The sequence below is a fragment of the Lepidochelys kempii genome, chromosome 8 (genome assembly GCF_965140265.1).
Source record: "Lepidochelys kempii isolate rLepKem1 chromosome 8, rLepKem1.hap2, whole genome shotgun sequence".
Classification (NCBI taxonomy): domain Eukaryota; kingdom Metazoa; phylum Chordata; order Testudines; family Cheloniidae; genus Lepidochelys; species Lepidochelys kempii.
This window is the reverse complement of record NC_133263.1, coordinates 2,028,447-2,089,394: the sequence shown is the minus strand read 5'-3', so window position 1 is coordinate 2,089,394 and position 60,948 is coordinate 2,028,447. Positions and strand designations below refer to the sequence as shown.

At 47.3% G+C, this 60,948-nt stretch overlaps 3 protein-coding genes across 4 annotated transcripts in view; all 3 read right to left on the bottom strand.

Annotated features, from left to right (window-relative positions):
* Positions 1 to 211: 211 nt before the first annotated feature.
* On the bottom strand, positions 212 to 34,130 carry LOC140916426 (ovomucoid-like). Its single transcript, XM_073358075.1, has 10 exons — positions 33,899 to 34,130; positions 33,155 to 33,177; positions 30,300 to 30,424; positions 29,943 to 29,988; positions 28,578 to 28,705; positions 28,387 to 28,432; positions 26,565 to 26,569; positions 4,228 to 4,388; positions 2,379 to 2,401; positions 212 to 328 (listed from the first exon to the last, which is right to left on the bottom strand). Exons 1-10 carry the CDS (start codon positions 33,954 to 33,956, stop codon positions 212 to 214), a joined length of 732 nt encoding a protein of 243 aa, XP_073214176.1. The 5' UTR covers positions 33,957 to 34,130.
* Positions 16,647 to 22,514, bottom strand: LOC140915502 (serine protease inhibitor Kazal-type 6-like). Of its 2 annotated transcripts, none has more exons than XM_073355180.1 (5): positions 22,226 to 22,514; positions 20,357 to 20,535; positions 18,782 to 18,807; positions 17,685 to 17,800; positions 16,647 to 16,853 (listed from the first exon to the last, which is right to left on the bottom strand). In XM_073355180.1, the coding sequence occupies exons 1-5, from the start codon at positions 22,360 to 22,362 to the stop codon at positions 16,808 to 16,810; spliced, it is 504 nt and encodes a 167-aa protein (XP_073211281.1). In that variant the 5' UTR covers positions 22,363 to 22,514; the 3' UTR covers positions 16,647 to 16,807. The 2 variants fall into 2 exon arrangements, with proteins under 2 accessions (XP_073211281.1, XP_073211282.1); XM_073355181.1 differs by having other exon boundaries at positions 20,357 to 20,434.
* Positions 34,131 to 46,477: 12,347 nt separating the features above from the next.
* Positions 46,478 to 60,948, bottom strand: part of LOC140915501 (ovoinhibitor-like) — a 14,601-nt gene continuing 130 nt past the window's right edge. Inside the window, exons 2-14 of the mRNA XM_073355179.1 lie at positions 60,392 to 60,411; positions 59,192 to 59,328; positions 56,133 to 56,193; positions 54,638 to 54,774; positions 53,811 to 53,871; positions 52,383 to 52,504; positions 51,821 to 51,881; positions 50,374 to 50,510; positions 49,804 to 49,864; positions 48,407 to 48,543; positions 47,847 to 47,907; positions 47,008 to 47,123; positions 46,478 to 46,559 (exon numbers count right to left, since the gene is read on the bottom strand). Of these exons, the coding sequence (XP_073211280.1) occupies positions 46,514 to 46,559; positions 47,008 to 47,123; positions 47,847 to 47,907; positions 48,407 to 48,543; positions 49,804 to 49,864; positions 50,374 to 50,510; positions 51,821 to 51,881; positions 52,383 to 52,504; positions 53,811 to 53,871; positions 54,638 to 54,774; positions 56,133 to 56,193; positions 59,192 to 59,328; positions 60,392 to 60,411 (1,157 nt within the window). The 3' untranslated portion in view covers positions 46,478 to 46,513. The remainder of the gene's footprint in view (positions 46,560 to 47,007; positions 47,124 to 47,846; positions 47,908 to 48,406; positions 48,544 to 49,803; positions 49,865 to 50,373; positions 50,511 to 51,820; positions 51,882 to 52,382; positions 52,505 to 53,810; positions 53,872 to 54,637; positions 54,775 to 56,132; positions 56,194 to 59,191; positions 59,329 to 60,391; positions 60,412 to 60,948) is intronic.

The window sequence follows — 60,948 nt, the reverse complement described above, 5'->3', positions numbered from 1 at the left end:
CAGTGCTGCAACCTGATGGCCAAAGAGAGCAAAGCATCTGTCAAGGCCCCAGGAGGTCAAATTCACCAGAGCTTATTTGCTGACAGGAAAAATTACACTGAGGAAGTCGACCCAGCCTCTACGAAGTAAAGATATGGGCGCAGGCAGGGCCTTGAATTACCTCACAATTGTATTTTAGTTTTTGTTAGTGGGCCCTTTATTCTGATACTTACTAGACTGCTCCACAAAAGACACATTTGTTTCCATATGTCTTGCCATCAGTGCCACAGACCGGGTTGTACTCTAAGGTGCAGATTTCCGGAGGCTTCTTGTACTCACTGCAGAAACCCTACAAGGAACATTAGAATTGCTATTACAGTAATTGTCTGCATTTCAGTAGTGCCCCGATGCCCCCACTCGCCCATGGGGCTGGGCATTCTCTGAATAGAGAGGAAGGGACAGTCCCTGGCCCCCAGAGGTCACAGTACCTAATCCTGTCCCTAGTCTCTACTGACGTTCTGATTAACTGACTTCCCAATTCCCCTCTCGCTGCCAGGAGGAGCCGGGCCCGTCTCCCTGGTGTAAGAGACGTTTCTGAACCCACATCACATGGTGTGTGAGCAAAGGGGCATCTCCGCAGGCATCAGATGCTAATCTGACATTACCCAGGGTACAATCTGGACTGATGAACAGCTGTGTCCCCTCAATCCTCCAACCTGGGGTGCCTTTTACTCTGCTTTGCTATGAAAGCAACCACTCCTGTTCCTACTCACACACAGCTTCCAGCATGTAAATTACTCCGAGCTGTACTGTATGAGTCCTTTAGCAAGCCACTCTTGAATTACACTGCAGGGGAAAAGCAGCAAATTTCCAGTCCCAGACTTTCCCCCAGTAGTGTGAATTCTGTACTGCCCAGCACCCTCCTGGACCATATAAGCTCCTATAAAGTCTGTCATTTTATTAATAGAAAATGAAATGCACAAATCCTATTGTCGCAAATGGAGTTTTCCAAACACTTCAATCCAAACACACTGGTTTAGATAAAACAAGATGCTTAACTACAGAAAGATAGATTTTAAGTGATTACAAGTCAGGAGGCATCAAAGTCAGGATTGGCTACAAGAAAATAAAAGCAAAACACCACTAATGCCTGACTTATCCAGCTAAGTGAATTCAAAGCAAAAGGTCTCTCTCACCAAATGCTTCAGCAGTCTTACTGGCTGTCATTTCCGCCAGGACCCCTCCCTCAGTCCACTGTTACTTTCCTTGTCTTTCAGGTGTTGTTGATGTCATGGGCAGAGAGAAAGGGAGGAGTAACTTGGGGAGTTTGTTCCCCATTCTTATATTTTTCCCTCTTCTTTGAGCATCATCTCCAGCTGGGGTTCATGCGACAGAAAGTTTGTAGGGATGGGAACCTCCAGCTGTTCCTTTGCCAACAAGTAAATTTCTCGCTCACAGCTTTTTTGCTGCCAAAGAATGGCCCCTTAACCACGTGATGGTCCGTTTGATTATGTGGAGACCTGGCTGAGGTGTTAGTTTGTCTTTTGTCTCTGGTTTATGACTGTTTCCCCAGATTGGGGACATGTCTTATACAGTAGAATCTTATAACTTTACATACCATGGTGTCTCACAGACTTAACAGGACAATAATGTTCAGCACATTATGAGTTTTCAAATGATCCCTTACACTGCATACTTTGTACAAAATTTATCACAGTCTTCTTAAAGGGGTGAACATAGGGGTACAGGCTGGTCTAAGAGACGCTTCTGAACCTACATCATATAGAATGTGAGTGAAAGAGCATCTCCACAGGCAGCAGATGCTCATAAATAAAAAACCTCATGCTCTTGTCATACCGTCACCTCCTCTGTTCTGTCTCAGTTGCTCCCTATGTCTCCCCCAGGCCCATCACAGACTGCCCTGTACAATAGTCTATGGAATCCATCACTCTGACCCCATGGCTTACGTCTACTCGGCAGTGAGACACTCCTGGCTAGCTCAGGTCAGCTGACTTGGGCTCGGGCTGTACAATTGCTGTGTAGACATTTGGGCTTGGGCTGGAGCCCGAGCTTTGGTAGCCCACGAGGGGGGAGGATCCCAGAGCCCGAACATCTACACTGCAATTTTTAGGCCTGCAGCCCAAGCCCCCTGAGCCCATGTCAGCTCAGCCGGTCCAGCCATGGCCAGGCCCTGGATCTTTTGTTCCAGTGTAGATGTACCCAGGGATTCTCAGCCCCAGATATTCACTCCCCCCTGGCTCGGGCACGAGGTAGACTCTGCTTCTGCTTTGAGTCATGAGTTCTAGCATGTTTCTAACCCAGAGATCATGGTCCCTGTGATGTTACAAGCCAGAGACTGGGGAAAGTGATTATTAATGAACAGGGAGAGTTCGACTTACCTTACCAGCCTGGCCAGCAGCATCTGGAACAAAGCATACAGACAGAATGAGACTGTTTCAGATTCTCTCGCCCATCCTGGTGCTGGGGTTATTGATGTCCCGAGTTCTGACCAAGTCTCTCTCTTTACTTTGGTACAGAGCCTTTTCAAATGTTCTGGTATGGGGCTGTGCCACTAGGGATGTCAGCTCTTGTATACCTGTATTAACTGAATTGACGTCGCAAAGGAGGAACGGAGGAAGGAAGAGGCAAACATTCTTGGGACGTTCCAGAGTGATCCTACTCTAGACAGGTGTCTCCTCTACAGGATCTCACCCTCACCTTTGCGGGAGGCTGGGGAGTTTCCTACTTTTCCAGGAACTTCATGTCGTAGTACATTACAAGCATCCAGAAAGAGAGTTTTACATTTTACTCTAACATCCGTTTGGATGGTGTGACCATAACACTGCACGCTCTGTCACGGACCCTGTCTGGTCCGTTCATTGACACTGTCTGAAAAATACCAGAACACTAACGGTTGTGCCTCATCAGCTATTTTGCAGGATCCAGGATCTCACGGGCATCCATAAAAACCTCAGCAGCTTTTGACTCTCTCTCGCTCCGTATCCGATGAAGTGAGCTGTAGCTCATGAAAGCTTATGCTCAAATAAGTTGGTTAGTCTCTAAGGTGCCACAAGTCCCCCTTTTCTTTTTGCGAATACAGACTAACGCGGCTGCTACTCTGAAACCTCCATTATTTGAGTGTTTCTTCAGAGTTAAGCCATAGCACAGAATTACATCAACAATTACTCAATTCTAATGAGACGTTTAATTCTGAACAGGTCTGACTCTGTTTGTTAATGAAACTCTATCCAATTGACTAAGAACTCAGCCCCCCAAGTGACGATTATCTGTATTAAGGAGCTATGGATAACGGGATCATCCAGCATTACAAGATGGGAATTAACCCCAAAAAACCAAATGTTTGGAGAGGATCTAAATCCTCCGCTTTCTACTTTGGCAATGCCATAGATCTTGTCATGCTAATAAAGTATCGTTGAACTGGATTAATTCAGGGTATAAAGCAACTCCTACGTAATACAAGGTAAGAAGAAATTTTTCCTGTGGGAAGCTTCCCTCAGAACTGCTGAGGGCCTTGTACATCGCTCTAAATACACTGGCACAGGCTAGTGTTGGAAACAGAGATTGGGTAGAAGGGTGCCTGGTCTGATCCAGGGTGGGAATTTTTGACTCCTGATGGTAGGGTAAGTAGATAAAAATTGTGAAAAACTGGGGGGAAGGGGAGGAGAAATAGGCGCCTATATAATAAAAAGCCCCGAATATTGGGAGTATCCCTATAAAGTTGGTACATCTGGTCACCCTACCTAATGGCCTCTTTGTGGAGTTTCATAATAAACAATGACAGGAATTAAAATTATGTAGGCAACTAGATCAAGAATTTTACTGCCAACCAACCCTCTTGTCCCCAACAAAATAATCAGAAAACAACTAGAACCGTGGATGAGAAGAAATTCCAAAAGAAAGGGGATTCCATGGATGTTTGTTTTCTAGGGGCTGTGAATCTTTTGAGCTGCCTTGGTTTCTGGCAGAGTCAGTGAGATCCCAGCCCAGAGAGAAGCCCGAGAACAGCCCTTCCGAGCTCTGGGATCCGTGCAGGGAGGTCAGCGCTCCTGGAATCAGCCTGCTGCTCAATGTCCAGGCTGTGCAGCGGCATCTCAGAAATAAACCAGCTGCTCCTGGAATCAGCCACTGTGGGGGTGTGCGAACCCCTATAGAGATGAGAGTGAGGCTGGCCCCATCCTTTCGGGGATAGGGCAGGGTTCAGCACAGGCTACAGCCAAAGTGACTCACCTGAGTAGAAGCAGCAAAGTGCCAGAGCGAAGAGCAGAACGGCCCCTGTTATCTTCATGGCGGACGTGGCTGTCTGGTCTGCAGTGGGCTCTTGGTGCTCTGCTCCCTCAGTAAACCCCACACACAGAGCCCCACTATATATAGGGTGTCGGAGAACCCACCTTCATTGTGACTCACCCGAAATACTCACTCACAACTCCGGCAACCGGAAGCAAAGCTCTCAGTGGGAATGCCAAGCTGTGAACAATGTTTCCTCCACAACAAATTTCCAGGATAAGTTGGAGGAAAAGTCACACCCTTGATTTGGTGAATAATGGAGTAGTTATGTGAGCTGAGTGCTCACCATGGCGCACATGGGCAGCCGAACCTGGACATTCCTGATTGTCAGGACTGTGAGTGTGGAACATATTCGTCACGCTGCACGTTAAAGGCACCGAGCCAGCAAAGCACCTGTGTTACCAGCCTCTTCCGGCCAGACTCTGCAGTCGGTCCCCGCAGCAGGGGGAAAGCTGACCATAAGCGACGGTCCTGCTGTCCTGATCTTGCACGTATTCTGCCCGGAGCCGGTGCCTCGTTTAGTTTGAGGAGCTAAAGGGCAGGTCTAACTCATTCCAATGGCCTGTGACCCCAAGAAGCTGTTTCCAGTGTAGTGAGATTCCAGGATCTTGGTTCTGTCCCCTTCCCCCAGTTGTGCGCCCTGCGGCAGCTGCAGTGATGGGGTGACCCAGGAGATTTTGTGGCACCTGGAGATCCCCGTGCACAGGAGAGATGCTGCTTTGCCCAGCTAATCCATCTTGAAGACAGCTTTGTGATGGTGCCGCACCATTGAACTGCCAGAACTCAGGTGATGCTCCGACTCTTCATCTCCTTGTGAAGCCTGGGAGCTGTGCCCAGTTCTCTGCTCAGCCAGACATGATGAAATCCCATCAGCATCTTCTCTCGAGCCAGCCAGCTTTCGGGAGATGCTGTTGCTTTTGGGTCTGCACCTCCTGAGCAACCCAGCAACTCAGCCTTGTGCTCCAGTCTGCTGGGCCACTTTGTGGGACAGGTTTAGCCCAGTGTTGACTTAGGGCCCAACCCTGCATGATGCTGGGCACCCTCGAGAAGCTCTGAGAGCTATTTAGGATAAAACCAATCATACTAATGTAACCCTTCTGCCAGGCCAAGTTGATAGCAGCAAGGGCCGGGTTCAGTGCACAGGGGTTCCCTCTCATCAAAGCAAATGCAAAACTGGCTCGAGCCCCCACCCAGTGACCTGGGAAAATCTTACACACCCCCTGGGCGCCTCAAAGAGGCAATACTTCCCCTCTCGCAAGCACGGAGTCTCGGTGTAGCAGAGAATCTTTAATAACATGAGGTAAACGACATCAGCATTAAATTGGGGAAACACCACAGCTAGTGTTCATTAACCAAACCATGAGCAAAGACCCACCCCAGCAAATTGGGCCACATCCTTTCCCTCGGGTTCTTGAGTCCCAGAACCCAAACGTCTCTTGAGTCCAGCAATCCACAAATCACCCAAAGTCCAAAAAGTCCAGCCCCAGAGTTCAAAAGTTCATCTGCAAAGTGTTACTCTCCAGTCTGGCTAAAAATGTGCCTGTGTGTGGGGGGGGGGGGGGGAAGAGGCAAGGGGCACCTTACGTGTCCTGAAGCTGACTGCCCCACAGGGCTCCGCTCCGTCATCTCACAAACGGCTCCGCGCTGCACAGCTCTGTCATCTCACAAACGGCTCAGCCAGCCTATCCACGAACAGCACCACTGCTCTCTAGATCTTCCGGCTCCCCACTACTTGACACAGTGCTCAGTGATTCCAGCTCTCAGTGATTTCCGCTCATAGTAGTGGGAGCCTTAGTGCTGGTGCACCCTAAGGCCAAAGTGAATACAACACAGTACCTGTAGCAAGACTCTTAATAGACCCAAAATTAGCTCTGACATTCCACAGTGGAGAGAGACAGAGGTGCAATTGGTGTTGCAAGCCCTCACAAAGGGGCCCACACCACCAGCTACTAATATCTATCTCAAGCCTCTCTCAATTCAGAGTTTTGGAACCCATGGCCCTTGCCTAGCGAGTGCTACTTAGTTGATGGTGAGTCCCTCCATCGTAACAAAAGGCCCAGTACAGTTCCAAGCACAGTTCCCATAATCAGGGTAATAACAATTTATTCTTCCCGCCCCAATAACAGAGACACTGGGGATCCCACAACAGCCAAAGTGACCATTGGGCAGCTATGGCCTCATTCTAGGCGGGGTGGGTGTGCCTATGCAAATGAGATCGGACCCTGAAGTTATTTTCCACAACTTGCCACACCTCACCACCAGATGTCAGGGTGGAGCTCATCCTGACTCCGCTTACACTAATATGAATGACTGTATCTCCTTGAACTGATCTTGCTCACCTTCCCCATGGCAGCATGAATGCTCCATTAAAGGTTGGGACTTACCAGCCGGGGCTATCTAAGTCCCCCAGTGCAAGTGGAAGGACATGACCAAAGATTTTTTTTAGCAGTTTCCAGTACAATGGTCTATCTTTCCGTGTTGATGCCCCTTGAGTTCTCAGTCTCCAGCAACCCAGTGAATAGCAATTCTTTGGAGAGGAATGTGACTTTTGCCTGTAACCTCTTCTCCATATGTTATAGTTTGACTGCACAAGTACTCTTTCTATCCCCTTCCTTTTTCCTCAGAGTTGGGAGGAGAGATATTTTGGGTGTCAAAGTTTGTGTTCATACCATCCTAGAGGTGGGATGGGAACTGTAGAGAGATCTTAACTTCATGCCCTTCCTGGAATTGAAGCAGGGCTTCCTAGGAGATGCTGAGGTACCGGCAATGTGTCTGTGCACATGGGGCATAACATCTTGGAGAATGGGGAGGGAATTCCTGCTTGTCTCTCACTAGAAGCTCAAGACCCAATGGACTCCAATACCATGGTGATGGGCAGGATGCAAATGCCTAGGCTTGTTAGACAGATGGACAGACAGAGACAATTCTTCCAGGAAAAAATCAAGATGGTGTCCAGAAGAGAAGGCGAAAGAAGAAGAGTTCATCATGGTGAGTAACTTGTGGCTCTTAGAAACCGCATCTAACCTGCAGCTTTGCATCGGAGACTGCAGATGATGGTCTCTTGGTGATATGGGAATAGTTGGGAGAGCTCCTTTACAAATGGTGTCTCCATCAGTACAGCAAGTTGTAAGATGTTCTTGTGAGCTGCTCTTGTTTATTGCCAGCCAAGAGAAGCAAGGGAGGGCAGCTGTGGTTAAGTACAAGTGTAGCTGATGCTTCCCCTACTCAAGTTTCATGCCTTCACAGAGGCCAAATTGGTATTTGGCATAAAGCCATTGTAGACACTATCATGTCAAAATGTGCATGGCATCAAGATGGACCTGTGTGCCATCTCAGCTTCTGGCCACATAATGGAGCGGTACATGCTTGATGGTAATGGGCAGTTCCTCAAAATGTGCTGGCCCTCTGGATTTCAGCGTCTGTTTTGATGTGTATGGAAAACCCATTAAAATATGCCCGGCCTTGACTCCCTCGGGGTACATTTTGACAGACATAGGAAGCCGATCCAGATATGTCCTGCCCTGGTTTTCACTCCCAGCGCCAATGGGGCAGAGTCGGATTCATTTACCGAGCCAGAGACCTTCAGCTTCCGTCGTTCCTGCTGAGGACATTTGGAAATTAGCAGAGAACACGGAAGAGATTTGTGCTGTTTCCTTGTTCAGTATAAATGAATCCATAAAACCAGAGCTGGGTGCCCGCTAAGGCTGGTCAAGACATCAACGTGCCTCACACACACTTTTAAAATAAGGAAATGGAAGGTTAGGGCAAGCACCACCACACCCCCCCTACCCCTCTACCCAGCGACACGGGCCTCATTGCGAGCACCAGCACCATGCACCCCCGAGAATGCAGCACACCCAACCATCCCTTCTTCACAGCCCTGCCCTGCTCAAAGATCCTCTGGGACACAACACAAACATCCCCAGGCTAGCAACACCCATTCCCCATTCTCCTCGCTATGCCTTGGGTTCAGATGAACCCACGAGAACATTTCAGGAGGGGCGTATGACAAAACACTGTTGTATTCCTCTTCTTAATGGCTCTAAAAGGCATTCACATGCTGCACCAGAGAATGCAAGGAGCCAGCATTAACCACTTTCTCTGCTGGCTGACAAGGGCACAGAAAGATTCAAGTTCTGTTGAATAAGGTTCTTCTGTCTAAAACCCTACCTGCTCTTACCCTGCGTCAGACAGCCAGTGTCCAGATAAAGTCTGGGTTCCATGGTGTGGACAGATTGTCTGGGATCTGGATGAGAGGGGCTTCCTGGGGGTTCCACCTCCATCTATCACAGCTCCCATCTCTCAGTTCATGGCACTACCCCTGCAGTGCACACTTTTGTCATGACATCTCCTCTCCTGGCCTGTGCTGCTCTGGTGAAGTTTTTATAAACTTTGGGGAAAGTTCCCCTACCATGGGAGAGCATCTCAGCAAAGGGTTAAGAGCATTCTTGGCTCCACCAGCAGTGATAATTATATTTCAAAGAAAACAGGCAAACCCCAACTCTTAAAAGGCACCAGATTCAATTAAATACCCTGCCAGAGTTTCCCATCAAAGGCAAGGAGAGATGTGTGACACCGGCTAATCAAACCAAACTCCATGGGTGTGGTGTTTTGCTGCTCCTCATGCTTCCATCCCTCTGGCAACCCCACCCACACCTCTGTGTCTGATGATAGCGTCCTGGAGTCTCCACTGACTCATGCTCCTTCTAACAGTGGCTTCATTTCTACTGTGCCTCAGAGTATAGGCTAGGCAAAGGAGCAGGAACACACTGAGGTGGAGCAGGGAGGGGTTAAGGCTCCTGGTCTCCTTCTCCTCTTTTTCCCACCTTCAGAAGTGGGGAAGCCACATCCTGCTGTCTCTGGCAGAGACAATGGCTGAGTGTTATGCCATGTATCTTTGCTGATCCCCAGAACTCAAATCTGAAGTGCAACACGGTGGGAAGTTCCTTCACCTGTTCTCCAGAGGCTCACTCACTGTCCCCATCTCATCTTCATCCTCCAACTGATTCCTTCAACCCTTCCTGCAGCACCAGAGGAGACAGAGCTGGAAAAGACCCCTTTGGTAGCTTCTGTGGAGGCTGGAAGCGTGGTGACCCTGATGAATTCCCCATTAGAACAGAATGAGCAAAGCCTGTCCCAATAAGCAGACTTCACAGAAACAACAGACACACTTCAGGAGCCCGTTGAACGTGCTTTGCCTACTTAGCTGAATGGAAATTGCAGGGTTGTGGGGGAGGGAGGGAGAGAAAAGCTCCAAAGAGATTTGAATGGGAGTAACATTGATCTGTGAAATGGCCAGACAGAAAAACACATGGAAATATATGTAAACAGCTAACCTGGTATCATTTGTCATTTCTTCCTTTCAAATAACTCATTCAGTGAGTTAGCATATTAAACTCCATTGGAATGATGAGCAGAGCTGAGATGGGGGTGTTGTTATGCTGGAAGATGTTAATGGCATCCATCAATTACAGAGCTGGTTAAAACCAGTGGGTGTGCTAACCACCCTTCTTTCAGATTCCATGGAAGGAGCAATTAAGCCCCTTGAGGCCATGAAATAATAGGAGGCCACTGCCCAAGGCACTGGGCCACACAGCAAGATATGATCAGCGCTAAGCCATGTGGGTTGCGGGGTTTCCCTAGAACTGGTTGCAAATGCAGGGGTGAGGGGATGGATTGGTTGTAGTTCTGTGCATGTGCGAGACAGAAAAACAGAAGCCAGAGAGGGAAGCAGTATTGAGAGTGGTCCCGAGTGGGAGCAGAGGACAGAGTTCCTTATGGGACATGGCTGGCTGGAGGAGCAGGCTTGGAAACTGAGCAAGGAAACTGCCTGTTGCTGATTATTTCTACTAAGCAAAACAGGACTCTGTAGATTATAAATAAACAGGCTCGCACCAGAGAAATAGCTGACTAATGTAATCCCTTTCTCCACCTAAACAGAAACAACCCAGCAAGGCCCTGAATCTCGGTTAACCACTCAGGTCGAAAGGGCAGCAGTACATTCTGAGACAGGAGAAATCAAGCACCTCTTGAAAGGTGAATGAGTCTGGGAAGAATCTGGATCAGTGCTTTTCAATCTGTGGTCTGTGAACTCCTGGGGGTTCACAGACTATGTCTAAGGTTACCAAAGGGGTCCACACACCATATCGAAATTTTTTAGGGGTCGGCAAATGAAAAAAGGTTGAAAACCACTGCCCTAGATCATCATCATCAGAAGAGCGGAACGGGTGTGAGTGTTCGAAAGGGAAAGAGAGAGAAAGAAAGTTTTGTCAACAGAGAACAAGGAGCAGTGACTCACCACAGTGCATTTAACCGAGCCCGGGAAGCCAGACGAAAATCGGATGTTGCCTGTCTCCTCTAAAATATAACCATTCCTGTTCAGAGGAGATGAGCTGCCCCTCAAACCTTTGCTGGGACATTTTATGATGACAGGGAAGCATGTCCAATATTTATAAAAATGCACTCAAAGCCAAAGAGGGGATTTATCCCAGAATATAACCCCATTGCCTGTGGGAAGATGCCTTTGGAATCAGTTATAACAACGTGGCAGGAGCAAATGGAATATTGCCATTAGGAGTAGGGTCAGGCAAACCTCCAGAGGCTAGTGTGGATGAGATTAGGGCTGGTTGGGAATTTTTTGATGAAATATTTTTTTAATTGGAAAATGCCAATTTGTCAAAAACAAAGTTTTTCAGGGGAGAGGGTCAGTGTGTAGATGAATTTCCCAACTTGAAAAAAATGTTGAAAAGCAAGCACGTGTTGAAATTGCCAAAACACACCAGTTAGACACATTCTAACTGAAACCAATGGAGGCTCATGATCAGCTTGTGTGAATTGCCAAACCCGCTGGTCCAAAGTTAATGATCATGGCTAGCGCCTCTGCCCTCAACTAAGTGTAAATGTTTGAGATTGCTGCCTCTTCTGACATCAACGTCGCCTCCCTTCTGAATGACCTGCAGAATTCCTGGACCACAAAGGTCAGTTCCTCAGAGTCTCATATACTCCAAGCGTAACTTGCTTTATTTACACCAGGCCTGGAACAGAGGTGGTCACAAACAGCATGTAGGCAATCCTCTATACCCGAAATCCCAGCTCACAGTCATATACCTGGTTCCTGGGAAGATTCTCAGTCCTAAGAATTGGCTCTAAATATAGAACAAATAAAGCAGAAAGCAAACTCTGTGCTGTCTGCCAGAGCTTCTCATGAAGGGTCACTTCATTAAAAAAGTGACAATGTAACTGTAATTCTTCAAAGACTAAAAACTTGCTGACTCCCTAAGAAAAGAACAGAACATGCAAGTCTATGTGTAGTGGCCTTTTGAAACCGCCAGCCATATAAAGTGAGTCAGAGTCTTGAAAGGCAGCGTGGTCTAGAGGCAAGAACACAGAGCTCCTGAGTTCAAATTCGGCTCTTCCACTCACACTGTGTGGCCTTGGGTGAGTCACTTCTCCCTGTCTCAGTTTCCCCATTTGTGTAACAGGGACAACAACAGTAACCCATCTGTCTAAGATGGATGCTTTGAGTGTGTGTTAGCTAGTGCTTGGAACATAGAAAAATGCTAATCAATATTGTGTGTCATGGGCCAAATTCATCCCATGTATATGCTGGATTTACACCAGGTATAATTCAACCCATGCCCAAATCTAATACCGGGCAATATATTTTCTGATAGGTTGTCTGGTGGCAGATTAGAGTGAGGAAACTCAGAGAGAAAAGGAGTACTTGTGGCACCTTAGAGACTAACCAATTTATTAGAGCATAAGCTTTCGTGAGCTACAGCTCACTTCATCAGATGCATCTGATGAAGTGAGCTGTAGCTCACGAAAGCTTATGCTCTAATAAATTGGTTAGTCTCTAAGGTGCCACAAGTACTCCTTTTCTTTTTGCGAATACAGACTAACATGGCTGTTACTCTGAAACTCAGAGAGGCACTCGATAAAATTCACCTTCTGTGATCTCTGCAGTTGGGAATTGGAAAACACCAGCTGTTGGTGACCAGTTAGAAGAGGTGGCCTGGTACCAGCCAGCGGATTGATATCACAACGGGATATGTTCCCCTCTTTGTGCGATGTGTCAGAGATAACGCGCAATAGGGAACCTGCCATATTCCTGCAAGCAGGGTGGAGAGTGGATGTGTGTGTAGAACAGAACTTCACTTAATGAGGGGACCACCACACCCCAGCTCCCCCAGCTTCTTTTAGTGCTGTAGATTTTCACTGTCCATCCCACCCTCGTGATGTTAATTGAGCCCTGGGGTAAGCAGGTGTGTCTTCCGTGCTGCACTCACACCAGGAATCAGTTTGGCCCATAATGAGGATAAACCCTGCTAATTAAACAGGGGAAGTGTTAAGTGGTAGGACCAACCACTTAGGGTAACCCATTCTTACGATCACCTCATGTCACCTGTGGGATTCTGGTACAATCACAGACCCTGCAAGATTGCCTATTAACTCCCGCTGGATGCCTGCCATGGATCTGGCCAGAGGCAGGCTTACCCAGCTGTGCAAACTGCATTGTAATCACTCTACAGAGCAGCCAAAAAGCTTCAGGGGTAGGGAGTCCATCCAAACATGAAGAATGTTAATTCAAGATGCCAAACATTGAGCTAGGACTGGAAAGCTCGTGCTTATTCGCTGTTATTATTGTTTTTTCATGTTCTCAAACTTACTTACAGGAAAGTAAAAGTTTGAACACAGCAGCAGCACACAAGGGGAAGCTGCCTGAACTCTCCGTTATTAAGTAAGCCCTAGTTAGAGTGGGCAACCATTTTGGAGACCCTAATCATGACTGTCCACAAAAATCGTGGGCTCAACTGTGTTCCCTGCTTTACTTTAGTAACTGCACCCCTATGGGAAAGCCGTCCCATAATTTCTTCCTTCTGCTCTGACAAGCGTGGCATGCATAATGTTCATTTAAATTTGTTGCCACACTGAGATTCATTTTGGCTTTTAAAAATTGCACTAACAAGAGCCAAATACAGAATAATTATCAAATTCCAAAGTGCCCTAGAACAATGTTCTCTGCCTGGTGCAGCTGGATATTCCAGCCTGAAAGGTATGCTCGGGGGGGGGGGGGTGCAGTGATATTTCTGGGAATGGATCTCATTAGGAGACGTGTTAACGTCAGTGGTATGATAAAGCATACAGCATGTGAATTTAGGATCCCCATAAGTGCGCCTTGGCTGGCTGTCTATCTATCCAGAGGCATATAAAGGGTTAATCATATTTTCGGAGGAGTTGGTAAATGTACGAAGGTACAGTATGTTGGAAAAATCTGGCAGGTTTAAACAGCGTCTGGGACAAAATACCTCCAATCTGCTCACGTCTGGGATTGCTGGCTTTGCTTGACATATCAGGATTACGGCAGTCGCTGCCTGGATGCTTCCTAAGACTGCATGAAACGGCAATGTCTATACAAATCTTGGAGCAGATGGGATTTGCCATAAAACAAGCTGCCATTCGATGTGCTAAGTGTATGGGCAAAAAAAAGTCACCTTTGTTCTGAACTGTAACAGCGATGCCCGACCAGAAGGAATATCATCAGGAGAACCTAGGAGTGTTATGGACAAATATCCAAATAGTCAGAGGTCAGATTGCGTCCAGCTAAATGGCCCAAAGGTTTGGATGCTTGTCTGAATTAGGGGCTCAAACCCACCTTGAAAGTTACACTGAGAAGCTGCCAGCCCCGGGATGTGCTACCTGGCGTTTAACCAGGGCTGCCCCAAACCTCCCGCCCGCACCCCAGGTGTGTATGTTCTGCTGCGAGGTGGGCAGGGACTGAGGCAAGTGTCTCTTTCCCCAGCTGCTGCACACAAACAAAGAGAGGAAGCAGCAGCACCGGGCAAACACAGTTTGGTGCTGGAAAATACCCAGGGCAGTGAGAGTTCAGCCTGGAAAGCTGGGGGTGGTGGGGTGTGGAGAAGTCCAGGGCCTCCCCAGAGGATCCTTGGTATAGTCTCTGCACTCATCAGAGGCATTTTTATAAGCCCCAGATGTGGTGTGACAGTGGAAAACGATCGCTGCCAGAGTCACTTTCTTCTAACACTGAGCAAGGCACTGTGAGTAAAGGGATTATCCTGACAGCCACTCGCTCCTTCTGCTTCCCTGGTGAGCTTCTGCCCAGAACCAGCCCTAGCCCCCTCCCGCCTGCCTTCCCACTACAGATTGAAAGGAACAGCTGCGCACACATCCCTACCTCCCTCCAGTTTGTTTACCTCTTTGTAGTAAAGAGGTTCCTAATTTTGCCCAAGGTACAGAGGCTGTCCGCTCCCTGTCCCTGGCCTAATGAGTTGCATATACAACCCAAAGCTGCACCGACCCCTTCTTGCAGCTGCAAATGGGTGCTGTCCCAGAGCAGCCCCTCATGGCATGGGACAGCCCTGCAGGTACCGTCAGTTCCAAAAATAATCCACTTACACCCAGAGTCTTTAAGAACAATAGTTCCCCTCTTTTGGGAGCTAGCTTATTCTGATTAACCAGCTCCCCCGCCCACAAGAACTCCCCTGTTCGATTCAGGGTTTCACAGCCCTCCTTCTTGGGCTATGCCCCAGCTGAGTTGTTCTTCCTGGGAAGGGAAGGGAAAGGAAGGGGGCTCAGCAGCTTCCTCCTTTAATAAGCTTAGACCCTCTTTCTGAGTCCCCCTCCCCCCAAGGTCAACTCCTCAGGTGCTGGATCCTGCCCAGCTGAGCGTAACAGCCCCATGCACCTGTCTGCACTGCCTGGGGGAGGGGAGCTTCGCCCTCTCTCCCTACAAGGCTTTTGGTCCCAGATCCTCAAAGGCATTAAGGCACCCAACTCCCACTGAAATTCCCAGGAGGATCTCACCCACAGGCAATTAATGCCCAGATTTAGGGCCCACCGTAGTCCACACACCCCCACTCAGCTGCCGCCTACTCTTCCAGTGCCTACACTCACTTGGCACCTCAATTTCCCTAGGCACCTACGTTTCCGCACCTGGGCACATCCCGCAGCCTCAGACGGGCGCCTGTCCCCCTATCTCATGCCCGAGCCAGGGGGAGGCCTGGCTGACTTGTGAGGCATGGCTCAGCATGCCTAACGCCACACAAACCTGTTGGGGCAAAGGGAACCTCCCTCGTAACCACTAGCCCAGGTGTGAGGGTACTCGCCGGGCACGTGGAAGAACCATGCTGAATTGCCCCACCTGCCAGATGAGTCGAGGGGCTTGAGCAGGGGGTTCCCACCTTTGAGACGAGGCCCTGAGCCTCTGGACTATGGGGTGAGGCGGTCTCAGTCTCTCCTTTTAAAGTTGCTCCACTGTGTGCTAACTATGAATTGGGCCAGAGAGAGAGCCTGACGCTGCAGTTAGGAAATGCCCCTGAGACGTGGGGAGCCCTGGTGCAAATCCCTTTTGCCCATCAAGCAGTTGAGGGAATTGAGCCAGGGTCTCTCACAACCTTTAGTGGAATGACAAGACGCCCATGCTACAGAGGGGGAACCGAGCCAGAAAGCGACTGACCACAGGGAATATGTGGCAAAGGTGAGAATTATTAACACCTGCCCGGCCAGGTCCGAGGCTAGCTGTTCTCTCGGAGACACTGATGTAGGACTTAATCAACCGGTGCCACAGCCCTGGGTGTGGTTCCTGCTCTGCTTTTTTTATGTACTTGTCATTTTCTTCTCTGGAAAAGGAAATGTGATGCTGTAGTACAGGAATCTCCCATAAATTGGGCCCCTGGTGCACATTGCTAGTATTATAGATTCATAGATACTAAGGTCAGAAGGGACCATCCTGATCGTCCAGTCCGACCTCCTGCGCAACGCAGGCCACAGAATCTCACCCACCCACTCCTGCGAAAAACCTCTCACCTATGTCTGAGCTATTGAAATCCTCAAATCGTGGATTAAAGACTTCAAGGAGCAGAGAATCCTCCAGCAAGTGACCTGTGCCCCACGCGGCAGGAAAAAGTGAAAAACCCCCAGGGCCTCTGCCCATCTGCCCTGGAGGAAAATTCCTTCCCGACCCCAAATATGGCAATCAGCTGAACCCTGAGCATGTGGGCAAGATTCACCAGCCAGATACCCAGGAAAGAATTTTCTGTAGTAACTCAGTATTACACACTCTATCCTCAGGTTTCAGAGTAGCAACCGTGTCAGTCTGTAGCCGCAAAAAGAACAGGAGGACTTGTGGCACCTTAGAGATGAACAAATTTATTTTAGCATAAGCTTTCGTGAGCTACAGCTCACTACATGCGTCCGATGAACCGAGCTGCAGCTCACGAAAGCTCATGCTCAAATAAATTTGCTCGTCTCCAAGGTGCCACAAGTCCTCCTTTTCTATCCTCAGGCATTGTCTCACTTCAGCCCTTCTCTGTTTGTTACGGACAAAGGAAACAATCAACAAATTCTGCTGAGTTCACTTTATTGGGCAGGCCAAGTGGAGACACTGTCGTCACCAGCAGCTCCTGGGGAGGAGGCATGTGGAGACCGTAGCTGTGAGCAGGGATCTGCCATGGCTGGCGTGAAAGCAAAAGGGAAGCTTTCAGCACTCAGCAGTGAGGAGGATTCAGCACTTTCCAAGATGCTGCAGTCGAATACTTCCATGACTTCTCCTACAAAAGGAGCAAAACAGACTCAGGCACTGCTGGGGATAAGAGACATTCAGCTCAGTGCCGCAGACACAGGACAGGACCTGGTGCCTGGGAACAGCCCAGCTTGTCTGTCCAAGACACTGGCCAGTTCCTGATGTGTCAGAGGAAGGGTCAGGCCCCTTTTTTAACTTCTTGCCTGAGGCAGAGTGGTCTGGATGGGAAGGGCCTCTGGCTTTTCCTTTGGGGTTTTAGACCTTGTTCCACAAAGACAGTCAGTCTGAGCCCATTCAAACTTTGAGTTAACATGTTTGCCATGGGGCAGGTGGCTCCCACAGCCCTGGGAACCCTGTGGACACCTCTCCTGAAGTTTTCAGAGGTGCAGTTCACCCCTCGCGGAGGTGCAGCAGAATCACAGAATCATAGAATCATAGAATATCTGGGTTGGAAGGGACCTCAGGAGGTCATCTAGTCCAACCCCCTGCTCAAAGCAGGACTGATTCCTGACTAAATCATCCCAGCGAGGGCTTTGTCAAACCTGACCTTAAGAAGAGGCTGTGCACCAAGGCAGTTCACAAAAGAAGGCTCAGGAGGGACTGACCTGGGGGCACAGGCTGTGGGCCAACTCCCTGCATGGGTGGATTTCATTCAGGGAGCGGAAATGCCTTCCAGTGAATTTGGATTCATCCGGGTCTGTTCTGGGTGAGGCGCTTCACTCAGAAAACCTCTCACTGGGCCAGAATTATAGACTGGTCCATAGAAGCAGAAGCAAAATGGAGAGAGGGCCTCCCTGCCGGGAAGAAAATCGGGAAGCCAGAGCAGCTCTACTCGTTTTAGTGACTTGCTTCCACTTACTTGACAGCCTTGCAGAAGGCACATTTGTTGCCGTATGTCATGCCATTCGAGCCACAGTGCGGGTTGGACTCCCTTGTGCAGTACATGCCGTCGTCCATGAACTCCTTGCAGTCAAACTGCAAAAGTAATAATAAAACCCGTTAAAACTCCTTTCTCCACCCCCCCTTCTTTTTCTTCCATGGCACTGATAATCAATTGACTCACTTACTCTCGTCTTTCTACTGAGAGGAGTTAAAACAGCAGCAAGGGTATTGTCTGCTCCCCGGAGAGAGAAATCCTTCCACGGCCAATGGATGTGGCATCAGAAGGAGCATCTCCGCAGGGTTGTAACCACCTACTTATCAAGAGGAAATTCTGGTTTCCCAAACAGGTTGGCCCAGTCATGTCAGAAGCGAATAGATATCAACACTCTTAAAACCAATCAGCCTCCAGTGCAGCTAGCTCCCTGCGGATCGGAGCCAGACTGTCCCAACTGAGTGCACCGACCTTTCCTAGGCACTCAGAAACTGGGTGAACAAGCTCCAGTCCTGCAGCTTCCATTTATTAGGAAAGGTTAAGACAGGCATCGGTCTAACATAACTCTCGGTCCCTTCCCACCGGATGGACAAGCGAATCAGAGTTTGTAAATGTCTCCAGCATGCTAGTGTGTCGATATGGATTCTAATCACATTGTACAGCTGGTTTGGCTTTGGTCACGTTCCAGTAATTGACTCTGCTATTGGGAAATAAATAGCCTGCGTAGTACCTATTTGCAGCGTCTCTCTCCTGTGAGAAGACTGGGCTGTGGAGCTAGAAGGAAAAGGAGCAGTGTGACTCTGCTCTGGAATACATTCTGCAGACACTGTGGTGTCTGAGCCCGCTCAGGTCTCATCCCATGGACAGTCCATCTTGTGGGTCTGCCTGTGTCCCACAGCCCAGCTATATAATTGTGTCACATATACAAGGCTACACTGCCACGAGCGCTGGGGGACCCTGGAAGCACCCATCGGTTCCTGTTGTTTTTTAGGGTTTTCCAAGGCCTGAGCTGTTCCTTACAAAGCCATTTCTCTGGGATCGGGGGGAAGTGCAAAGTAACAAGCAGAAACAGCTGCACTAACCTGGTCCCCGTCTTCACTGGCCACATCTGGAACAAAACCACAGATAGACAAGATTTTACAAAGCCACCAACTATCTGACGGAAGCTGAGTGAAAGTTGAGTTCATTTACAAAAACCTTGAAAATGACAGTATTTTCCTGAATATGATCTCCTGCAGTACAGGCTGCATGTAGGGGGAGGGGAGGGCTAGTAAATCAATGATCGGAATCGTTGTACAGGATTTTATTAATTGACCAAAAATACGAAGTGACTTATCACAGCCACTCAGCTGTTGCATTGCATCATGGGTACATTCAGCAGACTCCTTGGGGTGCTCGCTAACCCCCGTGGCAATACTGTGATTGCAGCAGCGCTCAGCAGGCAAAGGGTTCAAAGGGAAGTGAAAAAATATATTTTAAGCTGTGTGAGCATTTTAGGTTGCAGCAGGTCTGCATAACTGAAGGTGGCTGGTGTTGTCTGTGGCTTCAGAGCACATGGAGCAGAGACAAGGTCCCTGGAAGGAGGGGGGGAGGGGCATCAGCTTAGGAAAATTAGCCAGTCCTGGTGGTCAATGTTAGACTCCTGGTCAGCCCTGTGGCCAGTGGTTCATCCCATGACCGCTTCGTCGAGGTCAGGACACAGGGAGACCCCGTGCAGGGATACTGAGCAGGACGAGCTGTGCTTAGATTTTTCCTGAGCCAGCCAGGAAGAATCATGGCAGCTGTCTGTTTCTGTCAGCCTCAACAGACAATCAATCCCCTTTCTGTTTCCTCACCCCCAGACAGCCTGCAGGCAAGCTCTCGAGCTGAGTCCTTCTCTCCGGCTGGGGGACATTGCAATGGCTTTAAGGAGGAACCTCACAGCCGGGGTATAGGTGAATGTAGGATCCTGGGGGCCTAGATCATGCACTCCAACATGGTGCTTGAACCCATATTAAAGAAGGGTTCGGACTAAGGGAGGCTCCAGCTTCGCATCCCACGAGGCAGGGCCTCCATCGCGGCTCGCTGCTGCCTCCCCGCTGCTGCCAGGTTAGCGATTTTGTCGTTAGCGCTGGTGACTTTTTGGTCTGCTTGAGCTTTTTCCAGCTTTTCTGTGACACATCACAAAACTGCCACTTGCAATGAAATCGGGCGACTTTGGCTAGATCTTGTGACAGAATCACTACATTGGCAACACTGGGGAAGGCAGAGGTGAGAACCGCAGGGGTGGGCGGGGTACCTGGGGGGGCAGGGAGGATGCCAAGCGGGGCTGGCGTTAGGCAGGGGGAGGGCACTGGAGAGAGCAAGGGGGTGTTGGGTAGGGAGAGGGAAGGGGGCATTTTGAGTGTCGGGTCTGTAATTGGTGGGGAGAGGGCTTAGGGAGTCGTGGTCAGCCAGAGGAGGGGGAAGGGAGGGTGCCTGGAGAGAGGGCAGGTGGGCTCTGTGAGGGGCATCTGGAGGGTCCCCATTCCCTCACAGGGAGCTGAGTGGCTCTGGTGGGGCGACAGCACTGGGCTGCTCCTGGCTGCTGGCCCCGGAGAACTTGGCTGTGGGGTGCTTCTCTGGGACGGGCTATGCGGTGTAGGCCTTACCCAGCCCCACTCAGGGGTTTTCTGTACCTGGAGGAGCAGGTCCCGGTGCAAGGGGCTCAGCCTGGCTGGAAGGTGCCCAGTGTGAGCAGGAGATACGGCGGCTCTCTGCTCCGGAAGGAGAGACGGCAGCTGAGCCGGGTCTGGACTCTGGGGGGGTCCTCCTGGCCCCAGGGAGACCCCGCCCCACCCCTAGACCCAGCTCTTCACTACAGAAGGAGAGATGGCGTCTTGGCAATCAGAAGTACTGGAACACCATTGTGCTGGCATGACATGGGCACTGCCCTAACACCCCTCCTCTCAGGGCTGCCAAGGACCCAGCATCTCATGACACCCATGCACGGCACAGGCATCTTGGCTGGAGCCTTCGACATCCAGCCAGTCACTCCTGGCTGCCAGGAGCCACTGATGCACCTGCTCTGCAGGCACCAGCCAGGCAGCCACTCTGCCTCCCCTCCCCACACAACTGCCCCCTAAACGTCCATCCCTCCTTCTCCCCCACCCACCCAGCACCCCCCAGACATCCTAGCCCGGTCCCCTCCAAAGCCCCAATTACCCATCCACCTCATCCAACCTGCGCTAGCAATTTCTATGCATCTCCATGTTTTATCACTGCTACTTCTTCAGGCAGGCTGTGTGGTACTGGGGCATGTGCTTTAAGGGCTGAGCTTCCCAGAGACTGGGCAGGGCATTGTGACAGCCTTGTTGTTATGCCTGGCCAGCTGGACACAGAATAAAGCAGAGCTCTGGAGAGCAGCTTAAGCCCCAATTGATCACTGAACATCACAGGCTGTGTTGACCATAAGCTGCAGTTTATGTGCAAATCTTTTGGAAATCAGCTCAACAAATACTTGGCGTAAAATGTCACAGATGAAGCGTGACGAGACTTGTCAGCTGTGCTCTCAGGTGCCTGTTTGGCTTATATAAGACCACAGGGCCTTCTGGTGTCTTCCTCCTCTGGAGCAGGCAGCTCCAGAGATCTGGTGGATCTCTGCCCTAATTAAGTCTCACTTTGAGCTGGGTGAATAAGCCATAATCAATCAGTTATTCCGTGCCTTTCCCCGCTCTTCGTCCACACACAGCCTGTGATTTTTCTCAAGAGCGTTTGCTATTGTAACTAGCTCACTGAAAAACAACGGCAAACAGTTGTCGGCCTGTGGATTCTCTCTGGCAAGCGCGCAACACGCTGAACTGGAGCTGTTTGAACGGGACACACGAGTCCCTGGGTATCCGTGTGGAGACCAACTCCAGATGTTCAATAACAGTGAGCCAGGCTCAATAAATCATGGGATTAGCTTGAAAATCATGAGATTTTTTAAAAAAATGAATAAATACACGTAGGGGTTTTAATTTGCCTTCGGCTCTTTGCATCTCCGGGGGGGCCCTCGGCTCCTGTTTTCAAGCTTTTCTTCACACTCTCGAGGACGAGACATTTTTGAATGAACACTGAGATTCTGTCCTAATCACATGCTTCCAGGAACTGGGGCTTTAAGAAAAACACCAGCTATTGCAAGACTCATGATAAACTCACAGGATTTGGCAACACTGGAGCACAGTTCTCAGATTGCTGGTGCCAAACGTCACACTTGCAAATGTGCTTTCTACAAACATCCTGTAACAATCACTTAAAATATCTGTCGTCACTGCCATTCCTGAGGGCAAACACCTGGGCTGCAGCAGTCACTGGCTGGGAACACTAGAAAGGCAGAGATGCAGTTCCAAGCACATTCATCTAAAAACTCAGCCCAATCTTAGCAGCAATCGGTGCTGCATTATTTGCTCCCTTTCAGTTTTATCTCACCCCCTGCTGCTGCTGCCCCTGACATCCAGTAATCAAGGCTCCCTAGGGCTAGAGATGTTAGACAGCACTATGTACAAGCTGCAGGAAGAGTTACTCACCAGAGAAGAAGAAGAAAAGAGACAGGCCGAGTAGCACAAAGTAACCTGTTGTTTTCATGGCTGTTCTGTGCAAGGCCAACAGCCTGCTCTGGAGATGCTCTCTCAGCAAGAAACCCACAGAGAGTGCTCATGTACATCTCTTTATATACGCACGGGCACGTTCACATTCCCCACTTGCATTATGAAAACTTTCTCCCTCTCCTTTCCCAAGTAATCATTGGCCCTAGGAACCAGCTGTTGTTTATGAGGCTCCGTCCCAGGCGTTAGGAATGCTGCCCTATCCACATCAAACCCAGAGAACTGGGTTAAGTATGCAAGTCACAAACTACGGCTTCTAAATGGCTCCGCCAATGGTAATCTCCCTTTCTCCAGTAATCACAGGAGTCTCACAAAGGGAGAACTTTCAAAGCAGTGACTCAGGAGGGAGGCTGGTAATTGTCCTGCTACGGGGCCCTTCCTGAGTCCCTGCAGTGGGGTTTTGCAGTGCAGCAGGCTGGCTCTTAAGGGACATGTAGGAAATGACTCACACCAGGAGAATGGAGTGGGTGTGAAACCAATTATTTGGGGCACCCTTTCTATTTTTGAAGTCAAGACTACATTTGTTCAGCTGGGGTGGAGAGAGGCAGCATAAAGTGATATGATTTCATGGCTGTTTGCGGAGTCCCAGATCAGACATGCTGATGCTCCTCCTTCAGCTGTTTAAACTGGGGCTATAAGCTGTTTTTCAGGTCTCCTAAAACCCGAGAATACATCCTGGCCCCAGTCCTACCTTTGGTGTCAGCAGGAAGGCACCTGCTGAAGAATCAGATGACCTGGGCTCTTTGCCCAGCTCTTTCCACTTACTTTCTGTGCAACCTGAGAGACAACACATACATGCAGTTTGCCCATCTGTAAAAAGGGGATAACAAGTCCTTTGAGACAAGAAATGTTACATATTGGTTTCATTTGCCCATCCCAGACAGACCGTTCCATTGAGAACAATGGGGCTTCCTGCATAAAGACAGAGCTGGGTGAGATCTAGCGTCTTGTGGTTCCTGGTACCTGTATTGTCACATGGTGCCTTTGGATGCAAGCGGCTAGAAGAATCACATCAGCAAAGAAGAGCTATCGTCTTCAGGTCAGTTCAACCAAGAATGGAGAGTGGCTCATACAGCACTGCCATTGCTAACGGCTCTGAAAGCCCCCCAAGAATTACAAGGACAGGAGAAAGGATTTCACAATGTATAAACCTGCCACTGAAACCAGAGGTGGGCTGGATCCAAACCTCAGATCCCAGTACTCCTGAAACAAGGGCAGAATATTTACCATAGGGTAAGTCACAATTAAATGTGTCACATGTGAACTGCTAAGCCACCTTTGAACTACCAGGCAATGGTGTGCACGTACAGATGATATCAGCTCTAACTCGTTAGTATGACTATCTGTGCGAGAACAGGAGGTTTTTTTGCTTCCTTAGCACCAGCCAGGTCCTCATACAATAAACCAAAGAGCTGCTCAAAGATAGGTCAGTCCATGGTGCCCCGCAATGGGACTTGGGGGCAGGGGCTGAAGTGAAGAGTGCCCCATCACACAAACATCCCTGAAAAAATCCAAGACAGGTTTGAAATGTGTCTGGTTTCGGTGCAGCTAAAAAAACCTGGGTTTGGTTAAGTCTTTTGAAACGTAATTATTACTCCTATGCCAGTGCAGATGCCTCTTAAACATTTGCAGAGATGCTGGACAGTGGCAGAGGAAACTTTGCCAAAGCCTATAAAAATGTCATCAAAGTGGAACGGGCTAGGACTGGTAAATTACCATGGTGTCAGTCACACGTGATGTTTGTTGAGTGTGTTGTGTGTTGTGATAATGCCTATGAAACAAGACATTAAATGAGGACAGGAGGAGGTAAACAAAGGGGATATTTGCATTAAGACACTCGTGTTCTTGAGGGAAACTATAGCATGTGTTCTGTCCTTCTAGGTCACCCAGCCCCATGGCGTATGGGCACCTCAGTTTTTTTTTAATCACAGTGAGCTGATGCAGCGCTGAATGTGGTTTGCTCTGCATGCTAAGTAGTGTTCAACCTCAGTTCAGCTAACATGACTGCTGACAAGATCACAGGGTGGTCATAGAATAGCAGGGTTGGAAGGGACCTCAGGAGATCATCTAGTCCAACCCCCTGCTCAAAGCAGGACCCCACAACCTCCCCGGATCAGAGTTTATCATGTGATGGAGCATGGCTGGATTGAGCAAAACATTAAGAAATGTGCCCTAGGAAACAATCCTGCATGGGATGAGTGGAGGACTAGACCAGAGGACCCACCAAGTCTTGGCAGCTGAATGATGGTTTTTTTCACCTTTCCCAGCGGCATCTGGAACTGGCCGCTGGCTGCTCTGAGCAGGTGTGGAAATTCCTAGCTGCCTAATTTGTCTAGGAGCATTTGACCTGCGAGGGATCTTCTCTGAGCCTCTCGCAGGCCAAATGGGGCCAGGGGCAAGTGCTGACCCGGATGGCCTGCCTCCCTCAGAACCCGTGGCACAGCAGAGGCCAGCGGGGCACCCTCAGAGGGGCAGATAGGGAGGGCAGCCCTGGCAACTCCTGTTTGTGATTCAGAGTCACAGATTCAAAATGATTCACAGTTGGAGAGAGTTCCCTGCCACGCTCATGTCTCTGCTCTTCCCCAAGGAAGCTACACCCTGGTTAGCCAACCAGGAGCCATGGCATAACCCACAGCCCACCTCTCCCTTGTAGACTTGGAGTGGTGCTGCCAAACAATGTGGCAGAGCAGGGTATAGGGCTTTACCGAGGAGCCTGCGGGACGCTGGCAGCAGAGTCATGAGCAGACACCGATTCCTCATTTCCCCCACTGGCATGGCTCCTTGTGTCTGTTCTGACATGACAGGACTACCTGTTCCCATAGCCTGGGGCGAAGGAAGGGTACAGATGCTCCAGAAACCACATTGTATATTGCACTGAATTACTGATAAACTGGAAATATGGAGAACGTCGAGTTAGTAAGTCTTCTACTGAAAATTGCTTCGTTTTAATGCTAGAAGGAGGGAGACAGCAGCCTAGCCCATGAAGGGAGGTGGCTGGACTGTTGCTATGCCAAGCAATGGAGTCAGAAAGGCCAGGAGGGGTGTTTGGAAGTCCCAGATTATAAACCAGACGAGATGGATTCTACATTGCATGCATCAGCTGCGCGGAAAGAGAGTGGAAAGCGGAGAAAGGACAGAGAGGTGAGCAGGTGTCAGGTCATGCAGGATGTTGTCACCCTCACGCGGAGGGTGGGGGGGTTCATTTGTCTGCATGCTCTTTAGCTGATTCGGGCGCATTGAGATGGCAGGTTGCTACGTGTCACTCACACTCATGCGGGTCAAAATTCACACCACCGCCTCTGTCACACACACTCACCGATGGATGTTTTCATTGGCTTCACGCTCCCAGGCGGGCAAAACGATGCGAGGCACACACAACTCACAGCCTCCCCCCCGAGTGCCATTGTAAGACACAGGCATTGGTTAAGCAAAGAGCCCGGCCCAAGGTCTATGGGCTACAGTTTCTATGGGCGCCTATGGTTTATATCAGTGGTTCTCAAACTTTTATACTGGTGACCACTTTCACACAACAAGCCTCTGAGCGTGACTCCCTCCCCCCGCCCCCATACAGTACAAACACTTTTAAAATATTTAACACTAGTATAAATGCTGGCGGCGAAGTGGGGTTTGGGGGTGGAGGCTGACAGCTCGAGACCCCCCCCCACCTAATAACCTCACGACCCCCTGTTTGAGAACCCCTGGTTTGTATCAAAGCAGAAAGCGAGTTGCTATAATGCTGCAAAGTTGCATAATAAACTCCAGTAAGAGGGCCACCCAGTGCATGTTACTGGCGTTACACTCTGTGGTCTCATAGACAGACTCCGATTCCGAGGCCCGAAGGGACCACCGCCATCGCACATTGCAGACCACAGGGCCTCACCCACCCACTGTCATAGTCCCTAACCTCTGGATGAGTGACTGACGTGCTCCCCTGCAACTCATTTCCCTTTCCCCCACGTGTTCGCATTACTAATCATGTTTATTACAGTCGGATGGTACCTAAGGGCCAGGACCCTGGAGGCCATAACGCCTTGCCCAAAGAACAAACTGAGGCAAAGCATGCTGCTGAGTTTACTTTATTGATCAAGCCAACAGAGGGACCGAGAAGCCCCGGTGAGCTGCCGGAATCTGGGGTGAAGGGAGAAGGTATTTCATTGCAGGGCTTTGCTGGCGGAAAGTGCAAGCAAAAGGGCCACTATCAGCTCGGCACCACTGGGGATTCAGCATTCCCCATACTGCCTGAGGTGAAGTTTTCTGTTACTTAGTCTGGAGAGAGAGAGAGAGAGAGAGATTGATTAGCAACGAGTAGCCCTGGAGGAATAGCCTCCCCCTTTACTCTGCTAACCGGCTAAAATACAGAGCACTTCTTTGGTGCTTGGTCCCTTTTCCTTGCTGCTTGTGACAGTCATTTTGTGCCAGCCAGTGAGAGGGGTTTGGAAAGGGACCAATAACTTTTGAATGCTTCTGCTAAAACCCAGTTTACACCTCTACCGGTGAGGGACCCAGGGGAACTGTGGGCCAGTAACTGGGGATCTGAACTGAATTCTAAGGGAAGCAGAAGAGAAATGAGACTCCTCTGGGCTAAGCAGCTGCAGTGTTTGTCTCGGCTAGGGGATTATGTAGAATGTAGGTGGTCCTAAAGAAAGAGAACCAGGTTTCAAGAGGGCGCTAGATTTGTGAGGGGCGATGGGGGTGCTCTGGGATGCCAGCAGAGTTGGGTGGCTGCAGGACAAACATCAGCATGCTGTCATGCCCAAACAAACAACAGGAAGTATTTTTTCACACAACGCACAATCAACCTGTGGAACTCCTCGCCAGAGGATGTTGTGAAGGCCAAGACTATAACATGGTATAAAAAGAATTAGATAAATTCATGGAGGATAGATCCATCAATGGCTGTTATCCAGGATGGGCAGGGATGGTGTCCCTATCCTCTGTTTGCCAGAAGCTGGGAACAGGTGACAGGGGATGGATCAGTTGATGATCACCTGTTCTGTTCATTCCCTTTGGGGCACCTGGCATTGGCCACTGTTGGAAGACAGGATACTGGGCTAAATGGACCTTTGGTCTGACCCATATGGCTGTTCCTATGTCATGTAACACTGACTGGCCTATCAGGGTGTTTATTAAAGTTCTCAGAGTGGTAGCTGTGTATCTGTATCAGCAAAAACAACGAGGAGTCCTTGTGGCCTCTTAGAGACTAACAAATGTATTTGGGCATAAGCTTCCGTGGGCTAAAACCCACTTCATCAGATGCATCGAGTGGAAAATACAGTAGGTAAATATATTTACACAGTACATGAAAAGATGGGAGTTGCCTAGAACTGACCCCCCACTTGGTAAGGCAACTCCCATCTTTTCATGTACTGGGTAAATATTTAATATTTATAGTATCCTAGTGCCCAAAGACCCGTCTCAGGATCAGGGCTCTGTTGTGCTAGGCACTATATAAACAGGCACTGGCTCTGCCTTGAAGAGCTTGAACTCTGATGTCATTCCGCAACATGCGGAAGGTGGAGAAGAGAAACAAAGGCATACATTACATAAATAGCTACTTTCCCCAGCTGCCCCTAAGCCTGGCCATTGTCCATGGGCCAGTTCCTGGTTGGGGTTGGTATGCAGCAGAAGAGGGTCTTGAGAAAGAAGGAAGAGGCCTTGCAAATCAGACTGGCGAAGACAGAGGAATTATTGCTCATTGCTAATCAACGCCTCTGATAATAATTGACTCGCCAGCTTTCTTTGTTCAGGAGTGGGGTGAGACAACAGCCATGGCAAAGCCCATTTTCCCAATTAGTGGAGCAGCCGATACCAGCAGATCTCAGAGTTTGAGGGTTTGGAGTTTTTCTGCACACCGAGGTGTGTGTTAGAAGGCTGTGTTAACGTTACCCCATCACATTTGACAGCTCTGGGCTACTCTTAACACGTGTCTCCTATCATATTCCCAGTCTTGTCGCCAAGTGCCTTGAAAACGGTATCAGCATAACACAGATACTTTCCCTCAGGTTGGCCATGCTGACGCACTGAATTGAAGGTATGCCATATATACGTATAAACAGTTAATAAGGCTGATGTCTGGGCTTTACCTGGGGACATTCTCCATCATTGTTCTGGTCAACGTCTGCTCCATTCCTTCGGGAAGAAAGCAAGGTTAGGGTGGATGAACACAGAGCAGCCTCTCAAGAATTAGATCACCGCATCGCACCCTGGGAACCAACACGACGAGCGAAATGTCCATACATCTCTGTAATGGCCCAGCAGCTCTTGTGGAACTTACGCGACAGTAGAGCAAAAAGCACATTTGTTGCCATAGGTAACGCCGTCAGTGCCACAGATTGGGCTGTACTCCAGCGTGCAGGCCGCTTCCTGACCTGTGGGTGTTTTCATGTAGCCAGTGCAGTCAACCTGCAACAGTCACAAGGCAACACAAGGTTCAATCTGTAACCCTCCCTCTCCTTCTTCTAGGGATCGGATTGTAACTGGCTTGCTGTCTCTCTCCCCTGTCTGCCGGGAGGAGGTAAAAGAAGAGGAGAACAAGGCCAATTGTAGGAAGCAGAAAAGGCTGCATGAAAGGCGAAGCTGAGGTCAGTGGTGTTTATATCACGTGCAAGATACAATCCCAAGTAATAAGGTGTACAGTTCTGGAGGAACATAATGTACCATTCAAGGCAAAAATTACTGAAATTCCACGTTGGGATTTTTTGTTCCGAATGACATTTTGTTTCAATGTTTATATTCTGTTATATGTTAGAATAAAATAGAAAATCAAACCTCAAAATTGAAACAAAATGTTTTAACTGAACTGAAACAGTGTTGTGGGTATTTTGGAAAATTTTATTTTATGGGAAATTTCTAAATTTGTTTTCATTCAAGTTTGGAACAAAAACAAATTTCAAAACTGCAGAATTTCCTGCAAAATGGAAATTTTTGTTGCTCCCAGCTCGGTTGCTAGTGCATTTGTAACACCGACAGACCCCAGTCATTGGTGGGCAGGATCGAACCGAACATAAAAACATAAGAATGGCCCTATGGGTCAGACCAAAGGTCCACCTAGCCCAGTATCCTGTCTATTGACCGTGGCCAGTGCCAGATGCCCCAGAGGGAATGAACAGAACAGGTGATCATCAACTGATCCATCCCCTGTCACCTGTTCCCAGCTTCTGGCAAACAGAGGCTAGGGACACCATCCCTGCCCATCCTGGCTAATAGCCATTAATGGACCTATCCTCCCTGAATTTATATAGTTCTTTTTTGAACCCTGTTATGGTCTTGGCCTTCACAACATCCTCTGGCAAGGAGTTCCACAGGTTGACTGTGCACTGTGTGAAGAAATACTTCCTTTTGTTTGTTTTAAACCTGCTGCCTATTAATTTAAACCTGCTGCCTATTAATTTAACTTGGGACCTTTGGAGCTAAATGCATGAGCCTCTACTGCATGAGCTAAAAGCCACGTGACCCTTAGCGAAGGCAGTAGCAGACTCATTAATCTCTAAGTGGTCTTGGTGGCACTAGAAGGGACAGAGCACCACACCCAGGAGTGTGTGGGTTACACATTCATACTGTCTCTATTGTGAGGACATGCCATTGCTAATGTATCAGGAAGTAGGTTATAACAATGAACAGAGCAGATATTTGGCTGTACCTGAACACATCTTCCATCATGCTTTTTGACAATCTTGTTGCCACGTCTTGAGAGAGAAAGAGAGAAGAGTATGTGAAGAGAGGTTAGTTTGTGAGCACTTTGCAGGAATCTCACTCATTACATCTCTTCAGTTCTATGATGCTGATACAATTAACTAAACTCCTTTAAATCAGATAGCTCCCAAGTGATCTCTGGTTGGACTGATCTCTGATCAGTGAATACCAGACTCACAACGATGAGTCGCAGAATCACATCAAGCCATCTCGTCCGTCCCCAGCCCAGTGGTGCTTATACTATGGGCTTTTCTGTGCTGCTTTGCTGCTTTGGTTAATCAGAAGAAGTTACTTAAGAACTTACAGGATTTCTCTGCAGAACAAACACTCATTGGGGTAGGTGACACCATCACTGCCACAGACTGGGTCAATCATCCTGGGACAAGGAACTTCTCTACTGGGAAGCACTGCATAGAGACTGCAAAGAGGCTGCAAAAGAGAGTGTCATTTGGGTGTGACCTTTACTACAACATTACACCTGATAGCTCTGTGCTTCTCTGTGTATCCACTTTGCCTTGTGGTCCTCCCCCACCTGTACCCCACTCTTTGCATGTGCCATCCCCTTGTAGTTCCTTTAACAGAGACTTTATAGGACATACTAGAACGTTTCCCCCCATCCTGAATGGGAGGCGAAGGGGTGGTAATCATCCTAGGTTCCTCTAGATCTCCTGCTCTGGAGGGGAAGGAGAGCTCACCAGAGCTGGGTGAATAATGATTTTTTTTTCTTGGTTTGTTGGTAATTTCAAAAAGTTATATATACGTGAAAAGGGGGGATGGGTTGCAGAGGAAGCTTCACAGAGCTCTTATACCTGGGTACAGTTTCCGTTTGGACCAAACTCCCAAATCTTCAAAATTTTTGGAAAATGGAAAAGGGAACTAAACCTTTTGTTTTGATTTTTAAGCATTTTAAAACATTTTTGATTTTTTCAAAATACAGTTAGAGGGAAATCTGAAGCGAAAAGCCATTTCAAGCTGAAAATATTTTGCTCAAAAAATGTGGAAATGAAATGTTCTGATTTTTTTCTGATTTTTTAAAATGAAAAATTCAACAAAAGGGACTCAAGGTCATTGGATGGTTGTGTCCTGAATCTGCATTTTTTTAGCAAAAAACGTTTCAGTTGAAAAATGTTGCCAAGCTCGAAGTTCAGCCTGGAGCATGTTCTCTGTGTTGTCTTTACGCTGACACTGGTCGCCTTCTGGGAGACAATAAAGATTGAGCCTCAAAAGATAAGCTAGGATTTCAAACCTCAATTTCCTGCCATATCCTTCAAAGACATTATTGTTTTGAGTTTCTGTATCGTTGTGGGCCAGGATTGTATGTAACGTCTCTCGGGGGGATGTGACAGATGTAAGGCCTGGGAGTTCAAAAGACTGCATGGAAAATGGGCCGGACAAGGATGGACTTTTGGGACAATAAGTGTGAAGTGGATTTCCTGGGGAATCCCCAGGGAGACATTAGTGCAAATTCCCCAGCTCTGGTTATGCAAAAATGCAGCCTTCTGAAATGATGCCCTGAGGAGAGGGTCATTGTCTGCTGATTACCTGTTACAGAAGGCCAGGATCAAAGACCCTAGCTGTATAAAGAAAGGGCTGATCTGCCCAGTCTGGGTAATGGTTCTGGATCTCAAATGGATGAACACATAACCATGGGGAAAACCCAGTCGTGGATTTTGAAGGACTAAAACCTACCAGAGCCCCAAATTAAAGCTGGGAGGTGACCAAGGAACTGCCTATGCCTCTGTGGGATTTGGGAGAAAACCTCCTTAGGCTCTTTTGAAAATTACCTATGTGACAGGGTCAGGCCACATGGCTATAGGAGATTGTTAGAAGGCCAATATATTAGTCCCAGATTAAGTAGACCCCTTTTCCCTGGGTAAGGTAACAGGGGCAGTTCCAGAACAAGCAGGAACTTGCTGGAACCAATTAAGGCAGGCAGACTAATTAGGACACCTTGTGCCAATTAAGAAGAAACTGCTAGAATCAGTTAGGACAGGCTGGCTAATCAGGGCACCTGAATTTAAAAAGGAACTCACTTCAGTTTGTGGTGTGTGTGTAAGGAGCTGAGAGCCAGAGGCACTGGGAGCTGAGAGTGAGAACGTGGACTGTCGGAGGACTGAGGGGTACAAGCGTTATCAGACACCAGGAGGAAGGTCCTGTGGTGAGGATAAAGAAGGTGTTGGGAGGAGGCCACATGGGGAAGTAGCCCAGGGAGTTGTAGCTGTCGCCCAGCTGTTCCAGGAGGCACTCTAGACAGCTGCAGGCCACAGGGCCCTGTGCGTTCCACCAGAGGGGAAGGTTTCTGGGCTGTTCCCCGACCCACATGGTGGATCAGCAGAGACTATGGGTATTGTTTTCCTTCCTTTTCCCCATGCTGGCTGGTGATGAGGTTATCTGAGTAAAACAGCAGATTTGAGCCACGAAAGTGGCCAAACTGAGGGCTGCCGTGAATCTCTGAGGCGAGCAAATCTGCCAATAAGAGCAGGACCCACCAAGGTAAAGGAGGAACTTTGTCACACCACCCGTAGATCTGTGTAGGTTTTTATAATGGTGCCCACCATCCTCATGCAACAAATATTCTCACATAGCCAAAACATTCAGGTAAAATGTAGTCTGCTGGTGGAAAATGAGAGACTAGAAAATGAGGTGATTTTCTTGGAATCAGTCAATTTTATGAACTATTCACTGAAGTCCTTTAATTATATTCAGATGGCTGAAATTTTGTGTAGCTTTTAAAACAAAAGGCAAGGGATACTTGATCACATGTGACACTATGATGCAATTGTGTTTGAACTAAAAAGCACATGGAGTATATTAAATTAACAAGGGGCCTTGACAAATGCATTATGGATTAAATTGACCCCTCTGCACTAGGGCTTAAGTGGGCTTTAAGCGGTACATTGGCCTTGCATTGGCCCTCTATGCTGGGGTAAATTTCACCCTATATTATTAGTAGTTATTGTTTGTTTTTATCAGTTGCACCGTGTGGAAACAATGGATCCAAATCCCAGGGATCCATTGTCTCAATTCTACAGCAAGGCAGTCATTTCACTTTTTGAGGCACCTCTATTCTTTCATTGGTGTTTAGTGGTTTTCCATATGTGCCTATCTGTGATGGACCTAGGGATCAGGGGAAAATGACAAAGAAGATCTGAAACTCACCTGACCTGCCCCATTGGCGACACCTGGAACAAAAAACAGAGACAAAAATGATAAAAACAAAGCAGCATCTTTGATAAACATCCATTAGGAAACATGTTTCAGAGTAACAGCCGTGTTAGTCTGTATTCGCAAAAAGAAAAGGAGGACTTGTGGCACCTTAGAGACTAACCAATTTATTTGAGCATGAAATAAAAAATAAAAAAGCACGAAAGCTCATGCTCAAATAAATTGGTTAGTCTCTAAGGTGCCACAAGTCCTCCTTTTCCATTAGGAAACATTAATCCTAAAGAATAACCAAATATACACTCTTAACTCAGGAAACCAACTGTTCCTTCTTGTATTGATGGCCACAGCTAATATTATATCTCCTCTGAGTAAATATCAGATAACGTTCTACAGCTGGAATTTTTTGATTGTTTAATAAAAACAGAGTTTTTGGTTGCTCCTTAATGATGAAATGCAATGTGAACTTTGCCTCTGCGACCCACAAGTCCTGGTAACGTCCTAGAGGTTCAAGTAGGACTTAAGTGGTACAGAGGCCTTGCAGGAGCTCTCTGCACAGGAATGAATTTCATCCAAAGAGAAATCCCATACCAACCCGCTGGCTTGGAACTGTTCTTGGCACAAACCCTAGCTCAGTGTCACCTCTTTAAGGTTGTGCATACATCACTGACTTCTTGGCTTCAAGAGGGCTAGAGATATCTGCCAAGAGGCATTACACAGCCTACAACAAAATCAACTCACCGGAAAAAGAGCTGAAAAGCGCCAGACCGAGCAGCCCAAAGACACCTCTTATCTTCATGGTGGAGGTGATGGGTCAGGGGAGTCAAGTCTGTAGCTGCTCTGCTGAGTAGATGATGTTTCTCAGATTCCACTGCCCGAGCTCACAGAGATATAATGTGTGTATCTCCCCAACCTTGACTGTGAAATCACCACCCTAACAGCACTGTTGGCTCTGGAAGCTAGCTGGTTTTTATTGAGGCTTGTACGGAGCTGTAAAGAACATTTTCTTATCAGCGAGATGCCCAGGAGAATGCAATAAACACACAGGCTGCACCCAGCTTGTTAACAAAGCTTGCTGTACAGTGGGTCCTTTGTTTTTCCTGGACAATGAGCACATTGTCTATGCGGTGGAAGCTATGAAATTGGAGGGAGGAATCTGGTAATGTGGATGGACCATGCCATTAAGTTGTTACATTGAATGCTATTCAGATTGCGTACTGCATTACATATGTTGTAAGATATTCTAGAGTGCAACAGCTTTTGAATCAGTTATTTGGGGTGACGAATATAGGGTTTACATGAGACTTTAAAGGGGCCTGAAGCTGGGCCTCTACAGATTCCACGCATTCTACGGACACTTAGGGAGGTGTGAGGACTTGCCATACTGTCCTTCCCCATCCTCTCCAGGGTTTTCTTGCTGTGCTAGGTTTCTCACTGACAGATGGTCAGCTAGGACTTCAGCTGAAAGTCTGGGTTTGGAAACAATGGATAAAGGTTAACATATGTTTGGTGGGGTGAATTCTGTGCCAAAGAATATGCAAGTTTCTAATCATCAGAGGAGTGAAGTTCTGGAACAGCCTCCCAAGGAGAGCAGTGGGGGGAAAACTCTCAAACTTGTTTCAAGACTGAATTTGAGAAGTTTATGGAGGGGATGGTATACTGAGGTTGCCTACAATGGCATATGACCCGTCCACAACTGCTATTAGCAAATACAGTAGAACCCCAATTATCCAACCCTCCATTATCCATCTCTCTGTATTAACCAAACAACCAGGACTCTGGGTCCAGAAGCTGCCAAACTCTCCTGTGGCCACTAGATGGCGCTTCAGCCTTGCACTTTCCCATTCTCTGGATTATTTGAATTTTTGATTATCCTATCTAGCCCCGGTCCAAATAGATAGGATAATTGGGGTTCTGCTGCATCTCCAACAGCTGGAGATGGGACAATAGATGGGGAGGGCTCTGAGCTACTACAGAGAATTCTTTCCCAGGGGTCTGGCTAATGGGTCTCCCCCACATGCTCAGGGTTTAACTGATCGCCATATTTGGGGTTGGGAAGGCATTCTTCCCCACGTCAGATTGGCAGAGACCCTGGGAGATTTTGCCTTCCTCTGCACTGTGGGGTACAAATCACTTGCTGGTTTGAGCTAGATTTTCTGTAACATCAGGTCCTTAAATTATGATTTGAGGATGTTAGTAAGTCAGCCAGAGGTTGTGGACCCATTGCAGAACTGGGTGGGTAAGGTTCTGTGGCCTGCGATGTGTGGCCTTAAAGTCTCTGAGACAAGTATAGGCTTCATTAAAGCATTATAGATGAGGGTAGGGCCCTTGCAATAGAATGAGCCATAATTAAACGCCACATGTACTGCCATGAAGACTGAAAAGCAAATATAGACACTGCATAAAAGAGATCCTTTGTGCTAAGGAAGTAATGTAAACAAAGGAGGAACAAAGGGTTTCGTCTTTAGAGACCACATCCCACCTGCATATGGGCAGGGAGTGAATTAAAGGGAACCTGAGTTTTTAAATAGAAAATCAGAAACATTTTTCTTCTTATCCTGGGAGATGCTGCTGACTCTAGGCCTAGGTGGGCAGGCTGTCGTTGCTGGTTGCTGAGGGTGTGTCCCACGGCAATCCGAGGGGTGACTGCAGCGTGGGTAGGCGTACGCACATAAGTTTGACCCATTGCTAATAATGACGGTTTAGATGTGGCAGGACAAGCTTCAGCACGGACTAGCAATGTGGGTATGTGCCTAGGGTCCCGGGTGGGCTTGTGCAGCCCATGCTAAAGACCGTGGCGCATTCTATCCTGCTACTTTTAGCCGTGCTAGCGGGGTTATGTCGACACCTCAGTCTGCAGTGCAGACATACCCTGAAAGGGCAGGATGATTTTAGCTACCGGGTAAAGACTGCAGGCTTTGACTCCCTGGCTCCAACGAGAGTTTTGCCTGAGTCAGAAACAAGGAACCTCTTCTGGGTTTGGTCCTTTTATCTGTAGTTTTGTTGGAAATATCACTCTCTGGCATAATCCCTCCCTGAGCTCGCTGGAAAGGACGCACATTCATGAAACAAGAAGGCAAAAAATAATCATAAAGGAAGTTTTATGATGTTTATTTTTGAGGCTTAGACACTTCATGCGAGGCTGACCCCGGCCCAATAAGACCCCTGTGTTTCAGGGTGGGAAGTATATTGTATTGCGATTGCATCTGCACAGACAGTCAAGCCAAGCGCGCTAGTCTGAGTGCCTAAACCACTCAGCAGTTGAGGGACGGGCATTGTGCAAGTCTATGAGAGAGCCAGGCAGCCCATGCCAGTGGGTGGAGCCTGCAGGGTGTTGGGTAGCAAAGGGTCCTGCTACAACATCCCAACAGGGTGAGCCAACTCCTGTTTGGGGAATAAATCCAGGCAGGAGAAATTCCCTCTACTACAGGATTTCCTGGGTGACTTCTTATGGCCTGTGCTATGTAGAAGGTCAGAGCAGACATGGACAGTGCCCCCTTCTGCCTTAAAATCAATGTGTAATGATCATAATACCTAATTCTCCTATAGGACTATTCATCAGCGGATCCCAAACCTTTCAATCACACACCAGAGAAAAAATGGTTCCCAGATAATTAGAGGAGGTAAAAATGAAAATATTTGCAATGACTATTGTTCCAATGGTCTCCAGCCCTCACTCTTTGGGATCATGAGTAAGTAGTTTTACAGTGACAGAGGTTCACTTCGGGATGCAGTTTGGATGAGGGTGAGGAGATGACCCTGGGATTTCTTGGGAAGGATTTTCTCTAATTTTAGAATCAGCTGGAAAGATCCCAGAACTGAAGAAACGTGCAGGGAGGCGGATACGCTGTGTATGTCAGCAGGTCAGTCAGGTATCATCTCTCTCACATCTTGAGGCAATTGAGGTACAGATTTCCTGGTCTCCTCTTCCAGAATGAGTGATATCAATGTTTCCATGGACACAGAGCTGAAAGAACAGTTCCAGTCTATGTTTCTGGGTCTACAACCTCAGTAGGAGAGAAAGGCACCAACGTGGACATCTGAGAGAAAAAATCGTTAGATAGCCGTTAGATAACCCGTACTCACCCCTGGGCACTGAGTGTAAGATATGGCCATCATCAGAACACTTTTGATTTTTATTTAGGGGATTAGGATTTTGTAGGGACTGAAATGGGGATATTGTTGGTTTGAAGATTGGCTTCTTTTACGGGGAGAATGGTTGCCAATTTCCTGTTAGTATCTGAGTTCATGTTGGACTGTGCATGATGAATTATTATGGGAAGGGAACCTAGGATTGGAACATCCTTCTGTCTTTTCTATGCCAAATGGAAATAAATAAAGAGGTCTGGCTGGTGGGTCTTGCCCACGTGCTTAGGGTCTAACTGATCGCCATATTGGGGGTCGGGAAGGAATTTTCCCTGAGGTCAGATTGGCAGAGACCCGCGGGGTGGGGAGGGTAGGGATTCACCTTCCTCTGCAGCATGGGTCATGGGTCACTTGCAGGTTTAAACTGGTGTAAATGGCAGATTATCAGTAACTTGAAGTCTTTAAATCATGATTTGAGGACGTCAGTCACTCAGACAGAGGTTAGGGGTCTACTGCAGGAGTGGGTGGGCCAGGTTTGGTGGCCTGCGATGTGCAGGAGGTCAGACTAGTTGATCATGATGGTCCCTTCTGGCCTTAAGATCTATGAGTCTAATTAATAAAAACTGGGTTTACCCCACACTTTCCCTCATGTTCTTTGTTAACATCAACTCCTTTTCGAGAGAGAGAGAGAAATTAGTGAAAATCACTGATTACTATAGGAGATCAGTTCACTTCAATATATTGTACAGAAACTACCAACACATTTAATCAAAAATCCCTGTAGATTTCATAGGGAAGGTATTTATCTGGTAGGGAAAATTTGCCGCCAGCTACCCACTGGTACCAGCATCACTGAGCTATTAGAATTGGGCAAGTAGTGGTCACGCCCCCACATTAAAGCTGCCTCGTCTGTCTGAACTGGACCCGCTGGGGTTTGCAGTCTGGCTCTTTTTGGAGAGTGCTCCCCTGTGCATTGAAGTGTTGTGAGGGGCCCTGGAAGGGTGTTGAGGGATGTGGGAGGAGCGCATAGGACAGTGAGAGGCTGGGATTCTAAGCAAAACTAGCCCATTATTCTCCTTCTTTGAGGAAAATGCTTCCAGCAAAGGATATTTGCAGCTCAGCCGTGAGGAGGGAGGTGTAGGTACTTACGAGATTAGCCTACAGATCTTGCATTCATGCCAGTAGGTGACACCATCTGTGCCGCAGACAAAGCTAACCACTTCTGGGCATAGTAACTCGCCATCGTACACAAACGGTTCTTGGTCGTACTGGGTGCAATCAAGCTGCAGAAGCAATCAAATAAAATGAGTGTAGCCTTTATTGTATGGAGTAATTGTCCTGCCCCTACGTTTCTCATCTGGACTCTTCTCTCTGTGATCAAGGAGAAGTCACTTGGGGCCTCCATCTGCAATCCTTTGCTGCAGTCCGAATGGGGAGGTGGTCAGCAGGCGTCTTTTCCCGTTCTCTGGGGCTGATGGGAAAGGACATTGCAGCAATAGTCAGGCATGGGAGACTCCCTTACAACTATTCCTTGCTGTGGTCAGCCTCATGTCTTCAAGACGTCCCCTCCAGATTCCTGACCATCAATTCAGGTCGCCTGAAGGAGAGAGCCAGTGCTGAGAGAAGCCATCCCCGGTGTTACACGGAGGCCAGTGTGTGCTGGGAGCTGTGTCTGTGCTGTGCGAATTCTCACGCAGTGAGAGGTGGCTGCTCCGCAGTTATGTGGCTCGCTGTTAGAGCTGGTGGAAAATGGGCAGCGCTTTTGAAAAATACGTCCTTTTTTAGCATTCCTCTTTTGTATGGCGAGAGTGGAACAGGGAAAGCAACGGTGTGGCTGCAGTTGCCTCTTAAGGTCTCTTGTCCAGTCCAGAGCATGTAAATGGCTGTTGGTCATCGTCCGTGATGTGTCCGGCAGTTAGCACTACGTCACGGGCGCAGTTCAGCGGTTCCCTCACTTTCCATCTGTGGAGTGAGTATGGACATCTTCCATGTCGGGTGTCAATGCAGTTTAGCGCTGCCCATATGCGCCATGGGGAGCAGAAGCCCAGGACTTGCACAGTTGGGTCATTGCATTTAGCCCAGGACTTGCACAGTTGGGTCATTGCATTGAAAAATGTCAACATTTTTCATCCTAGCTCTATTCCCTCCATGTGCCCTGCACTCCGCTCCCCAATCCCGCACCTGGGGCTCGGGTCTCAGCCTCCGGCCCCACGCCCCGGCCACAGGCCCTGTGCCCGAGGGCCACACCTAGGGCCTCACTCCCGGCCCCATGCCTGGGGCTCTGCTCCTGGGGCCATGGCCGCTGGCCCTGTGCCCGGGGCCCTGAGCCTGGCCCCACCCCCCGCTCCCAGGCCTCTGCTCCCACGGCACATGGGGTCCCGGCTGATGGTCCCTGGCCCAGGGCTCCACTCCTGGCCCCACGCCCACCCCCAGCTGTGGCCACAGCCTCTGCGGGGGGTGGACATGGGAAAGGGGGCTGGCTTTCAAGCCCCCCACTACTAATGTTCCAGCCCATTGCAAGTAGCACCAAGTAATCTGGGACACAGCAGTCATCAGGACAGAGATCTCCCATACTGAGAGCTACTGAGTATTAGAACTGCATCCTGAAGCGCTCAGAGCTCAACATCATGACGTGGCCATTTCCATCGGGTTAAGTAGAGATGTGAGGTAGATACAGGGAGAGCCATCCCAGCCACTTCTGAATACTAGGGTGTCTGCATTTTTGGTACCATTTTCATTCCAACCCCCCATTTTCAGAGGTGTATACATTTCTAAATAAAATACCTTTGGCAACAGACATGTTCATGGCCAGTCTCACAGCAGAAAGGAATTGTTTAATTTTGGAACGTTTCATAGAAACCTGTACTGCTAATCTGAGTTCTCAGAAGGTTAAAATAAGCATTTTTCAGACACTTTATTTGCTCTTGGAAAATTCAACCCTCCTCATTTTAAAATTTCACAGTTGCAAGAGACTCGCCCCCCTCAGAGAGGACATATACTTTTGGGATGTCTGGAAATAAAGGCAGGTTTGAAATAATGGCGATGATTGTATGGCAGTACGTCGCGAGCCTGCAATATTCCAATGCCAATATTCCCAATGGTGCATCTAGACAATATGATCCCAATGCACAGTCAGCAAGTGATTTAAAAAGTGCTCCACGCCAGTCTACAAAATCATCGAATGAAATGTGCCCTGGACACACGCACTAGGTGGCAGGGCTACACTTGTCTTGGGAAACTTGACTAAGAACCTGTTGGTCTCTAAGCTGCCCCAAGTGCTCCTGTTCTTTTTAAGAACACAGAGCAGGTCAAAGCCCTGGCTGGGATGATTTAGTTGGGGATTGGTCCTGCTTTGAGCAGGGGGTTGGACTAGATGACCTCCTGAGTTCCCTTCCAACCCTGATATTCTACGATTCTATGATTCAAAGCTCTTTTAATGCTGCCCAAGCACACGGTTGCACAATGTTTGTTCAGTGCACTTTAGTTGCCCCGCTGCTCTCTATATCTTTCACAATCTAACCACACATTATGCCACATCATGCAGCGATGTCTGGCGTTCACTAATCTGACTGTCTGGAAACCATGGGCCAGAACCTCAGCCAGTATAATTAGCATGACTCAGTCTGAATCGCTGGGGTTTACTCTCTCTGTGCTGTATTACTGAGGTGGCTCTGTTTTTTGATATGCCTAACTCTTAACCATAAGGACTTTGGGCAATTTTCCTTTTGCTATTGATTTCACTGATTTTTCCCACACCTAGATCTTGGGAACAGTGTGGTTAGGAACCATTTATCCATAATAAAGCATCAGAATAAAGTGATAAGAAATGAACAGAAAGAACTGGACTAACCTGATTCCTGTTTTGGCTAGCAATACCTGGAACCAAAACAGAAGCAGAAATATAAAAGGATGCAGAAGGACTGAGATAATTACATATCATGTGCTAACTGGTTTGCAGAATAACTGAATGGAGTTTTCTAACCTGGGAAATATTAGGGAATGACAGACAAGCTACTGTTGTGATGAGTGTGGCATAAAACACCCAGACAGACCGAATGTTTCCTGTACTAGTGGCCCTGGAGGGAGCTAGATTAGTGAATAGCAAGAGAACTTTTGATGATTTAGCATAGCAGATTTTTCTGGGTCCTACTGATCAGCAAACAAAATGCATTTCAAACAAGACGTTTCAAAATAGTGTTGGCACGTCTGAAATCTGAGGAGCCGCTCACCCTTCCCATGGGAGAAACCTCCAGAGAGCCAGACTCTGCTCTCATTGACAGCTGGGTAATGGCACAGACCACGGGACCGAAGAGCAGAATCCGGCCCCAGGAGTTTCCACTCACAGACTTTCATTGGAATTGCCCCATGCTTTGCCCTGCTCAGTGGAAATGACATGGGGCACCTGAGGTCTGTGCTGATCTTTGGAAACTTGCAGAGTCCCAGCACCTCTGTCCTGCTTCCCAGGCCCTTCAGCTCCCCTGCCAGCATGGCTTCTTCAAGTGTCCTCCTCCCAGGCTTGCTCATCTTCCTCGCCCTGAAACACACACACCCCCTCCCCCCAAGGGAGGTTTGGATCGTGGAGAGGACCCCTGAGCAGTGTAAGCTAACTGGGATGGCATTCCTTTACTCTGCTTACTCCTTGGGGGGGCGGGGATGGGGCAGGAGGAATTCTGTGCAGAGTGACTGTCGGAACAGCCAGACCCACCGCTGCTCCACAATGCACCTGGGAGGCTACAGAGCCAGCACCATCCCCACTTCCTCCCATCGGGGTAGCCCGCTGTCCCCTCCAATCATGGAAAACTGCTTATGCTGCTGGAATTTCCTTTCAAACTACAAGTACCAGAGTCCCCCCTCCACTAGGTCAATTGGGACAACTCAGGGACGTTACAGTGCAGGGAGTCCACTGTCCAGGGTCAGCAGTAATATCTCTTAGGAAGAAATCAGCTCCCATTAGACTGAGCCACTTCTCCAATTCTACTAACTTCCCAATCCTTATAAAGGGAGCAGGGCCCATTAAGATTGGTACGTACTCGGTTCCGGGACTGTGCCTTGCACACTGCTGCCAGGATGTCAGTGATTGCTAATGAACAATATAATTGAATACCGTGGTGACACTGAGCCTTTCCTGTTATCAGTCGTGATTTCCAGTGTTCAGAGCGTCACACGGGACTTTCTACCAGCTACAGTGAAAGCGACTCGCCTGAGAAGCAGCAGAGAAGGGCCAGAGTGAGGAGGACAAAGACACCCGCGATTTTCATGGTGGAGGTGGCTGGTTAGCCCGGCGTTCAGTCTGTTAGACCTGCGTGTGCCGTAACAATGCACGCCAACGGAGCTCACGCCCACACATAGACACTGGCCACTGTGATTGTGAAAACACCCTCTGATGTTGTTTTTGGAGCCGGGGAGCAGCGGTGGCTGGGGGTGGGGCTGCCCCAAGCACTAAGGAATGCATCCTGCTCAGTGACGGACAAGGAAATGTTTATCTGAAAACTACTCCAGGCTCTAACTTCTATCTGCTAAGGACAGTGGGCTAGGTGTGCAAATTGTTCCCTGGGGCTCGTGAGGAAAGGGGGTGCAGGGCTTCATGGCCTGGCAGAGAGGAGGGATAGAATGAATATTTCTCTGGGCCCTGGTTTGAAAAGTTGACTAATGAGGAAGGAGGGTCTTGCAGTGAAAGCGCAGGACTGGGCCTCAGGAGATTTAGGATGTTCTATAAACAGAACTGACCAAGTTATGGGCACACAGCATACGCCCTACTTTTTTCCCGCGGGAGAGCAAGGGATGCTGCGCAGGGAGGAAGGACCATTCCCTCAGACTGGTATTCTGTCTGAGACACCCAGACACTGTTGAAAGTTACTAGATTGAAACCACAACTCAAAATCTGATGAGTTTTCCATTATTCTTCACTCTCCAGAGGGTTAAATGAGGCTGTGACAGGTTGGGTCACAGAGACCCCCTTGGGATTGCCACCTGATATGCTGAGACTACTACCTCTGAGCTTATTTTCCCTGCCAGCTTGGGACTCCAGAACCCTGCCTTGTTAAACCAGATACACTAGCCTGCTGTAGACACAGACCCGGGTTCGAACCCTGTCCCCCAAAGCTGCAGACTAAAGTGAAAACAGCTTAAGAAGTGCTCCTGTCTCCAGCACCCAGATACCCAGTTCCTGTCAGGGTGGTTAAGCACTGGAATAAATTGCCTAGACAGGTTGTGGAATCTCCATCATTGTTTAACTTTCTCTTTAAAATTTCCAATCACCTGTCAGGGATGGTCTAGATAATACTTAGTCCTGCCAGGAGTGCACGGGACTGGACTAGATGACCTTTCAAGGTCCCTTCCACTCCTATGACTCTATGATTGTGCCCACAACTAATTATGGGTGTGGAACTGCACCTGCAGTTATTTGAACCCACAAAACTGTGGGTGCAAAAATAATAGCCCATTTAAGTCTGTGCTGAAATTAAGAACATAAGAATGGCCCTACTGAGTCAGACCAAGGGTCCATCTAGCACAGTATCCTGTCTTCCACCTTGATTATCATACACATTGTGAAGAGAGTGGTCACTTTGGATGGGCTATTACCAGCAGGAGAGTGAGTTTGTGTGTGTGGTTTTTGGAGGGGGGTGAGGAAGTGAGAGAACCTGGATTTGTGCAGGAAATGGCCCACCTTGATTATCATACACATTGTGAAGAGAGTGGTCACTTTGGATGGGCTATTACCAGCAGGAGAGTGAGTTTGTGGGGGGGGGCGGAGGGTGAGAAAACCTGGATTTGTGCTGGAAATGGCCCAACTTGATGATCACTTTAGATAAGCTATTACCAGCAGGACAGTGGGGTGGGAGGAGGTATTGTTTCATGGTCTCTGTGTGTATATAATGTCTTCTGCAGTTTCCACGGTATGCATCCGATCAAGTGAGCTGTAGCTCACGAAAGCTCATGCTCAAATTAATTGGTTAGTCTCTAAGGTGCCACAAGTACTCCTTTTCTTTTTGTCTTCCAACAGTGACCTGTGCCAGGTGCCCCAGAGGGAATGAACAAAACAGGGAATAATCAAGTGATCCAGCCCCTGTCACTCATTCCCAGCTTCTGGCAAACAGAGACTAGGGACACCATCCCTGCCCATCCTGGCTAATAGCCATTGATGTACCTATCCTCCCTGAATTTATCTAGTTCTTTTTTGCATCCTTCTTATGGTCTTGGCCTTCACAACATCCTCTGGCAAGGAGTTCCACAGGTTAACTGTGCGTTGTGTGAAAAAATACTTCCTTTTATTTGTTTTAAACCTGCTGCCTATTAATTTCATTTGGTGACCCCTAGTTCTTGTGTTATGAGAAATAGTAAACGACACTTCCTTATCTACTTTCTCTACACCAGTCATGATTTTATAGACCTCAAACATATCTCCCCTTAACCGTCTCTTTTCCAAGCTGAAAAGTCTCCGTCTTATTATTCTCTCCTCATATGGAAGCCGTTCCATATGCGGAATAATATTTGTTGCCCTTTTCTGAACCTTTTCCAATTTCAGTATATCTTTTTTGGGATGGGGCAACCACATCTGCACGCAGTATTCAAGATGTGGGCATACCATGGATTTATATAGAGGCAATATGATATTTTCTGACCTATTATTTATCCCTTTCTTAATTATCCCCAGCATTCTGTTCACTTTTTTGACTGCCGCTGCATCTGATGAAGTGAGCTGTAGCTCACGAAAGCTTATGCTCAAATAAATTGGTTAGTCTCTAAGGTGCCACAAGTACTCCTTTTCTTTTTGGTTTCAGAGTAACAGCCGTGTTAGTCTGTCTTCGCAAAAAGAACAGGAGGACTTGTGGCACCTTAGAGACTAACAAATTTATTTCAGCATAAGCTTTCATGAGCTACAGCTCACTTCATTGGATGCATTCAGTGGAAAATACAGTGGGGAGATTTATATACATAGAGAGCATGAAACAATGGGTGTTACCATACACACTGTAACCAGAGTGATCACTTAAGGTGAGCTATTACCAGCAGGAGAGCAGGGGGGACCTTTTGTAGTGATAATCAAGGTGGGCCATTTCCAGCAGTTGACAAGAACGTCTGAGGAACATTGGGGGGTGGGAGGGGGCTCTGAGAGGACCTTCCTTCTTATCCCATGGCAGCTTACTTTGCATAAGAGCCTTTGCTGAGGGACCTTGTCAAAGGCTTTCTGGATGTCAAGTCTTGTCAGTGCCATCTTTCTGAGACAAAATAGCTCTTCACAGGGAGAGATGTTCCTCCGCTTCGAGAACACTGTAATGTTTCTGAAGAGACCCAGGGCCCAGCCCAAATCATCCAGAGGCAGAGAATGTCAGACCCAGGGCTGTGCAATACTGCAGGACTTATTCACCTGAGAAGCAGGAAAGTGCCAGAGTGAAAAGCACAAAGACACCTTGTTGCGTTCACAGTGGAGGTGGTGGTTTGGTCTGTGGTGAGTCTGGTAGTGCTCAGCTCGGGAGTTAATCTTTTTGTGTTTCTCCACAGGTGCAACTCACACACACACATACACACACATATATATACACACACACATGCAGGTGTGCAGATCATCCAACCATATTATTGTATTGCTCTGTACCTTGGGTGAACACCCTACACCCCCACCTTCATCTTTATAAAATGATTGTGTGGTATCCAATGCAAAGTTTGTCATGTTGGATGTCTTCGGAAGGCTCATAATGCACTGAGCATGGTTGTTATAGGGAGGTTATAGTAATTGTTACAGGAATGTTATAGTAAGGTTATAGGTTATAATTTCATGTATATAGCTATGAGGTTGAACACAGGGAAGATGTCAGATGTCTGCATGAGCTCACTACAGTATTGTGATCCTGTTATCTTTGTAGCTTGAGGTTAAATTCCATGTAAAATCATGAGACAATGTATTTGATGTGGCTACATTTTCCGGCTATCCCGTATGACACTGATGGAAGGAAGTGGCTGCCTCTCTGGAAGTTACATCCTAGAGGGAGTAGAACGTCAAACAAACAATCCGTTTCTAGCACAGATTCACACTTTCTGTTCTCTCTGGCATCGTCACTCAACAACCCGGAAAGAAACGTGGTATGTGACACGGTGATAAAACAGGACAAAGAAATGCTGGTGAGTTTTGTTTTATTGAACAAGAAACTCAGGAGAAATCAAGAGCCCCCAGGATGCCGGCTGTGCTGAGGATGGGTCTTTATGAAGGCTATGCCAATGGGAAGTGAAGCAAAGGAGGGCTCTCTCTCAGGGCTCAGCACCTCTGAGGATTCAACATTCTCCAAAATGGCTCAAGGTGAGAGTCCCATTGCTTTCCCTGGAGGGGAAGAGAGAGAGAACTGGATCAGAGATGGAGCACGCAGGATGCTAATATAGGTCTCTTCATTCGAGTAGCGCTGGAAGTCTCTGATAGGGTCTTAGCACAGCATGGCAGACCATTCAAAGTAATAGAATCTCAACAGCTATTTCCATCCATGCTTAGCATTCAAAGAAAAGTGAAAGATTTCGCTCCTTCATCAGGAACAAGAAGCGTTTGTGAAATATTTTTCATGACATACTGAAACTCTAGGCCAAACAGGTAAAACTCATTGCAGATCTGCAGTTCGTGACATCTGGAGATCCGCTTCTGTCAAAATCAACATGACCACATACATAAGGAAACAGGCAAATGTGAAGTATGGGAACTTTACTTATGCCTCTTACAGATAGATAGATTGATTAATCACTTTAATTATTTAGAAGAAGAGATTTAGTTCTGTACGTACGCAACTGCACTGCAGAATAGACATTTGTTGCCGTAGGTTTTGTCATCAGAGCCGCAATGGGGTATGTTCTCCTGCGTGCAGCTGGGGCTGGGTGTAACGTAATCACTGCAGTCAACCTGCACGCAGAAGAGGAACAGCATGTTTGTAAAGCACGTAGCAACAAATGGGGCTTTGGGTGCTACAGCAATAATAATCTATTCCTGCACTAAAAAAATTCACTTTGCCATCTAAGAATCTGATAATTGACTTATCCACTCGCCTCTCCCTGCTGGGAGGAGTTACTATAAAAATAAAGCTTGTTCTCCCACTTTGACCTAAGCAACATCTGCTGACCACATGTACGAGGGTAACAGCAGGCGTTTAGAATGCCCTCTACACAGGGTGCCCTGCTTGTGATCAGAACATATGGGACTTTCCAGTGTATTGTCTTGGAAAATCCCAGTATCCAAAGAGGTCACTGTGCTGATATATACAGGGGTCCTGTGTCTCCCCTTCCCATGGTCCTAAATCAGGCTGCTCGGAGCTTAGCCTGATACTGTGAGAAGAGATGAGAAGAGATGCTATGGGGAAGTTCACATTTCTGCAGCACTGGGGCATTGCTGCTGCTGAGCTCATATCCCATTCCTCTCCTCTCTCCCCTCCTTTCCCCTGATCTCAGTGCGGTTTATGGATAATAGCCATTTGGTGTAGCTAGCTGAAATTCATCCCTGGGAAGAAGACCCACACGAGGGCAATGTGGATAGTGCCTGAACCATCTCTCACTGAAGTCAAGGGGAGCCTTTCCAATGCCATCCACGGAAGTAGGATCTGGTCCTTCTTTTGCATCTGGTGTCACTTACCATTGCAGTTTCCTGTTTGCATTTCCCATGGTGTTTCTTGGTAACACTGGTTCCATGTTCCCTGGAAGAGGGAGAGACTGAAGTTAGGAGCTTAGGCTCATCCTGTTACACCATAGCTGCTGATTAAAAATGACACAAACTCACATATACTGTCTGGAATTCAGAAACTATCTCAGTCAGATGCCTTATCACCTGTGACAAGGCAGGATAAGCATCTCTTAACAGTATATTCTTATTTGTTACTAGACATGTGACGTCTCCTTACAGTGTATCCATTTGAATAACATGCCGGCCCATTCTTTCCTCTGCTCAATCACCACTCAGCCCCCCGTTGAACTCTGGGGGTGGTAGTCTGTCCCCTCCATGATAGCCCAACTGAGCACATGCAAGGGGCGGGGGAGGAAACTCAGAATAGACTGGAGAGGCAAAGAAGAGGACCAGGGGCTAAGAGATCGGCAGAAAGAGGTCTATGAAGAAATTCTGGTTTTTATTAAGGCTGGTATCTGGAGCTCCGCCCACTGTGAGTAACTCAGAAGGAATGGTCTCTGCACAGTACTTACGAGTTATGGGCACACAGCCTGCATTCGTTGGGGTAAGTGATGCCATCTGTGCCACAGACCTCAGCCAGGAGAAGTGGGCAGGCTGTCAGAACTTTGCCATCCTCAGTAGTTCCCCGGGGGTACTTACTACAATCCACCTGTAACAGCAACGTCAAGCAATCACCGTGGTGCCCACGAGTCACCTCCCCACTCTGAGCCTCCAGCTGTTGTAGCTTTTGCTGAACGACAGACTAGGGTTATACTTTAAACTTCTTCTTCCATTGAATGTGGTGTGAGTAGTTCTCTCCCCTTCTCTCATGCTGGAGAGTAAGGAATGCCCAGGTGGGAGAAAGGATCATTCACTCAGTCTAGGCCCTGTTGAACTTAAATAGGAATCAGAAGTGCAGCTTTAAACCAAAGCCTCAAAAATCTAATAAGTTTTCATTTATGATCCATTTTCCAGGGGGTTAAATGAGGCTAAGAAATTGGTTCAGCCCATTAAAACAGGGAGAGAGAAATATGCTACCCGATCTTGTTTCATTCTGTAAAATATGAAAAACCCTCAGGCGAGAGCCTCAGCTAGTGTAAATTGATGGAGCTCTGTGCACTTCAGTGGGAGTCCGTTTAGCCCTTTGTTGTAATATTTTCATAGTTTCTCCGACAAGGTGTCTGCCTGTTGCTCTGTGTATCTCATACCATCTAAGCACAGATTGTACCAGGAAAAAAAATGCCATCCATCTGACTGTATCGAAATGGCATATCTAAATCCCAGGGTTTTGCTCCTTCAAATATAAAGCACTGGGGATGTTTTGTTTCTTGATGGCCAAACTATTGCTGTGTTTAGAGCTGGTCAGCCTATACAAAATAAATCAATCCAATCTTTTTTTTATTATTAGTGGTCATGTTCATCCAATGATTTCTGTATTTGTTCATTCCCCCTGCATGTAGGATGCCCTGACAGTGATCAGAACACAGGGGCTTTTTCACCTGCCCAGTTTATTTTCTTGGAAATCCCAGTATCAAAGGAGAGGAATGCACTAATCTATACAGGGGACTTGTGTCTCCCCTTCCTCTAGTCCTAAAACTGGCTGCTCAGTGCTTCGCCTGGTACTGTGAGAAGACTGCTATGGGAATGGGATATCTGTTCATATTTCCAGAGCACAGGATCATCTCAAAGCCCATTCCTCTTGTATCCCTCTTTCTTTCTTCTGACAGTACGCTGATGTATATAGATAATGGCCATTTCATGTAGTTAGGGTGAATTCACCCCCTTGCAGAAGATCCCTACAAACTCTAGGCACCACTTGAATCCATGAGTATTGTGTCTGAGCCATCTCTCGCTGAGGTTAGGAGGTGTCTTTCCACTGACATTACTGGGAGTCGGGTTTGGCCCTTGTTTTGCATCAGGTTACACTTACCGGCACAACGTCCTGTTTGCATTTCCCATCGTGCTTTTTGCTAACATTGGTCCCATGTTCTCTGGAAGAGAAGAGACTGGAATTAGGGAGCTCAGTGGGTAACTCTCCCTGCTACACTCAGGGCAGTGGTAGAATGAACCAATCTCCCATATACTGTGGGGGGGCGGTACAGGTGGCATCTGATTGAATTAGTTTATCTCCTTCTACAAGGCAGTACCAGCAACACTGAGTCCAGTATAATCCTATTCTTTACCAGATATGTGACGTCTCTTTCTATTGTATCATTTGGAGTAACATTCTGGCCCTTTCTTTTCTTTGTTCAATCATCACTTAGCCCCCTGCTGCATTCGGGGGGTAAGGGGGGGCGTCATTTGGCCGTTCCATGTTTCCCCAGTGAGCCAATGCAGGGTCAGGAGAGAAAACTCAAGGCAGATTAAATGGATAAAGAAGTAGGGTCAAGGGCTAAGAGACCTCCAGAAACAGGCTATGAAAGATATTTATAAAGGCTGTTTTCAGGAGCTTGGCTCTTTGTTAATCACTCAGAAGAAATGCTCTCTGTACAGTACTTACAGGTTATGGGCACACATCTCGCATTCATTGGCATAAGTGACCCCATCTGTGGCACACACTGGTTCCAGGATCCTGGGACAGACGAGCAGTACTTTGCCATCGTCAGTAGTAGTCCTGCGGTGTGAAGTGCACTCAGGCTGGGAAAGTAACACAGCAATAGAATTGTTGCATCCTTCGATCTATGAAATGGTGCCCCATGAGTCACCCCCCGTGTCTCCAGCCTTTCTGGTGTTTATCACAGGAGAAATTAGGGTTATGTTTAAAACTTATTGTTCCACAGGAAAGAGGGCTACTCAGTGCTACTGTAGTTTTCTCTCCTGCTGGAGGGGAAGGAATGCACAATTGGGAGGAAGGCTTCTTCACTCAGACCTGTATTCTGTGGGACACACCCATAGGTATTCCAAGTGGTGCATTTACTCAAAGCCTCAGAACTCAAAATCTAGTGAGATTTCAGTTATGATCCAGTGTCCAGAGAGAGAAATGATAAGAATTTGTTTCAGTTCATGCAGAACATCCAGAAAGAAATATGCTGCCAGATTTGTTGTATTTGTATGATATAAGAAAACCTGGGGCAGATTCTCAGCTGCTGTAAATTGACCTAGCTCTGTTGATGGCAGTGATAGTTGATTTAGATAGTTGATTTACAACAGATGAGTATATGGCTCTTTGGTGGTAATTTTCATGCTTTCTCCGGTGTGGTGTCTGCACGTTACTCTATGTACCTCATATGGTCTAAGCACAGATAGTAACAAAAAAAGAGAAAAGACAGAAATTCCTTCATTCTGACTGTATGGAAATGGAGTGTCTGAATCCCAGGGTTTTACTCTTTCAATTATCTAGAACTGTGGTTGTTTTTGCTTCTTGATGGCCCAAACAATTCCCTCAGGTTTAGAGCTTGTCAAATAGGTAAAAAAATAATGATTTGTTCTGATTATTGCTCAAAAACAAGAGTGGATGTTTTGAATCCTCCTGCACTCAGACTGCCCTGCCTGGTGTCACAACACAGGGGTTTTTACTACCTGCCCAACTCATTAGCTCAGAAAATCCCAGTATCCACCAAGGTGAATATAAACCAGGGGTCTTGTGTGTCCTCTCCTCAGTCCCAAAGCCGGCTGTTAACGCGTCGCCTGACACTGGGAGAAGAGATTGTTGCGTGAATAGGGTTTGTTTCACAGTTCTGCAGCACTAGGGCCTTTATGCTCCTTATCTCAGATCCGGTTCACCTTCGGTCTCCCTTTTTATATTGCAGGATATGGATAATGGCCATTTGGCGTTGTTAGGGTGAAACTGATCCCTAGATACTAAGGCAGCACGTGGTCTATGCATCGCCTAAATCCATGCATATAGTATGTGACCCTTCCCTCACTGAAGTAAATAGGTTGGAGTCGCTCCATTGGTATGAATAGAAGGAGGTTCGGCCACTTACTGTGCAACAGGTTTCACTTACCGCAGCTGTTTTCTCTTTGCACCTGCCGTCGTGCTTTTTGCCAACACTGGTCCGGTGTTCCCTGGAAGAGGGAAAGACTGGCGTGAGGGAGCTCAGTGAAGTACTCTTCCTGTCACCCTCCAGGCACTGGTAAAATGAACCAAACTCCCATAGATTGGATGGGATCCAGGAAGCGTCTGAGTTAGATTATCACCAGCTACAGGGCAGTAGCTACATCTCTGACTAGTGTAATGCTATTGGTTAGCAGATATGTGACGCCTCCTTACAGTGTATCATTTGGAATAATATTCTGGCCCATTCTTTCCTGAATGGCCAAGCACCAGTCATCCCACTACTGAATTCTGGGGGTTGTGCTCTGGCTCTTCCATGATAGCCCCACTGAGCACAGACAGGACAAGGGGAGGAAACTCAGAGTACCCTGGATGGGCAGAGAGGAGGGTCCCTGTATAAGGGAATTATAGAAACACGTCTATGGAGAAATGAGGATATTTATACAGGCCACAATCAGGAGCTCTGCCCATTGTTAAGTACTCAGAAAGAATGGGTGATGTACAGTACTTACAAGTTATGGGCACAGAGCATACAATCATTGGGGTAAGTGATGCCATCTGTGCCACAGACCTCAGCCAGGATCCTTGGGCAGGATATCAGGACTGTGCCACGGTGGTACTCACTACAATTAAGCTGTAAAAATAATACATCAATAGTACCAGTGTGGCCTTTGTTATAAGAAATAGTGCCCATGAGTAATCTCCCCACTCTGGGCCTCCAGGCCTCAGAGCATCTCCCACAATACAAACTAGGGTTAAATGTTAAATTTATTCTTCTATTGAAAACCGGGTGAGTGGGTTCTAGGTGTTTTCTCTCATGCTGGAGAGCAAGGATCATTCCCTCAGACTCATATTTTCTAGGAGGCACTCACGGTATATTGAACGTAACTAGGTATTAGAAGTGGATCCTTAAACCAATATCCCAATATTCAAAATCTAGGGAGTTGTCATTTATGATCCAGTCTCCAGAGGGTTAAATGGGGCTAAGAATTTGTGTCAATGCCAGCCAAACATGCAGAGACAAAAAGGTTTCGAGATCTTGCTGTTCCAATCTGCACCATATAGAAACCCTCAGATCAGCTCCTCTGCGTGTGTAAATCGATTCACCCCAGCTGTCCCCTCTGTGTTATTTGTTCATGTTTTCTCCAACAAAGAGTCTGGCTGTTGCTCTGTGAACCACACACGGTCTAAGCACAGACTGTATAGGGTAACAGAAAAAATGAAATTCCATCCCTCTGACTAGGAAATTGGAAGAGCTGAATCCCAGGGTTTTACTCTTTCAGATTGATGGCATGTGGGTCATTTAACTTCTTGATGGCCCTGACTAATCCCTTTGGTTTAGAGATGGACAAATACATAAAAGATACTTGAATCCAATGATTTGGAATGATTATTGCTGCTATTCATCAAATTATTTTTATGGTTATGGACAACAGCCGGGGTGTTTGGAATCCCGCTGCACACAGGGTGCCCTGCCTGGGAGCAGAAATCGGGGTGTTTTCCAACCTTCTCAGTGTACGATCTTGGAAAATCCCAGTATCCAAAGAGGTCAAAGCATTGATATATACAGAGGTCTTGTGTCTCCCCTTCCCATGGTCCTAAATCAGGCTGCTCAGTGCTTAGCCTGCTATTATGAGAAGAGACTTCTATGGGAACAGGTGTTAAGTGCACAATTCTGCAGCACTGGGATATTTCTGCTACTTGTCTCATATGTTGCTCCTCTTCTATCTCCTTTTGTTATGAGGTAATACTGTAGTATATGGAGAATGGCCATTTTGTGTATTTAGGATGAAATCCAGCCCTGTGTATAAGGCAAGGCACACCCCATGAGTCCATTCATACAATGCCTGAACCAGCTCTCATTGAAGTCAACAGGATTCTGTCCATTGACATCAATGGGAGTAGGATCTGGCTGTAATTTTGCTTCATGTTACACTTACCAGGCCGATTTCATGTTTGCATTCTCCATCATGCTTTTTGTTAATGTTTTCCCTGTGTTCTCTGGAAGAGGGAGAAACTGGAGTTAGGGAGCTCGGTGAGTAACTGTACCTGTTACAGTCAAGAGCCGGTAAAATGGTGCAATCTCACATATATTGTATGGGATACAGGCAGTGTCTTACTGAGTTAATTTATCACCTTCTATGAGGCAGTATGAGTGTCAACAACTTGTATCTTCCCATAAGTTACCAGACATGTGACTTCTCCTTATAGTGTATGATACAGTCTTCACTAAAAGGGTTAATTGTGACCAGATGCTTCACAATCAATATGAACAAAAAGAGGGAAAGAACACAAGACAGAATAGGGACAGCCCAGAATATTTAGATAAGTTAGATGTATTCATGTTGGCAGGGCTGATGAAATTCAGGAAGGAACTAACTGAAGGAGTCTCTGAACCATTACTGGTTACTGTCAAGAACTCATGGTGGAGGGCCAAGGTCCCAGAGGACTGAGAAGAGGAAACAGAGTGCCTATCTTTACAAATGGAAAGGAAGAGGACCTGGGGAATTATAGACCAGTTAGTCTAGCTTTGTAGCCTGCCTCTTTAATGATATCCTGATGGGATATATGGTGGGAGTGAGGGTTAGTGGGAGTAGTGGGAAGCAGAGGAGAAAAGTCAGAGTACATTGGAGGGGCAAAGAATGGGGCCGGGGCTAAAAGGCCTACAGAAATAGGCCTATGAAGAAATGATGGTATCTATAAAGGCTGTTCTCAGGAGCTCTGCCCAGGAAGTACTCCGAAGGAATGTTCTGTGTAAAGTACTCACAGGTTATGGGCACACAGCATACATTCATTCGGGTAAGTGACGCCATCTGTGCCACAGACCTCAGCCAGGATCCTTGGGCAGCGTATCAGAACTTTGCCATCCTCAGCTTTAATCCTGGGGTACTGACCACAATCAAACTGTAAAAGCAACACAGAAATTGCGCCGGTGTGGCTGCTGTTGTATGAAATAGTGCTTCAGAGCGACTCCCCCACCCGGGGCCTTCAGCCTCTGTCCCTTCAGCCACCAGATGCACAAGGGCCCTATTTTGAACATATTCTTCCCTTGGCAATGGGGGGAGTCGTTCTGCAGGAATTTACTCGTGTTCTCTTGTGCTGGAGGGGAAGGAAGTCGTGGATGGGAGGAAGAATCAGTTCCTCAGACTTGCAGGGCTGCGCAGAGGTTTTTGTAGGCCAGGGGCAAAATGTGAAACTGAGGCCCCCACCCTTCCAAAAAATGACCACAGGGGGGAAGATCATGGAGAGTGAGTCCACCCACGCTCACTGCGCAGGAGTGGCTCCAGTCCTGTGGCTCTGGGCCTGGCTCAGGGGTCTCAGCACTGCTTTGGTCTGGCCCAGCCATCACTCCAGCATGATAGAGGGGCAGCTGGGCCAAACCTGGGCAGCACCGTAAGACCTTGAGCCATGTGGCAAAGCCACACAGTTTGGGACCTTCTCAAATGGGGGACTCAAGGCAAAGTGCTCCTTTGGCCTCCCCCTTTCAGCAGTCCTGCAGATGTGTATTCTTTGTGAGGCATCCATGCCCTGTTGAAACTAACTAGGTATTGCAAAGGGAACATTAACCAATGCCTCAAAATCAAAATCTTTTCATTTCTGATCCAGTCTCCGGAGAGTTAAATGTTGCTAAGAATTTGTTTCAGCCCATGCCCAACGTGTAGAAAGAAATATTCTTCCAGATCTTGTTGTTTTATTCTATAAATTATATAAAAAACCCCTCAGGCTAGATCCTCAGCAGCTCTAATTAGATGTATTTCTATTAACTGCAGTTGAATGGGTGCTGTGCCTAGGATCAGAACATGAGGTGGTTGCAACCTGCCCAGTGTATTATCAAGGAAAATCCCAGTATCCATGAGACGAATGCACTGCAATATACAGGGGTCTTGTGTGTTTCCTTCCCATAGTCCTGAAACTGGCCACTCAGCGCTTAGCCTGATACTCTGAGAAGAGGCTGCTATGGGAAAGGAATTTATGTGGACGTTCCCAGAGAACGGGGGCATTTTTGCTCCTTGTCGCAAACCCTACTCCTTTTCTAGCCCTCTTTCTTTCTTCTGACACTGTAGCATAGAGTATAGATAATGGCCATTTCGTGTCATTGGACTGAAATTCAGTCCTTTGCAGAAGGCCAGTACAAAGTCTATGCTCCATTTAGTCTAGGCATGTGGTGTCTGACCCATCTCTCACTGACATCAAGAGGAGTCTTTCTGTTGACATCAGTGGGATTAGAATTTGGTGCTTCTTGTGCATCAGGTTTCACTTACCGGCACAATTTCCTGTTCACATTTTCCATCATGTTTTTTTATAACGTTTTTCTGATGTTCGCTGGAAGAGGGAGAGATGGGAGTTAAGGAGATCAGTGAGTTACTCTCCCTGTAACCCTGAAGATGCTGGTAAAATTAACCAAACTCACACATACTGTGTGGGATACAGGAGGTGCCTGACTGAGTCAGCTGATCACATTTTAGCATCACTGATTAGCGTAATCCTATTGGTTATCAGACAAGTGATGTCTCCTTATAGTGTATCATCTGGAAAAACACTCTGGTCCATTCTTTCCTCTGTTCAGTCACCACTGAGCCCCCTGCTACAATTGGGCACGGTAGTCTGGCTCTTCTAGGATAGCTCAGCTAAGCACATATAGGGGCCTGGAGAGGAAAATCAGGGTGGACTATAGGGGCAAAGAGGAGGGCAAGGGGTTTAGTGACCTACAGAAATAGGCCTAAGAGGAAATGATGGTATTTTAAAGGCTATTCTCAGTGGCTCTGCCTATTGTTAAATGCTCGGAAGGAATGTTGTCTGAGAGAAGTGACGCCATCTGTGCCGCAGACCTCAGCCAGGATCCTAGGGCAGCGAGTCAGGACTTTGCCATCCTCATCAACAGCCCTGGGGTGCTGACTGCGATCAAACTGTAACAGCAACACAGTGGCAGTACCGGTGCAGCCTTTGTTACCCAAACAGTGCTTCTGGCCAGCCGCCCCGCCCAGCGCTTCCAGCCTTGGTACGAGGGTTCTCGTGTACCCTTATGCTTCCCTTGGAAATGGGGAGAGGCAGGTCTGCCGGAGCTTTCTCTCGTGTTGGAGAGGCAGAAATGCACACGTGGGAGGAAGGATCAATCACTCACTCAGACTCCTGTTCTGTGTGAGGTTCCCAAGCCCTGTTAAGTCTAACATGGTACTAGGAGTGGATCCTTAAACCAAAGCCTCAATATCAAAATCTAGTAAGTTATTTATTATGGCTCACAGTTAAATGAGGCTCCAGATGGTTAAATGAGGCTGAGAATTTGTTGTGGCCCATGCAAAACGTTTAGAACCTGGCTTCCGGATCTTGTTGTTTCTTTCTGTGTGTAAAATATAAAAAACCTGACCCTCTAGTCTCAGCTGCTGTAATTACATAGGCCTCTACGATATCGATAGAGGTCAATTTACACTGGCTGAAGATACGCCCCCTCAGTTATTGTTGCATAGTTTCTCCAGGGTTGCGCCTTCTGTATCCCACACAGGCTAGGCACAGAGTATATCAGGGAAACTGAAGATGGAATTTGATTAGGCTGACTGGGTAGAAATGAAGCATCTGGATCCCAGGGCTTTACCTTCTCCAGCATATGGCCCTGGGGTAGTTTTGTTTCTTGATGCCCAAACTATTCGCATTGGTTTAGAGCTAGTCAAATACGCAAAAAAATAAATTCACCAAATAACATGTCTGCTTATGGCTCATATTCATGAAATTATTTCTGAGTTTGGGGAGACAAGTAAGGGTATTTTGAATGCCCTGCCTGTGATCAGAAAATGGGGTGTTTTCCAGCCTTCCCAATGTATGATCTTGGAAAATCCCAGTATCCAAAGAAGTCAGTGTACTGATATATACAGGAGTCTTGTGTCTCCTCTTCCTATAGCCCTAAATCAGGCTGCTTGGTGCTTCTCCTGTTACTGTGAGAAGAGACAGCTATGGGAACAGGAATTGTGTGCACAATTCTGCAGCACTGGGATATTTCTGCTTCTCGTCTCAGGCCCTATTCCTCTTCTCTTGCCCTTTCTTATGACGTTAGAGTGTAATAGATGGAAAATGGCCATTTTGTTTATTTAGGTTGAAGATCACCCCTATGAAAAAGGACAGTACATGGTCTAGGTACCACTTAGGGCCATCTATTTAGCGCCCAAATCATCTCTCACTGACTGAGGGCAAAAGGAGTCTTTCTGTTGACATTACTGGGAGCAGGATCTAACCTCTACTGTACATCAGATTACACTTACCGGCACAATTTTCTGTTGACATTTTCCATCATACTTTTTGCTAACATTGGTCCCATGCTCTTTGGAAGAGGGAGATTGGGGTTAAGGAGCTCAGTAAGTAACTCTCCACATTACAGTCAAGGTGCTGGTAAAACAAACCGGATTCACACGTACTGTGTGGGATACAGGAGGGGTCTATTGGAGTTAATTTATCACCTTCCATGGGGCAGTATCAGCATCACTGGCTAGCATCGTTCTAGAGACAAGGCGGGAGGGGGGGGGAATATCTTTTATTGGAACAACGTCTGTTGGTGAGAGAGGCAAGCTTTCGCGCGACACTGAGCTGCTCTTCAGGTCTGCAGAAGAAGAAGCTCTCTGTGTAAGCTCAAAAGCTCGTCTCTCTCACCAGCGAAGTTGGTCCAGTAGACAATATGACCTCACGCACCTTGTCTCTCTAATGTCCTGGGACCGACACGGTTACAACAACACCACACCGTATCATTCTTTTAGTTACCAGACATGTGACATCTCCTTATAGTGTATCATTTAGCAGAATACCATGGCCCATTCTTTCCTCTGCTCCGTCAGCACACAGCTCCCTTGGGATGCTGTAGTCTGGCTCTTCCATGATCCCTCAGCTAAGCACATACAGGGGAAAGGAGAGGAAACTCAGGGTACTCTAACAGGGCAAAAAGAATAGGGACAGGGCCTAAGAGACTTACAGGAACAGGCCTGAAGAAATGATGGTATTTCTAAAGGCTGTCATCAGATGCTCTGTTCATTGTTAGGTTTCAGAGTAACAGCCGTGTTAGTCTGTATCCGCAAAAAGAAAAGGAGTACTTGTGGAACCTTAGAGACTAACTAATTTATTTGAGCATGAGCTTTCATGAGCTACAGCTCACTCCATCGGATGCATTCAGTGGAAAATCTCCCTGCTGTAGTTTCCATTGAATGCATCCGATGAAGTGAGCTGTAGCTCACAAAAGCTTATGCTCAAATAAATTGGTTAGTCTCTAAGGTGCCACAAGTCCTCCTGTTCTTTTTGTTCATTGTTAGTTACTTGGAAGGAATGTTCTCTGTACAGTACTTACGAATTGTGTGCGCACAGTCCACATTCGCTGGGGTAAGTGACGCCATCCGTGCCACAGACTTCAGCCAGGATAAATGGGCAGGCTATCAATACTTTGCCATCCTCAGCAGTACCCCGGGGGTACTTACTACAGTCTACCTGTAATAGCAATGTCAAGCAATAGAAGTGGTGCAGCCATTTAAATATGAAATAGTGCCCATGAGTAATCTCCCCACTCTGTGCCTCCAGCCTTTTTAGCTTCTGCCATAAGGCAAAGTAGGGCTATATTTTAACCTTATTCTTCCATCCATGAGTCTGTTCTGCAGTAGCTTTCTCTCATGCTGGAGGAAGAAATGCACAGCTGGACAAAGAATCATTCACTCAGACCTGTATTCTGTGGGAAGCAACCATGCCCTACTGAAACTAAGGAGTTATTACAAATGGAGCCTTAAACTGAAGCTGCAAAATCTAATGAATTTTTGAAACATGCTTTCCAGAGGGTTAAATGAGGCTAGAAATTTGTTTCAGCATGCAACATGTGCAGAGAGAGATGCTACCAAATCTTATTGTTCCAATGTGTGCAATATTAAAAAACAAACAAACCCTTAGGCCAGGTTCCCTGCAGGTGTAAATTGATGTGGCTGTACTAACATCAAGAGACATCAATTTACTAAAGATCTAGTCCCTCGTTGTGATTTTTTCATAGTTTCTCCAATGCTGTGGCTACATGTTGTTTTAAGTACCTCACAAGGTCTAAGCAGAGGTTGTATTAGGTAAAATAATAAATATAATAATAAAATTCCATCAGTCTGACTGTTTGGAAACAGAATATCTGAATCTCGAGGTTTTACTCTTCCAGATATAAAACACTGGGGTAACTATGCAGCTTGATGAACCACCCAACTATTCTCACTGTTACAGAGCTGGTCAAATATATATCGCACTTCCACTAAATTATACGTCTATTGTTTATATCCATCGCATTGTTTATTTAAGGTATCATTCAGTTCTAGAATTATCTGGGGATAACAAAAATATTTGTTGAAATTATCTGGTAAAAAGACAATAATCCCCCAATAATGTCTTTGGTGACCATTATACAAACAGCCGCAGGTTGCAGTGTTTTTCATTCACTCGGCCACAGTGTGGTCACCAACCATTTATCTTAGGTCAGAGATCTGGAGAAAGTGACAGAGAATAAATAGAAAGATCTGCCACTCACCTCACTGCCCCGGGCAACAGCTGAAAGAAAATCACAGAGAGAATCATAAAACAAAGCCAACTAATTGACAGGAACAGGTTTTAAGTGTGCGAATCTCTTTTATGGAATAATTCCATGCGGTTTCTAACCGAGTGACTGTCAGTGAACAGATTGTTAAACTAAACAAACCATGTGTGAAATTTGGTACCATGCTGGTAATTGAGGATAAGGTGTCTTATTTTTAATGTAACACGGTGTTTTGTTGGGGTTTTCTTTTCTTTTTTACAGGCTGTGTTTTGTGATCCAAATGGAGATCTACAGGATATCACTGAAAATATACTTCAGTATAAATAGTTGATGTCTTAACAGCTGATTGTGCCCTTGTATCAGGCCCTTATACATTTAATGTCCTTCACTGTGCCCACATCTTAATTACAGGTGTGAAACTGAACCTGCAGTTACTTCTACCCACAAAACTGAGGGTGCAGAAATAATTCGCCCATTTAAGACTGTATGGATATTTGGCCCTGGAGATCAAGTCTTTTCAGTGCCATCTTTTGAAGAGAAAAAGCTCTTCT

Coding starts and splice junctions, on each gene's coding strand:
- LOC140916426 (XM_073358075.1), bottom strand. CDS start 33,956: ATGAAGATAAGAGGTGTCTTTGGGCTGCTCGGTCTGGCGCTTTTCAGC. Junction 28,433..28,577: donor GCTTTTTGCTCTACTGTCGC/GTAAGTTCCACA, acceptor TTCTTCCCGAAG/GAATGGAGCAGACGTTGACC. Junction 2,402..4,227: donor ACTTTGCTGCTTCTACTCAG/GTGAGTCACTTT, acceptor GCTTTGTTCCAG/ATGCTGCTGGCCAGGCTGGT.
- LOC140915502 (XM_073355180.1), bottom strand. CDS start 22,362: ATGTACATGAGCACTCTCTGTGGGTTTCTTGCTGAGAGAGCATCTCCA. Junction 18,808..20,356: donor ACCGGGACCTGCTCCTCCAG/GTACAGAAAACC, acceptor GTTTTGTTCCAG/ATGTGGCCAGTGAAGACGGG. Junction 16,854..17,684: donor GCCTTCTGCAAGGCTGTCAA/GTAAGTGGAAGC, acceptor CTCCTTTTGTAG/GAGAAGTCATGGAAGTATTC.